We start from the raw sequence: 68,558 nt of genomic DNA, 5'->3' as shown, positions 1-68,558 counted from the left end.
CCTCCCCCCACTCCGGGCCCCGCAAGGGCCGGCCGACCACCGGCACAGGCCGGGGCTGCGCTCACCATGTACAGGGTGAAGGGGAAGCCGAGCAGGAAGAGCCACAGGTAGAGGTGCAGCGCGTTGACCCCCGCGCCCTGGTGCGGGTCCTGGTACCAGCCGCCGCTCAGCGCCGCCCACACGCCCTGGCGCAGGATCTGCAGCACCTGGGAGCCCATGGCGGCCCCGCTCCGCCGCGCCGGCCCCGCTCTATCCGCCCTGCGAGCCCGGGCAGAGCCGCGCACCGCCCGCGCTCCGCGACAGCCGCAACCGCCGCCGTCGCCGCCCCAGCAACGCCGCCGCCATCTTATGTCCGGGCCCGGGCCGCCCGCCCGCCCCCGCGCCGCCGACGGACCGGCGGCCCTTGCGGCAGGGGACGCGCGCCGCCACCGCCGGGGGGGCAGCGCTGCGCCTGCGCGCGGCCGACCCGCAGCCCCGCCCCCGCCTGCCCGCACAGCTCCCCCTGGCGGCCCGGCTCGGCCCCGCGCGGAGGTGCCGCCCCCAGCGGCCCGCGGGGTCCCGCCGTGTGCGGCTCTGTGGGGCGCGGAGACAGCCCTCGGAAAGGGCTTGTTCGGTTAGGTTAGAAAACACCCCGGCATCGTCGAGTCCAAGCTATGACCAAACACCGTCGCATCAACCACACCACGGCACTACCACATCCATTCTTTCTTTGAAAGCCTCTAGGCGCAGTGACTCCACCACGGCCCTGGGCACCCCATTCCAATGTCTAATTGTCCTGTCTGTGAAGAAACTCTTCCTGGTGCCCAAGCTGTACCTAAATGCTGCAGGCATTGGTGCAGAGGCACTCCAGCTGGGCTACCGTGACTCGGGCATGCCATCTCTGGGCTCACCCCTAGAGAGCCTGGTCCAAGGTCCTTTTCCCTGATCCCAGGCCCTGACTCCTAGCAAAGTGCTGCATCCTCTCCTGGCAGCAGGGCAGGAAGAAATTTGTCCAGCATGCACCTTAAAGGCTCCAAACCTACAGCAAGACAATAACCTCACCATTTCTTGAGCTGCCCCCACCCCCCATTTACTCTCAATACATAGTGTCACCAAACTCCTGGCGTGCATGTCTCCACCACAGGATTTGTTGTAGGTTGCAGCACTTGAAAAGACAGAACCATTAGGGTTTACAGAGAGAAAACAACACAGCAGGCCATGGGTGCACCACAAATCTCTCACAGATTTAAATTTTGACTTCCATATTCACCTATTTTTATAGGTCATCAGCTCTCATCAAGTGCTGGCTTTTCAAGCTTTCCCCTTAGACATTCACATCCCAAAAGTCACATGTTAATTAGAAAGGGACAGATTAGGGAGGGAGTTCAGACAGTGCTCTCTAGAAGGGACAAGAGTCCTGTTCCTACAAATGCTATGGGCTCCAAAGGTGATGAGGGGACTGGAGCATCTGCCAAGGAAAGGTTGAGGGAAATGGTCATGTTCAGCCTCAAGAAGAGATGACTGAGAGGGGACTTCATCATTGTCCATAAGTACCTGAAGGGAAAGTGTCAGAGAAAAGACCCAGGCTCTTCTGAGGTACCAAGCAATAGGACAAGAGGCAACAGGCAGCAGTGTGCAGGAAGTTCCAGTGGAACACAAGGAACAACTTCTTTACTGTGCAGGTCACCACACACTGGAGCACATTGTCCAGAGAGGTTGCAGAGGCTCCCTGATAGGTGATATTCAAGATATGTATCCTCGACCACGTGCTCTAGGAGGTCCCTGACTGAGCAGGGAGGTTGGACCAGATGACCCACTATGGGTCTCTTCCAACCTGACCCCTTCTGTGACTCTGGGTCTCTACCTCAGAAAAACTGCAGGAGTGAAATAACCCAAGCACTCAGCCATGACTCATGATGAGCATGCATTTGGGCTGGTATTTTCAAGAGGCTGCATTAATTCCTCACTCTCCACTGTCTCCCTGACAGTTAGTGAGCCAATGGCAGCATTTGGCTATTCTTGGAAAACCAGAAGTTACTGACTCAAAGCAAATGTATTTCATCTATTTTTTGTTTCCCCAGTGAGAAAGTAGGGAGAAGGGATGGACACAAGGTCTCAAACACCATGGCTTTCTCCCCAGTATAAAAATATAAACCTTTTAGGATAGTGCATTTTCAAATACAAAACTGGGAGCAGTATTTTACAAAAGAGCATTTTTTCACTCTGTCAAACAGGATTGAGATATTAAAGGAAATAAAGATGGGGGAAGGGAAAAAACCAACAGTGAAAAACTACAGAGGATTATCGTGGATGAGGAGGGGGGATTCCCTTTATCCTTTTGCATTAAAGCCAAGCATGACAAGTCTCACCAGATATAGTACACTCAGAAAAAAAAAATAAAACTGTTTCAATTGCAATATTTGCCAAAATACCATTTAAAAAATAAAATTATAAATACAGTTGTTAAAAGATGTACTTGTTAGATTGTGTTATCCATACATATACTTTGATACTGTGATGATCAGGATTAAGAAGTGTTAGTTCTTTCAGCAGCTGTTGTATCAATGTTACATAAAAGCTGTTCACCTTCACAAAGGGAGGTAAGAGGGATAACATTCATTAATAACATGTCTGAAGGCTACAGTAAATGCTTTAGAAACCTTTATGCTCCTGTTTAGGAGCCTTTGATTAAATCTAGACAGATTAGCCTCAGCATCCTAGTAATGATTCATATCAAACAGTGCCCCCATGTATAAGAGACTGAATGCTGTGGAAACTTCTAGCTGTTTCCCCAGCCTCATTCCTAGAAGTTGTTGGATCACTGGACCAGCCATGATGTTAAAAAGACTTGGGGGCATTGCGTGGTGGGGGGGAGGTGCCGGGGTGTGGAAGTTAAAAGCAAAAAACAGAGGAAACAAAACATGATTAATACGTGTGTGTGTGTATATATATATATTTGCATCAAATACAAGTAAAATGGTGGACTCAACCCTGATCCAAAACAGCATAACCTATGTTCAAATGCACATCATTATGGGAGAATCTAGTCTGCAACCAGTAAAATAAGGAGATTAACACATGTTTGAGAGGACAATTAAGATTTCATTGTTTAGCTATTTAAATAAAGATAGACTGAAAACATTAGGACACAAGGGGGGGTTTAATGTCTTCACTTTTTTTCTCCTACCATTCCCTATAATTGCAACCAAGTTAGAAAATGCTTTATCTGAATTTGAAACATCGCTATAAAGAGCAGTGATGTGTTTTATTCTCTGATGTTTTATGAGAGTTAGAAGTAAACTTATTTCCAAGGGTGAGAGAAAGCAGAAAGTTATTCCACAATAATATTTGCTAGCCTAGCTTCACTGTAAGATAGCTAATTTTCTTATAAAGCCTATCAGGAAGCTGTTCTAGGTTAACTTTTAATTACAGTAGAGTGGTTTTTAGCAACTACAGGACTCAACATATTGCCACAACATCAGCAGCTGATGGCAACCTGACTGCTATTTGCACAGGTTTTAAACAAACTTCTAAGCATGAACCAGATCCTCTCACAGACCCCATTTCTAGAAGTCACAGCAGATTCAGCCTTGCACATTAAGGGATTGCTATGAAATTACTTCACAAAACCCAACGCTATATATTAATCCTGACTCCCAATTAGAATACAACCTTTAGAAACAACATGCAAAATACACCTGATCTTTAGTGTTTTAGGACAGACCAGAAATTTAGTAGTAGGAAGATCCCATAGTAGGAGACATCCTCTCCATACTGTGCTGGCAAGCTTGCCACAGGCACTGCATGGAGCAGCCCCAGCTATATAACAGGCTACTCTCCACACCCACCTTTACTGCAGAGAGCCACACCACCAATCACACTCCCAGATCCACCTGTGCTTTCAGGCTACACCCTTCCCAGTGCCTTGTAGGGAGGGCCAAACTATTCCCTCTCAGTATGGGAGGACATAGTTTTTATGTCACAATAGAAGAAAGGGGGGAAAAGGTTTAGGTTTAGTTTGGCTTTTTTGGTTTGGTTGTTTTTTGGGTGGTTTTTTGTTTTTGTGGTTTTTTTTGTTTTGTTTTGTTTTTGGTTTTTTTTTTTTGTTTGTTTGTTTGTTTGTAACTCTTCATATTACCTCACAGTGCTACTGAGGAGATGATACTGGTGCTACTGGGTGGAGGATGCTAATTGTTCATCTGTAAACAGCTGAAATGTGGAGTCTACAGTCCCATTAATCCTGCCCTTGCAGTTCATCTCAGCTGCCTGCTGCACTTTTTGAGTATGCAAGCTCTATCCGTGCACTGTCTGAGCCCTTTGCTTTTCTCAAGACAAAATAAGAACACCAAAGCGAGAGTCTTTCCCAATAAGAGCACTTACATAAGTTTCTTATTATCAGGGAGTGCTGAAAGGGGAAAACTGTTTAAAATAGAGCCACATAGACAAAGAAGTCCCGTGACAGCTAATAAAAACAAATTCTTACCAACATGTTGATAGCAGCTTTCTGTAAGTTGCCACTCAAACAATAGTATCTTCAATTCCGTTCCTTTTATTTAATGTTAGAATTTGTATTTATGCATCTTTCTGCTCCACACTTTTAACAGCTAAGTAGGCCACAGTCTCCCTTATCCTAACTTCTTGTAGCTGCTCCAGCATGGTTGAAAAATCAACCAGAATGGCTTAATAGTCCCATAGCTGGAGAAAGAGTGGAGTTTTAACATGGATTTTCCTCCTAAAAATAGCTCTGTCAGTGCTTCTTACAAGAAAATTGTAAGGGCATCATGCACTTTTGCATTAAAGGACCTAATTGTGTGAATGTGTCCATACAGAAATCACAAGAAGCATGATCAATGTCCTACTGACCGTGAGGTCTCTCTGAAAAAGAAGAATTTGCTAGCATTGCTGGTACATGAATTGCCTAAAAATGCCATGGAGATGAAACATAATAAACAAGGCTAAAATTAGGATATGCAAACACTCAGCTGACAGTATTTTAGCAGCATTTATACCACATTCTTTAAAGTACAGCAGAGTGGTGCCTCACTGTAAGAGATTTCTACCAAACAATGATTCATGACGTCACTGGGATAAATTGCAATTGAAGATCTTTGCAGTTAAAACTCTCTGTCTGAAGTACAAATCTCCCATAGTATGATAATGAGCACCCAAGAGCATCTTCTCAGTTTTGAAGGGTTTTCTCTCTGTTATGGTTCATCTTAGCCATTTTTCTAAGAAAGTTCAGCCTTTTGTATTGTCAGTCCCTGCCTAGGAAACAGTTCTTGTTTAAAGTACACTGCCAGAGGCAGAATTACAACATATATTAAATGCCTATCAATTTCAGGGTACTGAAAAAAGGCAAAAATTAGGAACTCTGAGGAGGAAATGTGGGCAGAATTTTGAGAAGAGTGTGAAGACACCTGGCTTGTCAACAGGGAGCTGTGGAAATCTGTGGAATAACTAGTGGCACTGCAAGGTGAGAGTATGGAAGTGAATATAAGTCACAATTTCATGTAATTGCATTTCTTACAAGGATTTGCCTGGGAAAATTAGTTGAGAGGTCCTGCAAGTCTTAGCAGTTTCCCTAGAATTTTCTTGGATTTTAAGTTCATTTTGAATAATTAGAAAAGTAACTTCATATTTCTGTCTGACTTCAACTCCTTTGCTAAGTGTGTATGTAAGACTCCTCACTGAATACAGCCTTGTCTGAAGTGGAACATGGCAGTGACTGTGTGCTTTAGTAGGAGGTGTGAAGAATAATTTTGACATTCAAGACTATTGGAAACAGTATGTAATTCATTGCCTTGCGATGGAATGTGGCCATAGTTAACAACTTGAATTTGAGAAAAGAACTGCAGAATCTCAGTTTTAAATCCCTTTTGGAAGGTAGCATCTCTAGTCATACAGTGTTTCAGTGCCAATACAGGTTGATCGTGGAAGAAGTGGTGCTATTTTTTAAACAACAAGGTTTAAATTCCCAGAGATGTTGCATGATTTATATTGGCAAGAAATCTCAGCTGCCTCACAAGATCTGCCCATTCCTGTACTCTTCTTTCTGTTCTCTGGAGGTCTCCCAGGAAAATTCTGAGCAGGTCAGACCTGCTTAGTGTAGAAGAACAGATTAAATCATGCCCTGAGGTGTTGTGAATACTCTTTTGTATTTGCTTGAATTGGCAGTGCCTGGAGGTATAGTTGACAGATTCAGGAAAATTATTAATCCGGGGGGTGCCCCAAAACACTGCCACTTTATGGCAGAACTAAAATTACTTTCATTGCAGCGACCCTTTAATAAGCTATTTAGAAAGAAAATCCATATGAGCTACCCAGTGAGTAACATTTGCTGTCCTAGACAATTGTTTCTTCTTCCCTAGGCCATGTTTTCTCTGAGCATGAGCTGAAGAAAGCCATCATCCTACAGCTGCATTGCTTCATGAACAAAATTAAATCGAGCATAAGTACAGCAGAATGATGGAAGCCTGAAGGAGGTGTGATGAGAGCTTTCTTAGAGAGGACATGCAGCCTCTAAAGAAAGGGCCTTTGGAGGACACTTGGAGATGGCACAAGTGTTCATCAAGGAAACAGCAGCAACAAAGCTCTTCTCCTTCTTGTGCTGGGTGAATATATTTGTTACAGCCATTCAATGGGCAACTGGTTTTGGCCGACCTCCAAAAACAGCTTTCCATGTTAAACTGATGTGGGAGGAAGCTCTTAGTGCAAAAGAAACCCATAGCTGTAGAGAAACACCTGTACACGTTCGACTTGTCCCTCCTTGCAGGCTCTGCCTCAGCCAGCTCTCTGCTGTAACCCAGCAAGGCAATCCCTGTGAACAAACAGCACATGTACCTGCGTATAGACCCGTGTGCTCATGCGCAGGTGTAGGTACACCACAGGTTCTGAGACGGCCTAATTTTTCATGCAAATCTTCTTTCAGCTGCATGAGTCTTCAGCCTCTTCTCACATCAGACTGGGTTTCACTTTTCATATTTATCCTTGTGTCCATGAGGTCAGACATAAGAATTCTTTGCCACACAAGTAAAGCCTGATGATACTCATCATGAGCAGTGTCACGGTAGCACCAGATTGATTAGAGAACTATGTGCAGCCAAGAAAAGTGGACTTAGAAATAGATGAACTCTTTGCAATTCAAAGTTATCTGTTAAGTGGTACTGATACTAATGCATGTTGGATATATTTCTTTAATCTGAATGAAAGCAACCTGCAAAGAACGTGTTGTTAATTGCTTTGTACAGACGTTAAAACTGTTACAAATAGAGTAATCTGCTCTGGGTCATGATGTAAATCATAGGCAAATCCAGCAGATAGATCTCCTCATCCATTAAACAGAGTTAGGTTTTACATGAACATAACATCTGCACGAACTGTCACAGCTTCTGCAGAGTCAGTGATAGACAAGTGAGTTTTCTCTTGGTTTAGAGACAAGGCAGTGGGACGAACGTAAGGCTATTCTTTCCCCTATACTTATTAATCCCATAAAAGTGTTCTCAAGCTCGTATCAGGAGCAGATAATGACCAGCACAGAAGTGGTGAAGTTCACAGGTCAGAGAATTGCAGGTGGCTGAATTCCAGCTCTCAGCCACTCTAAAGGGCTTTCTACAAACATTGCTCATTTGTCCATCCCTTCTGTAGAAAAACCCACAGGATACTCTCTGAGAAGGTGAAAACCTTTGAAGAGTTTCTTCCTGATCTTTTGCTTAGAAATGAGAGAATTTACCCATCATGGAACACCCTGTAAATCCCTTATGGCAGATCCTTGGGAATTCTCAGGCATCCAGAGATGCTTGTATTTCCCAACACCACTTGCATGGGTGCCTTGTGCAGCTGCTGTGTTCTTCACTCCAGAACACTGTCCATATTAATAGCACTAGTCCTGGAGCATTCTTTATTGGTCTACAGCATGGAAAGATATATTCAATCCTTTGGGAAATGTTTGATGGATTAAGCAGTGAAAAATGATCAGGGAGAAAACTATTAGAAAGCAAACGAATTAGTTGTAGGTGTAGGATGCTGATGATAGTTGTATATTTCTGACCACATCTGCCAGGGAAACATACAACCTTCAGTTTTTCATAGGCCTTTCCAGAACAGTGGTGACTGCAAAATGGTCTGGAAACACTTCTCTGGAGATAAACAATGGAAATGATCTAACATTAAAAATAACTCTAAAAAAAATCAGAAACTGCTTTGAAACAAAGGAAGGGCGGAGTAAGCAACCCTTTTGGAGAGACTTATACTCTGTTTTGTGCTGCTTTCAGAACCCAGAAATATCAATGAAGGTTGTGTCAGAAATCTGTAAGCCATATGCCTATAGCTGTTACATACAGTGTTCTAAATATTATAGAAATCAGGGCTCTTGTTACAGCATCCCTATTACAACCCATTACAAAATTTACAGCAGCTAAAATTAGTTTTGAGTAATTTATCTTTTTGCCATTGTTTCAGCATGTGCTGTGACATGAAAAGAGGAAGTTTTGTTACAAAAAATATTTTAACCACAAAAATATATTTTGCAGTAGAACAAGTGTTCCAAAGATTTAATTCACTATTGAGCATTACATAAATCATAGGAAAAGCAGTTTCACTGTGGTAACAAGAGAATTAAGTACAGGTAGCTAAGTAATTTGACTCTTGGGCTGCATTTTGAATTTTTTCACAGTTCGCTTGTAGCAATACAACAAAATACTTTCTTGTAAATCTTTAAATGACATATGATGGAAAACAAGTAAAACATTTTAAAATTTTTTAAAATCAAATCTTCAGGTGTAATTTTGAAAGCTCTAGATTGAAAAGCATCTTTAATCACAACTATTACTTCTACTGACATCAGGAAAACTGTGCATATCTCTGCTTTTCTTTTAATGCAGAAAGTGCCTAGGATCTGAATCTTACAAGTAAAGAGTTTGGAACTTATAATTATCCAGTTTTTCACTGGCCTCCCTTCTGCCTAACTTCTTAGAACTGATCTAAACAACACATACTTTCTCAAAAATACTTCTGTGTGACTGGCAGGCCTGGTAGGAGCTTCTGTCAGATGCTATTCTCACTAGCTAATTTCATCTCCTGGTTCTGTGTACCTCATCATATCACAAATTTTGAGACAAGTGATTAAATTGTCAGATTTGCTCATAAATACAACAGAGAAATTATAAGGACTGAGTTTAATGGAGTGATGGATGAATATGTGCTCCAGGCTAGAAACGTTTAGAAGGAAGGGGACTGATGTCTCCAGAAAATCCATCAAATTCAATTAGCTAGAATAACCTTCAAAGAAATTCAGTAGGAAGTGGCTGCACACTCTGCATGTGTAGCCTTGTGTAGTCTCAGGAAAAGGAGAGATTTCATTACTGAAATCTTGTCTTTTATAGTAACACCTCATCTTTTCCCCACCAGTGAGATAGCAATGGCCATTGTGTTTGTGACCCATCTTTCTTTCTAATACTTTCTATACAATGTAATGGATAGAAGTGAGCTGAGAATTAGTCAGTCTTTGAGTGTACAAACCTGAACATCTGTCATGTTCTCCGAATCCATCAGTAGCAGAGCTGAGGAAAAAGACAGAAGTCCTAGATGTGCATGTACAGCTACAATTGAATTAAGACTATTCAAAGCTCAAGTGAAAGTTAGCTAACCTGCTTTACCTCCTGCAGAGTTTTTAAGAAAAGGAAACAAGATTACATCCAAAATGCATATGTTTCTTTCTTTCCTCTCACTCTTACATCACTTTTAGGATTTGTAATGGCAACCCTAAAATCCAGAGAAGGTTAAAAGGGATAAGCTGGAGAACAGAATAGAACTGAAATCAACCTGTTTCTGAGCATAAAAGACCTTGTTTGAGGGTGAAGCTGGAGAAAAATATAATAAGAGTAGTATGAAGCATGGACCATAAAAAGGGGTCTTCCAAGGACAAAATGGGTGTTTAGGGGAACCTGTGGACCTAAATCTTCCAGACTACCTTGTGGACCTAGATGGGGCTGGTGGTGTTATTTGTAATAAAATGAAGGTAAGGAGAGTTGATGCTTCTACTGAAGACAACTGTGATATGGTTTCTCATATATGCTAGGGGATTACTTGATACAGTTCTATTTTCAGTGCTGTACCTCTGGCAAGGCTTACTGGTTGTGGGATGTAAGCAGGGCCTGGCAAATTCCCTCCTGGATGGTGCTAACTTCACCAGATGAAGTGCTCATGAGCGGGATGACTCACACTACCGCATTTCTTCACTATTACGCAACTTGCTTTTTTCCCACAGTAAGGTTTTCTTTTACAATTTTTTCTGTGATTTTTTTTTCCCCTTTCAGTAAAAGCGCCTGCCTTTATCATGATTTCACCCTGAAACAAGCAAGGGAATTCAGTAATGCAACCTGGCAGGGTGTCAAAAGTCCATTTTCTCAAGAGGAACAGGAAAAAGGTAATAATGGTTTGAGGAACTGGAAAACAAATACGTCCTATGTAGACTACAATTGGTTCATCTAAGTGAACAAAAACAATGAGCTCTGAGCGCTGAGGAAACAGCGCAAGGCTCCAGCAGGGCCAAAAATAGACCGGACGAGAATCCCTTCGTTTTTAAGCGCGGAGCGGCCGGAGGCGCTGCGGGGCGGCGGGCGGCACCGCGGGCTCCCGGCGCCCCCCGCAGGGCTCCGGGGGCTTCACCGCCACCGCACCGCCAAAATTTTTAGGTCCTACCGGCAGCGGAGCAGGAAGAGTTATGGACAAGCGATATATACGTGCAAAAATTCTGTCATTCGTACGCTGACCCATCTTATTCTTACCGGCTCTTTTAGCAGCATAATTGGAAGGGGAAATACCGACATCACGAGAAAGAAGAAGGCAGGTATCCTTCATAAGTTAGTTACGTTTGTGTTGTATTTTGAAAACTGCTCAGGTACCAATTAGACTCAATGACACTGACCAGTGTGTAGTCCGGGACTGAACTGGGTAGGCTCACTCCATGAATCATGTTTCCCTTGTCCTACAAAAGCTTCAGCTCTACAGTGAACTGTACAGTGCCTTGATGGTGTGCACGACCAAGCCCACTAATTAAGACCACCAATGTGAGAAAGACAATAATGTAAAGAGATAACATGAATTAATTCTGGATTGTAAAGGCAGAGTTCTTGACATGGCTTCAACCCTATAACATGAAACTCCTGCTCAGCGCATGTCTCTGGCTGTCTGTGGATCTGGGGCTGCCAGTACTGGGAGATAGCATCACAATAAAAACATGATGTGTCTCTCTGCCCACACTTAACTAAAAGATCAAAACAGACTTGGGTCTATTTTCATGTAAGTATGAGGAAATCTCCTTCTAGCTACCTTATGAAATAGAATGGATACAGTATCATATCTGAGCTTAGTCACCAGGCAAAGAGGAGACACTGTAAGGGAAAATCAAGACAGAAAATTTTCCAGTAGTCATCAATTTTTTTAAAGAGGCTTCTCTAACTAATTATGCTAAGGATTTAAACTGGGATTGTAAATAAAAGGAAACAGCAGGAAAATGTCACCTCTTATCTCAAGACAATGCGTCAAAAAAATTACAATGAAGACTGAGACAGAAAAGAAGGCTGGAGGTGGACCTTATTGCAGCCTTCTAGTACCTAAAGGGGGCTCCAGGAGAGCTGCAGAGGGTCAATTGACAAGGGCAAGTAGTGGTAGGACAAGGAGTAATGGCTTTAAAATGACAAAGGGTACGTGTAGATTAGATATTAAGAAGAAATTATTTAGTAGGAATTTCCTAGGAACCTGGGGGTAGTAAGACACTGGAGCAGGCTGCTCAGGAAAGCTGTGGCTGCTCCATCCCTGAAACTGTTAAGCACCAGGTTGGATGGGGCCCTGAGTCATCTGGTCTAGTGAAAGATGTCCCTGCCATTGGGACAGGGGGGTTGCAACAAGGCAGAGGTTTGAAACGAGAGTATCTTTAAACTCTCTTCCAACCCAATGCTATTATATAATTCTATGATAATTACTACTGCAATGACCTAGTTGGTCTTATTTTAGGTTGAGGTTTATTATTCTGGATAGTAAGTTAGCTCAGAAAATACAAATTAGGGGAAAAAAAGACATCAGCCTCAATCGACAAAAGGATTATGCTATTCCAAATGAAAAGGTTATCTATTCTATGCCCATAACCTTATAATGGCAGATTTAGCAGGGTGATGATTTGGGTATGAGACTATGATTTGCCCAGGAATGCTGTTATGTAATGAATGTTGTGGTTTTGTACGTTTAGAAATGAAGTTTGCATCTGTATGGTTTGAACTCAGATGCTTCATTTTTTGTGTTGTCTTTCTGAAGCTATTCAAGGGTAGCTTTGGTGATCTGAAAACTGTCCCAAAGGCTTTGTTTGACAAACTTAAAAACGAAACAAAATACCTTGTTTACCTTCTTGGATTTGTTATTTCCAAACAAAATCTCACTTGCCCTCACAAACAAGGAGACTTGGTCGTTGCATGGGCAGAAGGCCTTGAATGGGAGACGAGGTGCCAGAGGCAGTGCAGGGTGCTCTGAGTGAGTGCTGCACCATATGCTGGCCGTGACACTGCAGGGTAGTCTGCTGCTGCTTTATTTTTCACATGAAACATGAAAACAAAGATCAAGGCTATCAACACCTATAAAGATTTCAGAAGCCTGAAAAGTTTTCTGTAGCATCTCTCCTGAACTCTGGTGAGAGCACTTGCATTGCGCTAATCACAGTTCTGCAAATAAGTTAAATATTTGTTCCACACATTTGCGAAACTGTGGCACAATGTTGCCAGTGTGGCAGCATGGTTCTGATATTCCCTTACAGGAGCAGCAACTCAATCTATGACTAATCAAACAAGAGCTGTATGTGTGGCTTGGATTGAGGTGATACACAGTGTGCAAATGTTAATCATTACTAAGCCAAAGTTAACCATTATTTCTGTTAGGTGTATATCTTCTAGTGCAGACAGAAATCTCACTTGAAAGTGTTTCTTTGCTACATTTTTCTTAGAGGGATGCAGATGTATGAATGATTCATGTTGCATGTGAAATTATGCTGTGACCTATAATAGCCATTGCTCTATTTTGTTATGAAACCAGATCCAAACTAAATTTAAAATCCAAGTCTGTCTGTAAAATCTACTGCAAGTTTCCAGATTTTGGCCCAGAATTCCCACTCTCCAGTGTTTTTATCTTTTATTTTTACAGGTCATCTGTTTTATGGAGAAAGAACATATAGCCATCTGGGAGATTAGCATATATATTTTATGAAGCAGAGTAGAGCTCTCTCTTTACTGACTCAGATGCTCAAGACCCAGATTTGCAGCCTGCCTCCTAGCTAGCACAGCACAGTTCATAAAGCTTCTGTTGCCAGTGGCTTACCCCTCTCCCCCTCATCAAGTCAAGAACAAACCTACACTAAAGTGATGTAGGAAAAGCAGTACTGTTCTAAAGTGGGGGAAAAAACCCAGTCTAGCTTTACAGCCATGTAGAGAGGCAATTTTTAATGATAACAAAATCCATTTGTCAGTAAAGCTTACATAGTTTGAGTAGAAATTGTCAGCAATTGATCAAACAAATCTGGCTACTGGAGTGAGATTAATCTCCAGACTGGTATATGTGGCTATATCTGGGGATATAGGCATGGAACAGATCTGTGGTATGTCCTCTGAAATGTATAAAAGCCAAATGAGAGTGCTGTATGAATTTAATATGCAATATAAATTACCACAGGATGTTAAAGGAGTGAGCTGCAATAAGATGTGCCAAGGGGCATCTCCTTAATCTTTTATACTTTCTTATTGTGCTGGTAGAGACGTGCTGTCATTGTAGCTATAGTTGGAATTACAGTATGTTTCTAGTACTGCAGTGTAGTTGGACTGTGCCCACAGTCTCTCCTTTTTTTTTTCTGGATATTCCTCTTCCTTTTGTTTTTTAATACCATTCTGGTTGTTTTTTTTTTCCTTTACAGAACTCAGATACTTGGAGCCTAGACTGCCAACATTTTGATATCCAGTTAGATTTGTAACTATGGACTGCCAAGTTTTAATAAGTTATAGAGCTGCTAAGTTCATTGCTGGTCTACACAAGCCTCTAGAAAACACAGGACAAAAGCTGAGATTCATAATCCTAAATTTGTATTAATAATGATACTGAATAAGCAGAATACTTTCCATTGCTTCTTAAAACAAAGACTGGGAATAGACTGGCCTTTTTGTTTACCATCTAAGAATTTGTTGGTACTTTTAAAATGTAGATGCAAAAATGAACTTGAATTAAAAGCTTTGGTTCAAAGTTCTCAGTTTGAAGAAAGTTTGAACTAAATGCAGAGTATCATCTGCATTTTGCAGGTTAGACTGTTCTTTTGAAACACAGAACAAAATCTTAACATAAAAAAATTTTAGGAAGCAGAGTCTGTATTCAAGCACAGACTTTAGGAACTGGATCTGTTATACCCAGAATCTAATTCCCATTATTCAGATCTGCTGCATAATAATGGGAACAGATACAGTCTTATTAGGAAATGCATAAGAAAAAACTTTCAATGTAGCATTTGGGCGATATGTTCATCAGAAAGGCAGGCACCATTTTAAAAATCTGTCTGTATCTTGCCAATGCTAAAATGTCATCTTTCAGAGACTGCATGCAGACAGTCTTTAACGTTCTTTGCATCTGCCTTTTGCCAGTTACTGGAATATGAATTTAACATTTACTGACAGTTCTATTTACCTTGATGTTAAGAACAGCCTACCCAATCTGGCCAGATCTTTTAATTCAGAAACCAGTTTCTGACATGGCTGGTAAAAGATGCCAAGAGAAGTCTATGAGAGTGGGAAAATCCTATGATGGCTCTTCAGAGTACTTCCCTGGACACTCCAGGCACAAACGGCTTCCTGAGCCAGTCACACCACTTGTGCAGAAACAAACATATAATCATGGGAAATAAAAAATAAAGAAAAGGGGGAAAAAAAAAGAGAGAGAAAAAAAAAAAAAAAAAAAAAGAGGTGTCTTTTGAGAAGCAAAGCTGTGTACTTTGATATCAAGGCATTCCACAAGATGGCAGGGTTCTGTCTTGGCAGGTCACTACAGCAGGCAACCTGAGCCTCTACAGCAGCAATTTTTTTCCTGTCATAGTTTTCACCATCAGTAATATCACTATCTACTTTAAACTTATCAGTGCTCTACAGCAGTGATCAAAATAAGTGGCAAGCAGCTGAAAGACAAGAGGCCTCTATTTTCTTACGTCTTACATTTTTTGTATTACCATATTTAAAGTGCCATATTAATGTAAAGTATTGTAATTTCTATAATTATAATTTCTTGTGTGAATTGAATAAATAATTTTTTTCTACATAAAATTAGACAGAAAATTATTGCATGCAACTGCAATTACTTTAATTAGGAACATTAACAGCAGTCTTTCACATTCCATCTCAGTAATCTATTATTTGAACTCCAAACCCATGAATACAGCTATTTGTTACCCCTTGTCTTCATGATCAAGACAAGGTAACCTAAAGATGGATGTTCCTGAAAAAGCCAGGTGGCTGTCCCTTTCACCTGCCCTGCTTCCTTGTGCCGGCTTTAATGTCTGTGTGTACAGCCCTAATGCAAGTCAGATCAACCTAAAAAGCTGATTGAAAACTAGCTGCTTTTACTCAGAGGCTTAGCTTTCAGCTAGATAAATGAGCTGAAATGACTCCACAGCCACAGTCACTAGTGTTGCAATCAGGAAAGCAGGTCAAGCATGTGACAAGGGGCAGGAAAGTCCCTTTCAGCAACAGAGTAGTATTGGATAAGCTTACACTAATTGTGAAAACACACCCTTAAGTAACAAAGGAATAGTGGAGAGGATGCATCCTCAGTTCTGCCCTCACTGACAAGAGGCAGTGGAGAGAGAGGAGAAAACCCAAAGCTCAGTTCTTAGACAAATTCAATTGAAAATTTGTGCTGAAGCATGCCTAAATCTTGCATGCATCACAGTGAAATGTTAGTTCTGACCTCAATTTGACATGTTTTGGTCTCTATTTCTAAAATAAGGATACTAATATACCAGCTCTTTCTAGACCATGTTTGTTTGGCTTCTGTGAGAAATAAAGGCTCTGAAGTTTGGGGAAGAGAGAAAATAGAATAATTGTAGATCCCAGTAGGGTTCTCTGCAATACTTGTTACTAAGGTTCAGTTGAGAGGGGGTGTATTCCCAGAGTAAATGTAAGTAAATTCAAATATTTTACAAACAGTGATAAGGATTTTGAATGAACTCAGAGCATGTTACGTTTAAGATCTTCATCATTCTATTAAAAGCCTAAACCCTGGGGCTCCCTATAAAGGTACTACAGCACAATGCTAATGCAAGGATAGATAAATAGACAAAACCACAATGCACAAAATTTAAGAATTACTAGGAGCTACTCTGTACATAAACCAAACCGAAGGTCTCACTCGGGGATGGAGAATTTTTTAACAATCTGTCTTGCAGAGAAGAATTGTGTATTTGCATTTAGCAAACAATAAAGAATAATGAAGCCCTGCATTTTATGTATAAGTGTGAAGACATCAGATGTGGTCACGGTACTTGGGCTTCTCCTTTGGCATCAGTGGGCTTTGTTATGATGAAGCATGAACAGAGAATTTTCATTTCCAGTTTTGCCACTGGAATTCAAATGAGGATTAAATTGGGTGTCCGGCCCGAGCCCGCGCCCCGGGCCCGCGGGGCAGTGGCGGTCCCGGTGTGGTAGTGGCAGTCCCGGCGGGGCAGTGGCGATGCCCGGCGGGGAAGTGGCGATGCCCGAGGGGCAGTGGCGGTCCCGGTGTGGCAGTGGCTGTCCCCGGGGGGCAGTGGCGATGCCCGGCGGGGCAGTGACGGTCCCGGTGTGGCAGGGGCGGTGCCCGGCGGGGAGGACACCGAGCCCGGGGCGGCGAGGGCCGGCCCAGGTGTGCGCCGCCTCCGCCCGCCACCAGGTGGCGCCTGCCCGCTCCGCCCTCGGGCCGCCCCACCCCGCCCTTGGCCCGTGTCATGCCCCTCTTCCCAGCCAATGAGACGCGCCGGGGAAGGCGGAGCTCGGAGCGCTCGACCCAATAGGAAGCGAGAGCTGACCGTGCGGGGGCCAATCGGGGGCGCACCGGTGAGTGCGCGACTCCGGGGCCGGGGGCCGGGCGGGGAGGGGCGTGGCCCAGGGGGCGCGGGCCCTCAATCAGGTGAGGGCGGAGCTGACGGGCGGCGGCGGCGGCCAATGGCGGCGCGGGGGCGGGGCCTGCCCTGCCCACCCCTCGCGCCGCCGAAGCTGCCAGAGAGTCAGGTGGCTCCGGGATGTGCGGCGGCGGCAGGAGGCGGAGGCGGGCACGGAGGAGGCGGCGGATGGGGGGGATGCGGCGGCTCCTCCACGACACACGCTGCCTGGTCTCGCCCCTGCCCGCGCTAGGCTGAGGCGGCCCCGCGCCGGGAAGTCCCGGCAGCGGCACCTGGTGCCGGCGGGCGCCGGGCCGCATGAACAATAGGCGGCGGTCCCGGCCCCGCCGCCCCCCGCAGCGCCCGGCTGCCGCGGGCGCCTCCCCCTATGGAGCAGCCTCGCCATGGAGCCCCTCACCGAGCTCAGCCAGGAGGGCGCGGGCGGCGGGGAGCCGCCGGGCGACGGGCCGCTCTGGACCGCTGTCTTCGAATACGAGGCGTGCGGGGAGGACGAGCTGAGCCTGCGGCCGGGGGACGTGGTGCAGGTGCTGTCCCGGGACTCGCACGTGTCCGGCGACGAGGGCTGGTGGACGGGCAAGATCGACCAGCGCGTCGGCATCTTCCCCAGCAACTACGTGAGCAGCGGCGTGCAGGGGGGCGGCCCGGAGCTGCGCGCCCGATACCCGCCGCCCCCCGCCATACAGCGTAAGGGAGCCCGGGCCCGGGCGGGGGGCTCGGCGCGGCCCCTCCGCCGAGAGGGAGGGAGCCAGGGGAGAGGCCCGGTCCTGCCCCCCTATCGCAAGCTTGGGGTGGGTATGGGAGAGGGGAAGAGACCGGCGGAACTGCCGAGCTTGTGGCGAGAGCTGAGGTTCGGCCTTCCCGATGTCCCTGGCGAGGGGCCTGGCCCGGCCCTTCCGTGGGTCCTGTTGGAAGCCGGTGCCGCCGCTGAGGGGGAAGGGAAGGCCCATCCCGGTGGCGAGCGGCCGTGGGAGGCCGCGGGCCCAGCCGGCGGCGGGCTGGGGGGGCCTGCGATGGCCTTCGGCGGCGAGCGGAGGGGCTACGGCGTCTCAGCCCCCCAGCCCTGGGGCAGCCCCAGGCCCCCGGTGTGTTCTCTTTCCCACCCGCGGAGGTATTCCTGCTGCTCCAGTGCCCTTCTGTCTTCCAGGCTGGCGCGCCGCTCCCTGGAAGGCAGAGCTTGGCTCGGTGTGTTAGCGTTTCGGCGACGCCGGGAACAGTTTCCCATTGTTAAGACCTGTGTTTCCAGGGGCTGGTAAATTTTCATCAAGCGACAAAATCCTGGCGGCTGGGCACTGGTGGAGTCACCAGGGCTCTGGTCATTCTGCCTTTAAGAATATTCTTAGAGAAAGGTTGCTGGGAGGGAAGCAGTTGTTTTCTGAAGTGTTGTTTTGCTGCTAATACTTGTTCAGTGTTATCCTACTTACTAACCAAAAGCTTTTAATTTCTGACTGAAAAATTCCTAAGTTGACTTGTGTTACCAGGTTCCTCTGCCCTCTTACTAGTTCTGTCCTGAAATACCTGTGAATGAATTGTATCCACGTTTGGGTATCTGGGCCTGCCTGAGGGTCACTTTTGATGCTGAAGGCACTGAGACATTGGTTTGTTTCCCTGAATTTTGGTGCAGTTTTGAAGCCTTTGTTGGAGACAGAGAATAGGGCTGTTTCATCTCGACTTTTTTTTTAGTCACTATGTGCAATTGTGGAAAGAGAAACAACGTGGAATGACTTTCTAGATCCTGTTTATCTGTCACCATTGACAATTCAGGCAAGGATGCTTTTTTTTGGAGGGGCAGAGAAAGATCTTCAGACTAGTAGGCTTTTCTAGAAAGTAAAAGAGTGAAAAGATGCTTTGTCCTATCTAGGCTGTATCTCCAAGGAGTACAACTAATAGCTTTTTTTTCTTACTTTGTATTCTGCTTGAAAGCATTTAGGTAAAATTTGTAGCATTGCCCTTGGGCTTGTGAAAGGACTAGGTGCTGTTCCTTTCTTTCATGCTGCAAGAGCACTGGTAAGTTATTTTTTCCCCACACACAGAAAAAACTGTGAATGAATGCTTATTAGGTTTTGCTTTTGAGAGATACTTAGAACCATTTCTATACAACTTTTCGAACCCTCAGCTCCTATCCTGTGTTGAGTATTCAAGTTCAGGCTTTGTAACTAGATTCTCCTGTCTTGCTGCCTCTTCTATGGTTTGATAGCTCACCAACAGTTGAGGAGTTGTACCTTCCCCCTTCGTCTTTGCCTTACTCTTCCCATGCCCCTACAGAACTACGCTACTTCTCTTCTGTCAAGTCACCAGCCATATGTTCATGACAGTGTAGAATTTCTTGTCCTCCAGAGGTTTGTGTAATGCTTAAGGAGTATGGGGCATTTTTAAAAAAACAGTGTGGTTTGGACAGGGGTTCAAGTTGGTTGCCACTGAATTGGATTTTCAAGTTGAGTATTGAAATCCTTTGCATGGAATGCAATCCACTTTTAGAGCTGATGATGTTAGCTTAATAGCTGTTTGGAATAGGAATCACCATCTACTGTTTAATTCTTCATAGTCCAGTAAGTCCAGTTTTGCAGGAGTGATGCAAAGTGTCGTTCTGGACATGCACCTCAGCACAGAACCTATTTTTACTTGCTTTCCTAAAGTTTATCCATATATTTAATGAAAATTTGGGAGTATAAATCCTAGAGATTCTGTTTCTACTGAGAGCTGTCCTAGTTTAGCTGGTAATTTTAGCCATCCATGTAGTGTGCTTGAATCTTGCCTTGGTGAGGATACCATGAATGATAAAAAGTAGCCCGTAGCAGCTCTCAGAAGGGGGCCAACTTGAGGGACTCTCATCTGTGCTGTGGGTTCTTAAATACTTAAGACTGAATTAAACAGTTTAATCATGTGGTCTAATAAGGGCTGATTAAACAGCACCTACTTTGCAGTTGTCAACATGGCCACTGGTTCATGGCATACAGGCTCTGTAATTCCTTACCAGCCCACAGAGGAATGAGGGCATTCACTTCTTGAATTCTGTACAGTCCTATACAACACATCTGCCAAATGACACTGGAGTTAGTGTGTTTAGAAATGTGACAAAAAACAAGTATTTTGTGTCCTAATGTACATGTATAACTCAAACTGTGAAAATGAATAAACTAATTCAGCAGAAAATACCTTTAAAAATCCTAAACAAAACATTTTTTAAAAATCAGGGTGTTTTTATGAATAAGCTACCCAACAGGGTAAGCTGACCAATTTGCCTTATAGAAGTACACAGTTTCAAACTAAACTAAGGTCGTACTTCCAGATAAAAGAACATTCAATGTCATGCATTAGATTTCATGTGGAAGCTGGAGTCTCTCGGTTTTACTTCCCACCCCTATTAATTTGCGCCTCCAGCAGGGATGTGCTTTTTCTCATGGAAAATGGGTGGCGGCACACGAAGTGTTCTACTTTCCAGCCCTTCGGTTTCCTTTGCCCATCTTGTTCTCCTGCCTGCCACCTTCCTGTCGCGCTTCTCCCCAGCATCGGGGCGGATGGGGGGAAGGGGTTGTGTGGAGGGGAAGGCCGGGGCGCTGCCCGCGGGGCTGTCCCGTCCCCGTCCCGTCCCCGTCCCGTGCCCGCTGCCGCCGGAGCTGTCCCTTCAGCACCTGCGGGCCGGCGGGCGGCTCGCTCGGCGCCTCCTTGACGGCCTCTTAATCCGTGAAATGCCCGAGCAGTGCCCGCTGTGAAGAGCACCTGAACGCTGTCTGTCCGGAGCTGGCAGGGCAGGAGATCACCCTGGTGGTGTGGGGTGCGTGTTTGTTCATTTCCAGTCTTTTAACTGACCTTGTCCCTAGGAACAGGTTAAGTGAGGATTCTAGCAGTGCTGCAATTCTATTGACTGAAGAGATAGGACTCAACATCTGATTTCTTTAGGTCTTTTACTAGTGAGAAATAAAAGAGTGACTCTTGGTGTATTCTCAGTGACAGAGTAGTCTCACATCTGGACTTATTGTCATTACAGTCTTGTTCTAAAATTTCAGTGTTTCTGATCAGAATCTACTCCTTTCATGCTTTCTAGTAGTCTCTGTCTCAAGCATTTGAGTACCAAGGTTGCTACTGTAGCACTGCAATCTTCTTTGTTGTGCAAATCCTTGAAGCTCAGAGTGTTACCCAAAATATGTATTCACAGTAGAAAAAAAGTAGATTCTTTTTGTGTTCTGAACTGGAAGAGACCTTTTCTCCTTCTGGCAGACTTTCTTGGTCAGTTTTCTATCTTGTTTCCTGTTAGCCTTTTGTTCATGGAACACTAGGAAAAACAGCAAAGGCATCTTTATTAAACTAACTCGTAGGTTTGACTAACTTAAAAAAGTAAGCCAACTTCTAAAAATCATGTTCAGGAAAGGTAGAGCTCAGACAAAAAAAAAAGCCTACAGCTGTGGATAGAAGAGTTTTATTAACTCTGTACAGTTTTGTGACAAAGTCTTGTGCTGTAGGCTTATACATAGGAAAGGCATTTGATTGGAGTAAGGAGACTAGTTTATTTAAGTGGGATCTAACCTGCTCCCTTACATACTTAATTTCCTTTGTACTAGACAAAGTAGGGAAACCATGTTAAATTTGGCATTTCAAATGCAGGAAAATATGAAAAGACTTGGTGACTTTTTGCTCAAATCTTGCATTATGGTACTCTATCTTGAAAACTTTTTAAAATGTCATTGACTGTAATTGATAACCATGCAAATGTCATACAGAGTAGCATCAATAGTAGCCTTCCACTGCTGTAAATTAAGTTGTGTCAACATGTTTTCATTGGTTAGTATGTGGAATTTTCTTTCTACATTAGTCAGTGTTGGTTGGGTTCTTTTGGCCACCTGTATAAACTGTGTTTAGTGTACAGTTGTACAGGATAATTTTCTCATTGCTTTTGCTCCAGGTGCAGTTTGTGTGCTGAATTGAGACAGCTGCAGCTGTAGATTTTTTTTGTGTCAGCCTGTTAAGTATAGCTGTCAGTGTATGGGAATAGGAAGTTTTTATAACAAAAATGCAGTATGCATTAATCAAGAAATGTTTTTCTTATTGCTTGCTCTGTACACTCAGTATGTGGTTTGATCCATCTGTTTGTCACACTGTTGTTGGTAATGTCAGAATTGGTTAACAGATCTCTTGTGGGGAACAAATCTGCAAAGCCTGGAGAGGTGTGGAAGAATAAGTGTGATTTGGGAAGAGCTAAAAGATTGCTGTGGCAGTTCAACAAGAGACGTTTAAATAAGGGACAAATGGAGAAGCAGATGCATTTTGTGTTGAGTTTTAGCTATTTTACATTAAGCACTGTATTGTGAACACAGTGAAGATTAGTTGGTGAGTGTGTTTTTCATTTTCAGAATGTGGTGCTGTCACTAAGAGTTTATCCTTAAGAGGGGTAGGGGCAGGGGCATCAGTATTATAAGGGTTTAACTGTGGTAAGAGAAGGCTATTCTGTTATTTTACCACTTACAGTGAGTACTTCATGCCAGTTTTATGACACCGCAAGGTCTGTTCGGCAGTGTCATAATACTGTTCGGCACTGAAAGGTTGTCAGAAAGGCCCACTGCTTTCCTTTGTAGTGTTTTGGACTGAAAATTGGCCCTTCCTCCAAGGGCAGGGGTGAGGTTGGCCAGCATGGAGTGATGTACAGACTGCATAGTTGCTGAATGCTTATATCTTTTTTTTCCTCTTTCCCTAGTCCTAGAGATCGACTTCTCAGAGCTTGTTCTGGAAGAAATCATTGGCATAGGGGGCTTCGGAAAAGTGTATCGAGCTATATGGATAGGAGATGAGGTTGCTGTCAAGGCAGCTCGCTATGACCCTGATGAGGACATCAGCCAGACCATTGAGAATGTCCGCCAAGAGGCCAAGCTCTTTGCAATGTTAAAACATCCCAACATCATTGCCCTCAGAGGCGTGTGTTTGAAGGAACCTAATCTTTGCCTGATCATGGAGTTTGCCCGCGGAGGATCGCTCAATAGGGTGCTGTCTGGTAAAAGGATACCTCCTGACATACTGGTGAACTGGGCAGTGCAGATTGCCAGGGGAATGAACTACCTGCATGAGGAAGCAATTGTTCCCATAATTCACCGTGACCTCAAGTCCAGCAACAGTAAGTGCTACACAGTGAACAGTTAGGGTTTTGGGATATGGTTTTGGGGAAAAAATCATACAAAGAAAAGAGGGGAGTAATGTTAATTTAGTGAACCACTGTATCCTCTAATTCAATCCCAGAAGGGTTTTATTTTTATACAGTATGGTGCTACAGATCACAGGAAACATGCTTTCCTGTGTAAATGTTTTCAATCTGTAGAAGCAACTTAAATAATCGGATGCAAAAGCAACTGTGAATGAACCATGCTTTGCTACTAGTTCATATTCATATAGTGTCTAGGTTTTATTGGCATTTCAGCAGACTTCTGTGTGTTAGAAAGCCTTATTGAACTTAGAATGTGTATTATTCTTCCACTTTTTGAAAGAAAAAGTGCTTCTTTGTAAGGATAAATGCTCCTAGGCTTTCATTATACTTGCTAGATTTGGGTGTATAGATGAGAGGCAAGCCTGTTTTCCTTATGGGAGATTTAACCCATCCCAGCTGAATTGGATCTTCTCTTTATCCATTGAAGAGCTGGTGGTGACAGAAACATTAACTCATATGAATAAAATGTCCTTGTACACCCAGGACTTCAGCTGATATTTGTGATGCTTTACATGATACAGCTCGCCTGTTAGAGGGCAAGGGGAACTGAACTTTGGTAGTTAGAATTGTGGAAATCATGGTGATTTCAGCTGCTCCGTAACACTGACAGCATTGCTGTGTGTTGTTTGGGTGCTGTTCTCATAGTGTGTCTCTTTTCACAAACTTTTAACTTTTCAAAGTCAAACACTCACATAGAACATTATTTATGAGTGTGGGAGCAAAGTGATGCAGTGGTTTAAAGATCATAGTTTTCTTTCCTGATGCCTGTATGCAGCTGTTTAACCTTTCTCTCTGCCTGTCTGTGTCTAGATGGCAAGAGCAAACACAGACCTGCATGTTAGATGTGGTGGTTTAGATTGGTGTGTTAGATGGACTCATTGTCATTTATGGCTTGAGTTAATAAGAAGCTCTATGAACTGGGTGGCTGGGATGCAGGCATATGTTCCCTTTTGCTTTGAGGGCAGGGACATTAGCAAAGAGGTCTGATAGATGGGAATTTTAATATCTTAAATCGATTCACTAGGATTAACCATTGCAATGCTGTAAATTTCCAGGCCTTGCAGTATCTTGCTATGTTTTTTTGGCCTCAGATATTGTGGCCGTGAATTTACTTAGTTGGTTGTGGAAGAATAAAAAAAAAGATTATTAGTTTTTGTTAGTGGAAAAATAGGAACTTTAAGAGCCTTCAAGTTAGTTTCTACAGTATTGTTCTTATAGGAACAAAGTTTCCCATTTTGTTAGAGTAAGGCAGTCTTAATGTCAATAAAGATTTCCTGAAGGTCTGAACCCTTCCCTTACAGATGGCAAATATATGGGCATGTTAATAAATGTTGTAAAATTAAGGAATGATTGCTGCATGACTTAATGAATGACTGGCTGCATCTGTGAATGAGAAATAATTGCCTTTCAGTGCTGTGCATTTCCTCCTTACCTAAGAAACTATTTACTTGCTTATTTTGCTAACAGGCCATTGAGATTTCCTTGCTAAGTGCTAGTTGAACATTTTTGAGGTTTAGAATGAAAGTTATTTATATGATAAAAAACTGTTAGCTTCTAGTACTTCACTGTTTTATTCAGACCAGAGACTTCTAGTTGTAAAAAGGAAAAGCTTCAGCAAGAGAACTAGGCCAGCCAGAGGGACACCCAGTGCACAGTGTTGCCATCCAGACAGATATGGATGCTAGAAAACATGTGGATTGTCAGCAGCAAGAGTAAATGTCTCTTGTCACAATGAATCAGCAGAGTCTAATTGTGCTGCACTGTAAATGATCAGTGAGAAGTTGCTAAATGTATTACTATAATTTCCATCATTTGGGAGGAAGCAATAGTAAAGAAAGGGGAAGAATGAGTGAGAATGCCTCTGAAAGGATTAAGAGATGTTCTGTGTTTGAAGGGGAAAGATAGAGAATTTACATGGCAGTTGTGACCAAGACAGCATCAGATCTAGTAGAGGAATTATGGATATAGGAAAATTCTATCCCAGATAAGGCTGGAGCAAGCAGTATTACATTTGGGAAACTAAATGAATGTAGGAGCTGGTACTGGAGGAAAGGACTTAAGATATTTTAAGGAAAAATTATTGGTTTGTTTTTCTCTTGAAATTCGATAAATTAGTTGCCTCGGGCATGGGCTTGACATACTGCAACAGCTGTTTATTAAACAAAATGAAGTTCCTCATTCTGTGCTGTGTGGTTGAAGAGAAATTTAAAATATATGCTATTTTAAACATTTTAAATACACGTTACTTTCTGAGTGTATCTACAGAGCAAACATCATAAATACTAGATTATTACAATGGTGGAGCTTTTTTGTGGTGATAAGGGATTGTAGGATGAAAAACTTTGAGCTGCCTAAGTAATGTCTTTCTTGATTACTCTGTCACTGCATTGCTGAAATCCCTTTTCTCTTACATAAAATAAGCATCTTAGAAATTTCTCTGCTCTGTTTCCTGTGGAAAGCTTTATACTAGTTTTGTAAAGATTACTGGACTGAGTATATTATTGCATGCTGCTTAATATATAGCTTGCATTTTGTCTGTTTTTCTGATGAACTTAGTTTTCTTAATTACCATGGATAATGGAGAGCAGGTTATCTCGTTGGCTTTGCGCCTATAGAATTACAAGCTTGTAGCATTTCCTTTGCACAAGCTACCACCCACTAGGTGACAGGCAGTGATGTGTCTATGGTGAGGAAAGAGTTTCTGCTTGCAAGAGCTTGGAAAGGATTCTTGCAGATGCATTTCTTACATGTACTAAACGTCTATAGGCGCTGCAGAGCTGTCATGGGAGCATCAGCTATATTGATCTATTGATTGGTACTGCCTGCGTTAAGTAATAGGTTGTGATTCTTGTACATCTCATCGTGCCTTCAAGCACCAGCTGGGATGTACACAGTGCATCTGAAACTGCAGGATGAGTTAATTTGGGAGGTAGAGAACAAGATGGGGCAGTGGGAAAGAGCATACTTGCCTTGTTTAAAAGCAATTTTTCTACTAAAACAGAAGAAAATCAGAGAATGCCTTGTTGTCAGATGTCTGCTTATATTTAGGCAGACACAGAATGCATAAGGACAGTACTTCATGATGAATCTTTTAAGCAGGTCACATTACATTTTGAACTTATCAAGTGGGCACCCTAATGCAAGTCTGAGAAATTACTCCATTATATAAGGATTTGGAAAAAACATCCTTTTTTATTTAAACTATTGCAGCTTGGTGGATTCAGATATTATGTACCAAAACAACACTCAGAATAGTTGTCAACATTTCTGGTAGTGGAATAAAAAAGATAGGGTTTTGATTACTTTAGGAGATAACTTCACTTTAGTTCATCTGAACTGAACTTCAGGTGATTATTTGAAGATTCCAGCAGGTGTTCCTTTCTTGAGATACTCCTCATCAAAAAGCACTCAAAATCAATTGTCTGTTATCCATCTTTTTTGATGAAAAGAAGGATTTTTTTTCTATATTTTTAAACATTTTTTTTCTTCTTTACATTTGCATAACTTTACATTTAATCCTAATACATTTAGCGTGTAGGAAAAGTGCTCTGTATGTTTAATACCATGTTTGTTTGAGGAAGATTTATTGTAAATCTTGGGGGTTCTGCAGGCTGCCCGTTTTATTGCTTTGGGGATGCAGTCAGGAAGTGACTACAGAAAGGTCTTTACAGAATAAATTCTACACCTGTAATTTAGTTTTAGAGATGCTGAAATTATTTTCTTGAGTCTGAGTTCAGCTGGCATTAAGTCTGGTAGACAAGTGTTCCAATGGCATTACCAACTCATATGTCAGAAAAAAGGTAATTTATGAAACCATTTGGTTCTGCTGTGTGAGGAGATAAGTATTTCTCTTTTTATTTTGGGCATTTGATTTAAGAGATTCAAGTTATTCCATATGAAAATTAATCTTGCTAATCTGACAGAATCCTCAGTGGCTGCTGCTGCTTCTCTTCATGTGCTGATATTTCCAGCCTTTCCTTCTTCAGCTTCACATTGGTGAGCCATTGAGCATATGCTATGGAATCCTTAGTAGGCCTTTCCCAACGTGAAAGCACCTAAATAATCTAAATGCTGGACTGTAGAGCAATTAGAAATGCCCACTGCCATCAACATCACTGCACTTAGAATAGCTCTTAAGAGTTTCCCTTTCTTTTATCTCTCATCTGTGATTCAAGTCTTATTTCTGGCTAGAGAAAAGTGCCTGGCATATAATGCTTAGGATCAAAAAGAGACAGTCCTGTTGGTTTTAGTGAAGTATTGTAAATAACAAAGTTGGTCCCGTTTGTCTGTCAGTGTTAGATATGCCAGCATTGCTATAGGAATAAAGCAAATTAACTAATACTGTGGAGAGCTAGCAAAAGCATATTTGATTTTTTTTTTGACTGTCTCAGCAAAACATGTTTGTTATTTGCACTGCATTGAAAGATTTTGCTGAGGGTGTTCATGCCAGTTAGCAAAGTGCTTTTTAAACATCACCATGGTTGTGTTCCACAAAGTGGCACAGGAGATTAGCAGCAAAGTGACATCACCAAGGTCAAAGAAAGAGGAAAGGACAGAGGTCAAAATAAACCCCAACATTTCTGATTCAGCCAAGTCAGTAGTTTTTCCTTTCAAGTTATTTGAAATCTTTACGTCTCGTACTTTTTGGACCACCAATGTAAGTTTATGGTGTCCTGAGATTCAAAGCTCTAGCTTTCTGAAAGAATTCCAAACTCTGCTATAAGCTTTGCTTATTTAACGTAGTTCAGCCTTTATCTTTTCTTACTGATGCCAGTAGAGCTGACTTTCCACGTGGTTTATGGATAGTTGTTCCTAGGACTTAAAATATTCCTTGTTTTTTATTTTAATCCAATCACAGTTGACACTCTTCTGTTGGTCTTTTCAGAGAAGGAAAAGTACTTGTAAACCTCTTCATCTGTCTGGCAGAGGTGTAGAGGAGAACTCTTCCAGGGTCTGCTGAATGTATGTTGGCAGAGCAGTTTGGAACTCCACGCAGTTATTGCTGCTTCTGGTACTTCAGTGTAATTTGCTGACTAACTCTCCAGTGCTGTACCTTCTATCAGAATGGATTTCCTTTGTCAGTGCAATTAAATGACTGAGTAATGCTTCATGTAGAATATCGTGAAGCTATTTCAGTGATATCTGAATGCTTTTCACTGGGTGAGTAGTTGGTCTGGCCTTACTTGAGTATGCCCTTGGCCTGTAAGAGGAAAGTGGTAAAAAGGTGATGTTTTGTGGGGAGATGGGTGGTGTGAAAGGTAACAGCTGGGAGATTATGGTCATTTTTATTGTAGTTTAAAAAAAATTCCAAATCGCCATGATTTTTTGCTTGTGGTAATATCCTGAGGAAATTGATGCCATTAATACTACACGTTTTCACTGAAAAGAATGAAAAAAATTATGTATTATTAGTGCAGAAGATGTAAATCATGCCTGAAAGTGTTGCTAATTTTAAAGATGTTAAAATACCAGGAATTCACAGAAGTAGGGTGGCAGTTTCTGTGTTGTTCTTTGGTACTTTTTTGGATTTTTTCTTCATTAGCTTTTGTAAATTAGTGCAGCTGTTTTCCTCTCAGAGAGGAAAACTCAGATGCTTTCATGTTGCAGTCTTGTTTTCATGTCTCACTAGATTTTTGAGAATTTCAAAATGAAATCCATCTTCTATAAATGGTTTTAGTTGAATATGGATTGATATCTGCATTGTTAAGGGCAAGTAAAAAATATGACATCTTTATGAAATGTTTCATGTCCACAAGAACACTTTGGTGTCCTCCTGCCCACACTAAGTAGCAAAAAGGCAACTTCACCAATGGAATCTGTTACCCTCATAGACAAGTATGGAAAGAGTACCTCTTGTTTTTAAGAGATGAATTTGTGTCTATTACATTTGAAACCCTAGCTAATATTCTTTTCATGTAATTGAGCCACTGTGTACATTTTTTGCAGGGTTCTCTCTGCTCCTAAGAAAAAATAACTTAGAGTTGTGGTATTAAGCACTTTATTCAAATTATGCATATGGAAGCGTAGAACAGACCTAAGCACAGTCATGCAGCAGGGGTCCGTAGGCATCCCCTGAATTCACTGTCTGACCATCTGTGAGAGCTGGGAAAGAGCTGTGTTCTTCTGAAATTTCTAAGGAGCCAGTTAAGGGTGAGAACAGCCTTGTGGTATTTCTGGGAAGCTAGAATAATTCCTTAATCTCCACTTTTTTTTTTTTTTTTTTTTTTTTTTGTGTTTCTTCCACATCAATAAACTTAATTTTAATTTTGACTGACTTTTGTCAGCAGCTTCACTTTTGCTTTTTTTATCAAACAATTCCATTCAGAATTTCAACATACCTGAAACAAACTCACTCTTGAAGCATCAGACATAAAACACAGTCTTGCTCTTTGAAGTGATGATCCATCACCCAAGATAATTCTTTAATTTACATCCCATCTTGATGACTGTGTACATTTCCTTATGACAGCACAAAGGAAACCTTAAGTAGTTTGAAAGAATACAGGGCATAGCACACGGTTTTAAGTAGCTGCTTTTTGGTACATGTTTGCTTTCTGATTTTAGGATTTGTGTTGATTTATGTTTATTTTAGTTTATGTTGGTGACTTTGATTGCCAAAAGGTTGCCAAAGTTGACTGGAGTGTCTGCTAATTGCTTGTTAATTGTCCCACTGCTAATGGAAAGTCTTCCTCAGACCCAAGTTTTTTGCAGGTATGAAAAAGAAACAGTAACAGAAACTCATGCACTGAGAAAATAAACTATTCCAAAGCATAACAGTTCAGAATTATGTTGTTTGGTTTCATCACTGTTTCCTAAGTTCAGAAAGAAGAGCTCTTGCCCACAGAACAGTAAATTGTCCCAGTCTGTAGAATAGTCATTGTGGTGGTAATGGCAGCTTGGTGCAGCATCACTTAGGGTCCTCTTGGGAAGGAAGTAGCCGGAGGACACGCAGCCTTCCTATGAAGTGTTTGTATTACTGCCACGTACAGCCCTTCCACTTTGCTTTCTAGAGGCATTGTTGTATTGCTCAGACATTTATTATAACACCATTTTTTATTAAAAACAAAAATACCCTCCCAAAAGAGAAATTCTGTATGTATTTTGAATGCTGCATGTGTTACATCTGGGATAATTTTTACAGCTACAGGCCAAGCTCCCAGTTTTCTGTACATCCATCTGATGCATTGTACAACAGGCTCCTGGATTTTGCTTTGGCCATTGAGAAATATTAGGATCTCCTGTTTGTATTACAACTGGAAACATCTAAAATGCAAGCCTGACTTCCTCCTTGCCTAGATATAGACTAATTGTTGAGATGTGTAGCAAATTATAGTGTGCCAGCAGCTTCACTTACCAGTAACAGGTAAATACTTCTACCACTAAGATTTTATTGCAACAATTTCTGTGCTTAAATTAGGGATTCCTGGGAGGTTCCTGGTATACTATAAAGAAATGCTAGTATGAATAATTGCTGTAAGGATTCCACATGTATGTGGACCAGGCCGTGTGGTCCACTTACCACAAAAGCATTGCATTTCCTGTTGTTTCTCCTTCATGAGTATGGGCCTATGGAAAGATGTTAGAGAATAGTCTTTAGTTCCTTTCGACTTTGCATTGTTCAAGGATCCTGAGAATAAAAAAAGTACTGTAACTTTGATTACTAGGACTCGATATGCCTAATTCTGCTTGTTGAAGTGTTGTCAGTCTTGCCCTGGGTTTATTGATTAGCTTTTTCTTTTTTGATGTAATCAGCCACATCATGTGGGGTTTTGATATTATTATGGTTATCTGGTAACCACGGACTATTCCTAATACTTCATCAGGTTATTGCGTAGTTAGAATCTTTAATCACAGGGTAAGCTGGCTCAAAAAAAATCTAACAGAAATGTAGCACATCAAAAAGTCAACAGCTTTTTGATAGCTCTATTTAATGAGTTGCTATTTTATGTGGACTTTCATGTACAATAGTGCAGGAATACCCTCTTTCTCAGCAGCTGACAACTTGTTCTGCTCACTTTAAGGTCAAACTTGGCAGTATCTAAGACACTCTTGAGTTTTACTTAGCTTGGTGTTGATTTTGCATCTAAGAGCATTTTAACATTTGTTCTGATGAATGAAAATATACCTCTCTACCTTTTAAAAATATTTCAAGTTGAATCTGATTTCAAAAACCCCATAAAACACCCCAGCTTCTGGTGTAGATTATGCTGCTGCAATTATGTGAAGTTATGTCTTTCTTACCTTCTAGATTTTGGAGTACCAGCTTATTCCATGAATGAGTTGGTATTGGTGTTATTTACTGTTTCATAAAGATGTCTTAATTGAAACCAAAACAAAACAGTTTGGGCTACTTTTTTCCATCACGAATTTCATGTTTATATTTGCCTGGAAACAGCTCCCACTGAACCAGTATTATTATTAAATCTCTTTTCAGGCAGTCTCTTGAGTGGAATGATGAATACCATTCATGTGATTTTGATTTTACTCTTTCCTTTCCTTTTTTTGTTGTTGCCTAATACAGTTCTTGATTTGTTGCAGGCTTTCAAAGTGATAAAGTTTGGCAATGCCCTGTGTTGAGTACAGATGTAATTATATTTTTTTCCTTGGAACATTTAACTGATTGTAAAGAATACAATAATCCATGCCTGGGCTAGAGGTTGTTGCAATGTCAGCTGTATGGAAGGATTTAGTCTGAAACCTGAACTGAACAGCTCTATTTTTCCCAGAAACTCACCTGAGCATTCAAAGTGTTTTGTACAGATCACTAAAGCGATAAGACTTTTTACGGCCTGGCTAGGTGAAAGGATCGATTCTAAATATATCAGGGCTTTGGAGGCCTTTCTTCTCCCCTCCCCCATTATGCATTAGCTCTTTAGAGTTACTGTACTGCATGGCTTAAAATCCAAGGACTGCTGTGCTGTCACATCCATCACCTCCTCTAGGTTGATAGAAGAGGACAGTCATGCAGTTTTATGGATTTGCTGAACCCTGATTCGTACCCAGTAATTAAGAAGGTATTGGTTCCAAGGTGTACATATATTTTTTTAATGTACTATTGCTGAATGGTTAGTAATAAGAGAGAAGATACTTGCTGTTTATTACTGGAGGCAAGATTTGTGGGTTTTGGTTTTGCTTCTAAGATGTGAAATTTTGAGTAGGTCTTAAATTCTGTCCTCTCTAGCATCTCATGCAACACTTAGCCTTCTCTACCTCAAACAGATATTAAAGATGCAGTCCTGCTGAAATGAATGGCAGAGTACCCAACAGAAGGTAGGTAAAGGCTACATGCAGAAAGCCCAGTCTTATTCCATGTGCAGATCTGTTAATCACTTTAAGTACTCTGAATGCAGGATCAAGAGCAGATTGCTCATTATCTGGATACTTGTGAAGCAAAGCTGTGCTGGCTGACTATGGAAGGTAGAGCTAAAATTGCAAATTAGATTTTGGCAAACTGCTACAGTATGAGGTCTCATTTTGGAGTGAATTTTTGAAATCCTTTCCCAAATGCTTAATTCTATCCTCAAGACAGAATGCCAGTGTACTGCCAATAGGACTTAATAACAAAAAAAAGGATTGCCTGGCAACCTCAGTCCCTTGTTCCCTTTGCAATAGCGCTGCTTTTTTGACTTGTTAGGCTAACTGCAGACTTGATAGCTATCCTCTGTCTCTCTGAGACAATGCAGCAGCTTGAAGCAGTATATTAAGGCTATTTTTTTATCTAACATCCAGGTTTTCCCACCTCCAGCATCTGAGCTGACATGTATCTTCGGAAGTTTTCCTTATTTATAGGAGGGGAAAAATAGGATTGGAACAATGAGAGTAATTTCAGTGAAGCAGTCTTCTATTCAAGAATATTTTTGTTTAATCTATGAATACTTGTGTCCTTGAAGTAAGGACTGTTCAAAAGCTAGAGGAGAATGTTTAATACTTGTATTACTATAGTACCTTCTGTATAAAAACCCTGAAGATTTCAGACCGCATTGCATTTCTTCAGTGTACAGTGGAACTTTTAATTATTTTTTCAGATAAAAGCAAGTAGAAAAAGTAGTAATTGTCCCATGCAAGAAGCGAAAGATGCTTATCTGATTTTTCTGAATTAGTCTTCATTTAAAAGTATTAATCCACATTTGCATGAATTTCACAGCCTTGCAGTAGTTGAAAGTATTTCGTCTGGAAATAGATCTAGAAGACAGTGAAAGGGATTTGTACAAAGTGCAAATTATACCTATATTGTGGGGAGATGAGTGGAAAATATTCTGTAGGCTGAAATTTTCTGTCCCACTTGTGAAATTCCAGGGTCTCTGTGTGTCAGAGAAGAAATTAAAATCAAATAAACCTCCTTCAGAGCTCTCCTTGCTTGCATAAATATTCTGTGGTCTCAAAAACATCCCTTAGAAAACATAACGTGGCTGAGTGAAAAGATTCTTTGTTCAAAACAAAGTTTCCTGTAACAGATTGGCTCAGTTTTGGACATACTCTGCTGTGGGTGGGTGGCAGAGTCTGGATCCTGTGATATTACTCAGTCTTTTATCTGCTTTGGCAAACCTCTGACTTCAGTAAGCCTTTAGCTTTCTTGGGAGATTTGTGTTAAGCAATTTTTGGATAAATTTGGATTTGTTTGGAAATAAAAATATTTTCTGTTTCCTTCAACTCTTGCACTTGAGACTTCTGCTGTATTGGTGGCAGAGAGAGGTTTTAATGGTAGCACCTTCCTGTATGAGCTGGATTCCTCTTAAATCATACCACAGAAATGACTTGCATTATTTAGAACTGAAACCCTGCTCATGTTTTGCATTTAAGGATCTTGAAATGAAACAGCATTGGTTTTCGTAAAGGTTTTACTTTGTTCTTTCATTAAAGTTGCTGTACCTGGGATTTGGTGGACTGAGTATCTGATCTATCTCCTTACAGTACCTGAATTATCTAAATGGAGGAATTAAATGGGCTGATGCTTATTCACCATCTGACCACTTCGGGTAGTTTGCATTTTGGTATTTTCCATTTTGGTCAGTAAAGCCACAGTAGGCTGTTCTGTTTTCAAAATGGAGGAAGAAATAAAATGTGTCCAGTATTCCCACCCACATTTGTACTCCAGCCAGTGGTCTTTCACATTCCAGCTATGACAGGGTAAGCATTAGTTCCCTTCTTTACAGTTGACTTTAGTGAAGTTTGAAATAGTGATTGTACAGTAGCAGATGAGCAAAAGCCTATGGGAAGACAAATCTGGTACTAGGCTGTTGTGCCCATTGGTGCTTCAGTTGCTCTGGAATGATCTGCAAAAACACCCAACTGTGTCAAAAAGGTGTGGTATTATTCTGGGAAAGAAAAGTCAGGTGAAATAATGTCATTTCATGTGAGTTTGACTTCCCTTGACATTTTTCAGCCTTTCAGGTCGTAACTAGTGGTCTTTTCACCCCTCTTCAATCTTAACAAAATGAGATAGATGTGCTGAAGCATTGGAAGTAAAGCAGTGACCTTGTTTAGAGTCCACATAAAAAGGGAGACTAGGGAAGAATCTTCACCAAGTCCATGCAGCTAGTTAATGATTTAAATATTATAACTGAATGTTTCTACAGCAAGTAAAATAACAATGACATTTGTCTTATTTATAGTCCTTCCTCTGTTGTCACTCCCACCCGCTGTGTTGCTGCCATCTAGCTCTTGGCCTATGTCAGCAACTGATGTGGCCCTAAGGGGACAAAAGCACTATGCAAAGTAATGGGTCGTGGCTCCTGGGAATGGGTGTGAGTGGGATACATTTGCAGGCTGAGTGCTTTTCCTGAGATTTTCCTCTTGTTTTGATGTGACTGCTTTCTACATTTGTAGAATGTTGGGGGGCAAAGCACTTGACCACAGCAGTGCTAGTGTTGGTGGAGGGTGAACTAGAACTACTCAAGTGCACTGACACTCACAGGTGTTTGGGTATTGCCAGCGCCTTTGAGGGTTTCAGCCCTTCTCAACTCTGCATCATCCAAGTGCTGTGTCTGGTAGCCAGCAGTCAGGGCCTCACCTGGGACATCCACCACATGCTTTGTCTCCAGGTGCAGGAGCTCCCTTTAAGCTCCAGTTTGCTTGGAGTACCTTTATAGTCAATTTTTCTTACATTCGTGGCAAAAGAGCTTCTGATACTTTATTCTCCCAACCTGTTTCAAAGCATCAATATCCATCCTGGCCTGCTAGAAAAACTTTTGAATGGTTTGAAAGCTTGATAAAACTTAAAAATATTACAGTAAAATACATAAGTTAATGTTGCTTTATCATTAGGTAGTAATTTTTTCATGTTCTGCCTATTGTATTGTCTCACTGGGGAGAAGTTATATGCAAGTTAAGTATGAAACCAGCAATCATCCATCAAGTTAGAATTATATCCTGCTGTACCACAGATGACAATTCCAGCTCTTTTCCCCCACAGTAGGTTTCCTTGTCTTCTAACAGTCTTCCTTACATATTTCTTTCTGTATGTTTTCACTGCACTCAGTCCTGCTCTTATTTCTTTATCTGTTTCTCCTTCACCTAATTATTGTGACCATTTCCATCAGGACTGACATTCATTAGCTAATAGCTTTCTATTCTTGTACTCCAGGTTTACTGAGTAGCATCACGCACAGATAATTGACTTGGTGTGAGCTGGACCATACAAGAGACTGTCTTAGATTTTTTTGCAAATTTTTCACATTTCTTCATACACACACACATTCTCTGGACTGGGAAATGGAGTATGAAGTTGTTGATTAAGCTGTCGTCATGAAGTACAGGGGCAGTGGGCAGTTTGGTGGTTAACTCTCGTGGTGGTATTGCAGGGTAATCCTGATTTCCTTGGTATTGTTATTACCAATTTTTGCCTTTTAAGTCAGGAACTTCTTTATTTTCTTGGTGTACTGTGTGCCAAATAAACCGGGAATACAACAGCAGAGTTGAAAAAGCTGAAGCCAGCTTTTGCTGTGCCTGGCTGATCATACTATTTCGTGCAGTAGACCAGCAGTCCCTTTCTTCTACTTTGATAGATAAAAGTGGGATATTTTTGCTGTGGAAGATCACACTGTAGTAGTTCCTTCCTGAATGTTGTTCTACTTCTAAAGTGGTGAGTCAGCTAGTAACACAAGCAAAGCAAAGGAGTATTCTGTTCAGCACTAAACTATGCAGATTAACCTAATCCTTTCTCTAGGCTCAGAAACATAAAAAAGGCAATTATGACCATATTTTGCTGCCTTGACACTTAATGTTGACAGTTGAGTATCCATTTTCTAACAGTTCTTTGATGTTGCTATCAACTGGATTAGAATATGTTTAGGTGTTTATTTTTCCTTACTAGCTGTTCCCCATTGCTTTGGCCCACTGGCCACTAAGAATGCTGTTCAAGCTGTTCAAAAATGTATCTGGAAACTAAAACAACCATTCCAAGAGAAACAAGGAAAAATCTGACAGTGTTACCACCTTCCAGAGGGAGTATCTCTTTGTGAAAGGAAGTTATAATACATTTTCTTGTTTAGCTGGTGTAATGTGAGCAGAACAGAGAATTAAAACAGCAGCCGTTAATTTCGTTGCAAAATTTTTTTTTCTTAATTCACCTTGTGAAAAATTTCCCTTGGTGAAAGCAATCTACCTCTTTAATCTATCTTTTTTTGTGCATACAGGAGGTAGTATAGTGTTGGATTAAAAATAGGAGGTATATGACTGAAGTTTTATAGTGACCAACTTGAAACCTAAGTAAAGATTCATTTTATTTGTTTTAGTGATCGGATTGAAAAATTTGCTGCAGATGGTTTTTCTGTTTGTGTAGAATAGAGGAGCATGTTTAGAAGGAGAGTAGATGGGTTTAAGAAGAAAATTAAAGGAAAGAGATACAAATGTATATACTCTGGCAGAGGGAAAGAGATTCAGACTTAGCGCTTCTAGCATAATTGGAAAGAGGAAAAGCATTGTAGTATAAATAAGCTGGGTAAAGCAGAAAGAAGAGTATATATAACAATGCAGTTATTTACATTGCAACACTATAGCAAAGTTCAAAATATTCCCCAAAAAGAAATTTGCTCAGCAGTTTTAAAGTTCCTAATGCAGTTGGCTAAGAAGTAGAAGTGATACATATTAGATGTGGTTTACCCAATCTCTTCAGGTGTTTTAAAGCATAGGTACAAGTAGATCAAAGGATATATAGCTTTATGCCCATCAAAGGTTATACATCTTTATACCACTATCTTTTTTTTGTTTTGGCGTATCTGTATATCTGCTCTTAAGTCTTTCTAGTAGATACATGAGTAGTGAAAACACAGCTGTATAATATCTGGAAGTGACATCTTACTTGCATTAAGACTTCGGGTGTTTGTCAGTGATGTTCATCACTGACTTTTCAACGGGTTCAGTGATTATTAAGGTGAATGGTGCAAGATGCAATGAGAGCTGCCTTTGTGGACAAAAGGACAGTTTTACTTAAGACTTATTTTACAATAGTACCAGTTTGGCTTACATTAGCTGTCATACTAATAGAACAATATATTTCTGACTACTTAATTTTGTACATGTTTAGACCACTGAGGTAATCTTGGAATGATAAGTAAATTGGTTTTCACCAGATGTTTCCCTAACATCTTTTGTGTAGGGGAACTTCTGTAATTGAAATAGCTTGTTTATATCAGAGCAGAGAGATTGATGTGGCTTGAGTAAGCACTTAGGACAGATGTGCCTCTTGTCATGACAGGCTCCTGTGGAGGGTAATTCAGACATGTATATTAGATATATGCTTGGAATCCCCTTCTGTAGGCTTTGTCTTTTCTCTACTGTTTGGAGCCTGGGAAGACTGCCTTCTTGAGATGCTGTGAGTTGGTTTCATGTAAGCCAGTTTTCACTGTAATGGTCCACAGCTACAGAGGGGAGAGAACAGGAAGGAGAAGACAATTCACCTTTTGAACATGTGAGGCTGTGGCAGGTTGTAAGCATGCAAGACAGAATTTAATCTCTATAGAAATGTTTATTATTTGCCTCCAGGGCAACCCTTCTGTAGTTTTTATCTGCTAATTTATATCAGAGTTGTAACTTGGCTAGCATTTAAACTGTTAATTTTTGTAACTTCAGTTTGTATTCCTTCAGAATTCATTTGATCCTTTGGTCCTCTGTTTTGCCACCTAGAACTAATCAGTGGTTTTGTAACTGTACAGGTATCCTTAATAATAAAATTTTGAAGCTGCAGGTGTCAGTATTTTCACTGCAGTGATTTCTCCTTTTGAAAGGCATCTATCTCCATAGTGACTTGTGATGATGAGACAGAACTGAAGATCCAGCAGTAGGAACTACATGAAGGCTGAAGGATATGACGGCATTTTAGAAATCTTAACCAAGTTGGTTTTTGTATTGCTTTGAATACTAAGGCAGATGTTTTTTGTCTTTCTAGTAAAGCATAATAATTTGGAATTCCGTGGAACAGGCGGAAGAGCTGACTCAGTGTCAGATAACATTGTGTCAGTCCTACTTCGGTGGATCTGTTCCTGTGATGTTTGTTTTCAGTACAAATCTCTGTTTAAGCAACAAAAGCATCTAAGTTGGCCCTGGCTCTAGAAAAGTAACCCTCATTCTTCTTGAAGCCACTGATATACAGCTGTAGCTCATGAAACTGAGAACCAAAACCTTTGACATCTGTTATCACTAGGATCTGGGTCTTCCACAGGATTAATGACTTTCAGTAAGACTGACATTGGAATGTGGAATGCCTGCTAGCTATTAATGTACATACAGAATGGTGCTAATACTGGGGAAGGTAAATTGGCTTCACCTCTCCTCAAGAAGTTGGTTTCCATCGCTTTCAACTCTGCTAGAAAAGCAGAGTTGAAAAACAACAAATCACAGACAAGCATAGCAAGATTCTGGGTACATCATTTGTTCTTCCACTTCCATACTAAGTTAGAAACCATTTTTAAATGTTACCAGCATTAACAGAGTTACACCCCATCGTTCTTTGTAGGGATTGAAACTGGCATGCCGTGAAGTGCTGCCTTTCCCCTTTGTTACTGCAACTTGTTTCAGCCAGAGCAGAAGCCAAAGCATCGCGTAGATGGAAACCTCTGTCAAAAAGTACTGACAATATAACGATGACAAATTAGAAAATTTTTCAGAAGAGTCTGATAGGAAAATAACTTGATGCTTCTTGTAGGGCACCAAAGGTGTTCTTGAAGAATATGGAGGAAGCTCAGTCAACATTTTAATTTCAAAGAAAAAGGACTATCTCTTCATAACCTAGATAAGAGGAGGCTCAGTATTTAATTTCTAACTTTCTGTCTCGGCTCTCTAATGTGCCTTGATTGACTGTCATCTTTCAGCACTTGCAGTCTGCCTGGCTCTCAAGGGATAAAACAGTGGGGTCAGATCAAGGATCAGTAATGACTTTTGAAGGTCCATGTGGTAATAAAATTCTTGGTACACACTTAGTGGTTGAAATTACACAGCGAAATCATATGTATCTGTATCTGGATGACTGCCTGATCTAAGGAAGGTCTTGTGAAGAGATAGTAAGGCAAATTTGGTCATATTCATTCTACACTGGGACACATGGAGATACTGAAGAGCTGTCTTGCTGAACAGAATTTCTGTGAGCTGTAATTCATTTCTCATTGTCAAATGCTTATTTTCTTGAGGACAAGTTCCAAGTCTTTCAGGATTCCCCTTTGCACATTGCTGGTTGGCTCCTACCTGGTTGGCATGCTACTTAAGATCAGCTTTTAGCCTGTGCCACAGAAGAAGAAGAGGAGCAGTAGTACATAGCAGACCACCATCTACAATTTGGCTGGCTCTGTGCCTGCACACGTAGGAAGAGATTTCTTGCATGAACCTTGCTGAAACAGGGAAAGGCTGATCCACCCCTTACAAGCTGATACACATTCTTCTTGTTCTTTCTGGTTTGGATCTCATTCTTCCCTGGTTGCTTGCAGACTAGGTTCAGTGTCTTTGCTGCTAATCTCTCTTTTGAAGGCTGGGAATGTGAAAGATTTTCTTTCAAATTTTCTACCTATTTTAAACCTCTGTATCACTTGCAGATCTTTAAAATCAGCGGACAAGATTGAGATTTACTTCCTTGGTGTATTAGCTGTGTTTTGATGTAAGTGCTCTGTATGTGTGCCTGAACTTGTTTTGGTAGTGTAGTAGGTTGATGCTGGCTGGATTCCAAGCACCCACTGAAGCCTCTCTGTCACTCCCCTCTGCACCTGCACAGGGGAGAGAAAATAAAACAAAGGGTTCATGAGTTGTGATAAGGACCAGGAAGATCACTCATCAAATACCATTACGGGCAAAAACAGACTCAAATTAGAAATATCAATTGAATTTCTTAGTAAAAAACTCAGAGCATGATAATGAGAAGTAAAAGAATACCTTAAAAAAAAAGCCCTTCTCTCCTTCCCAGCTGTATTTCCTCTCTCCATCAACACAGGGAGGCAGTGAATGGGGGTTATGTCCAATTCATCACACATTGTTCCTGCTGGTGCTCAGGGGGAGGAGTCCTTCTACTGTTGTGGTGTGGGGTCCCTGCCACAAGAGATTCTTCTCCAACATGAGTCTATCCCACAGGCAACAACTCTACAAACTGCTGCAACATGGGTCACTCTTCCTGCACTCTTCCCTCAGGGGGTGCAGTCCTTCAGGCACAGCCTGCTCCAACATGGGTCCCCCATGCAGTCACCAGTCTTGCCAGGAAACCTTTCCGCCCATCTGCAGGTCCCTGCTAGGAGCCTGTTCTAGTATGAGCCTCCTCTGGCATCCACCTGCTCTGGCATGGGTCTCCTCCATGTGGTACAGGTGGATCTCTGCATCCATGTGGTCCTTAATGGACTGTATAGAAAGCTCAGCTTTGGTGTTTGGAGCACCTCCTCCCCTCCCCTTCCTTCTGCACTGACATTGGTGTCTCCAGATTTGTTTCTCTCACATATTCTCTCTCCACTCTTCTCTTGATGCAATTACATCTGCACGATAACTATTTTTTTATTCTTCTTCTGAAATGTGTTGTCACAAAGGTGTTACTGTCACTTCCGATTGCCTCACTGTTGGCCTGTGGCACATCCATCTTGGAGCTACCAGGGACTGGCTGTGCTAGACATGGGGAAAGCTTCTAGCATCTTCCACCCAACCCACTACCAAAACCTGGCCATGCAAACTCAGTGTAGTTATGCCAGATGTTAATCATCTGTCCACTGTTATCTCAGTCCTGAGTGATCAAATCTATTAAAATAAGGAAAGTACATTAATTCTGTAACTGTAGAGAGCATGTTGCTTGTTTGTGTTTCATGTATTATGTTTGTTTTCTCATGAACAAGTGCAGAAGTAGTACTTGCAGAAGAGGACTGGCACTGAGAGTATTAAACAAGGAGTAATAACTGATTGTAGGTAATACTCAGAAGCAAATGAGACCATGTTGATTAGCATAAGCAAAATGCATGTGCAATGTCCTAGCAACCTCCTCTGTGTTCTCCATAAAAGTTTTGTTGGTTTGTTTTTTTTTTTTTTAAGGAGGAGACTGAAACAAATTAATATTTCACCTATTTACAAGTTCTTCATTGAAATTCAGGCAAAAACAAGAGGAGAGAGTCAAGGCTTTTGGTTTGAAAGTCTGACAGATGGGCGAGGGAGACTCCTGGCAAGTGAGCCTGTTGATACCGAATAACACAATAAAGAGAACTGAAACAGATGCTGGAAAGAGATACCATTCTTAAAATTAATTTTAAAAAATTTGGATTGCAAGATTGCTATTCCAAGCAGTTATTACAAGGAAATAGACAAGGAGCCAAGGATATAACTAAGGAATCAGACTTACGATAAATCTGACTATTTTGTTGTCCTTCTCTGTGGTCTTTTGTCATGGTAATTTTTCTTACTATCCTGCATCTGACAAAAGAACAAGTTCTGGATACAAAAGAACTATGGAAGTACTAATTATTTTGTTAGAACTTAATAAAAATAAAGGTAATTAGATTTAAATAACCTCTTACCAGGCAGGTATGTACAAAGTATGTATCTGTTCTCATATATGCTACTCTGTCCTGCTGTTGACCTCATTCAGACACAATATGGTCTGTGAACAATAAATTTGTTTGTTCCTCATTGTGATTATGGAGGGATGCAAAAAAATCCCCAAACCCCCTAAACCCATACTTTCTTGTCTCAAAGTTTTACTTCAACTTTACAACATCACTGTACATCTCTAAATTACATTACTGCATTTAAATTTAAAATTACATTTTGTTATTCTGCCAGTTCTTTAGGCAGAATGGGTACAAGCTAGAAAAAGAAACACTATGTACATTCTAGGAAGCTTTTCACTTTGCAATCAATGAGTGACTTGCCAGCAATTTCTTTTAGCACTTCTTCATCTGCTAGAAAGAAGTAAAAAAGTTAGACTTAATTTGAAGAAGAGGGCTAAAGGAAGGCACCTTCTCTACCTTGGTTTCTTGTGGTGGTTCTGTTGTGCACTGAAGTATTCTAAAAATGCATGTGTTTTTGCCAAAATGAAGAGAACAGTAACTCTAGGCCTCAGTCTCTTTTCTCTCTGATTAGGAAAAAGGAAAAAACATTATTTCGTCATGTTAGAAATTTTGCAAAAGAAGCAAGAACCAGGAACTTAACCATAGGTCTAATTTCTTCACACCTTGAGTTGTCCCACAAAAATCTTTGAAGTAGTATTTTGTGAAATCTGTTATTGAAGTAAAAGCAGTATTTTAACATTTTAAATGTGTGTTACTTATAATGTAGAAGGCTTCAAATAACACTTTTGGGTTTTATTTGGTGGGAACCCCCATTTGAATTATTGGAAGGAATGATACTGCCTGCCCCCCCCGCACCCTTCCCCAAAAAAAAAAAGAAAGCTGTGTTAGCTTGAGGCTGACACTTGAGTCTTTTCATTTCATGGACTGCTGAAAATGGTCCTGAAGATTATTTTCTGTAATTTTTGCAGCATATTTGCCTTTTATAGGTTTTGTTATGATACATGATTGTTTGATTATGGAGTTTATGGGGTTTCTTTTGTTTGGTTGGGGGTTTTTTTGTGGTTTTTTTTTTTTGTTTTTTTTTTTTTTTTTTTTTTTTTTTTTTTTTTTTTTTTTTTTTTTTTTTTTTTGTTTTTGTTTTTGTTTTTGTTTTTTTTTTTTGTAATTGATATATCCATAGAAAAAGAAATCAACATCCTCATGTTTTCTAAGAACCTCTGTCTGTAGTGTCTGTAATGACATTAAAAACAAAGTAGCCGTGTAGTGATGGTGTGTAACTGGCGTCGTGATTTTTGATGTGAAGTCTTTGGAATAATACCAATACAAATATTTCTTTCTTTGTGGTGCTTTACAAAGTGGCTTAAAAATATTTCAGGGGCTTATGGTTCCATTAGTTATGGAAGCTTAGTGCCCTCATATTCTGTTATTTTATGTTGCATTGCTGCTGTGACTTGTGTGGTCACTGCTCTAAGATAAAGAGGATAATGAGGTGCTGCTAAAGCAGAGTGGATACTTGTGGGCTCTGGTGTACACTCGGTGGTGTAACAGTACAACTTTCCAACTACAGAGGAATATGTCTTGTATCTCAGCATTCTTGAGTTCTGCCTCAAGGTGTTTTTCAAGTTCTTGGCTGTGGACTGAAACAGGGCAGAGAAAAGTTGTTTAATAATGATGGGGGAGGGAGCCTATGGGGGTCTATATGCCTTCTGGAATTGGGCACGTTATTACTGATCAAAAATAAATTTTTTCAATAGTGATTTAAAAAAACCTGTGCATAGAGCTTCTACTCCTAATACATTTACATGAAGGGTATATCCAGCCTATGTGTGTATCTGGATTTACAAAAAAAAGTCCTCTAAGCAGTTCAAGAAAATGATGCTATTACTGGCTTGCTGAGAGAGGATTAATTAGGAAATGTCTTCCCTTATCTGGATTTCTAGAAGTTACAGTGGTTCACTTCCTCTTGGCAGAGCATTATACAGAATGACACTAGGCACTATATTAAATAATTATGTTATTACGTATTTCTTTTCTGGGACTTGGTGCTTTGGTTAAATTTGAAGTTATTTGCTAGAGAACTGTTCAGTTGTCAGATGAATGAATCAGCCTGAAATAACCTGTAATAGGGTATGGTATGTTTGAATAACGAAAAGCCAGGGAAAATCTTGCAGTTTGGGGGATCTCCAGGAAAATCTTTTTTTTGCATAAATACTAGCTTTACTCTGCATACGTTTTATTCCCAACCCCCCCTCTTTTCTCCAGTACTGATACTCGAAAAGGTGGAAAATGGAGATCTGAGCAACAAGATGTTGAAGATCACGGATTTCGGCTTGGCCAGGGAGTGGCATAAAACTACCAAAATGAGCGCAGCTGGGACATATGCCTGGATGGCTCCTGAGGTCATCCGCTCTTCCATGTTCTCCAAAGGCAGCGATGTTTGGAGGTATTGATTTGGCATTAAGTGACTGGATACTAAAGGGTAACTAGACCTGCCAGGAAGTCTCTTTTATGTGTAAGAATGAGTAATGGTGAACCAAATACTAAAACTCAGGTCTTGAGAAAACTTTATCCACCAGCTTTCCATCTGTCAGACTTATCTCAGATGTATTGTTACTGCAGAAAATAAGTGGTGGACCAGCTACTGCATGCCTCTAAATTTTTGTTGTTCTATAGGTTTTCATTCAGATTATTTTGAGATCCATAATCCAAATCCCCTCTACTTTATCTTAACCAGACATTTTGAGCTTATTTGGCTATTGACTGGCATAATCAAAGGCCATAATACAATCTGAGAAGTACTTTATTTTTATACTGTTTTACATACAAGATAATTTTGAAATACTTTGTTTTGGTAGTAATCTGTCACTAATGTATGTGTACACACACACACACTGTACTTAATTGAATTCCCTATCCTGTTTCAATCCCAATACTATGTTTTTTGTTTTCATAATAATTTTATTTATAAATAAATAAATAATATAAATAATTTAAATAAATAAATATAAATAATTTAATTATTTTTACACTTCTAGTATTTCACATAGGATATTAGATTTTTTATCTGGGTCCATCTGAGTATGTAATCCATAAATAGTAACTTGTATGTATATATATTTTCTTGTTCATTCATGCACTGGAATTTTTGTGGATGAGCTAATTTGGTGGGGAGGAGTGTAAGGGTTGGCCCATATACTTCCAGACATTGAGTTTGAATGCCACTGTTAAGTGGATTGGTAAATACAGAATTCAGTAAATAGCTCTAGGACAGTGACTTTTCTGGATGTTGGATGACTTGGAATTAGTACTGAACATCTGAAACAGATAGAATAGAGAGAATTTTGTTTTTCTTGTGGAGAAAAAGGTATTGAAATGTCAGGATCTTTGTCTTCATAGCAGTAAGATTTTGTTGCTGGTCACTAATGCTCCTCCACAAGTGAGTGCATGCTGTAAAACCCACCAGGATAAAGAAATAGCCCATCTGGTAGACATGTCTGGCTCTTATGGCAGCTATTTGGTGTGGAGATTTTCATTTTCCTTGTCCAGTTTTGCTGACTAGATAATGTATTGCCTTGTGATAAGTCTCTGAACTTGTATTTTGCACTCTAATAATGTGGATAAAATTCTGACTCTGTAATTAAATGTGGTAGCCTCTGTAGCAAATCTGAGACAGATTGAGCGAGAACCAGACTTTTATTTGTAGTGAAGTCTGGCAGAAATGAAAATTTTAAGGCTGTGCACCTTTTCTGTGCCTGTGATGATGGTACTGGTTTGTACACAGCTTGTCAACCTCAAACCTAAACTTGCTGTTCTCTGAAACAGTGCCAGAGGGCCTTTAAGGGTAGCCTAAGAGAAAGGAGGAACAGTTTTCCTGTAGTTGTAACTTTAGTAATCTAGGCATGCTATGAACAGATCAGTAGATTTTCTGTACCAGTATGAATTAATTTGAAAAAAGTTAAGAATTATCCAGATGGTTGGTGATTCTCATGAAGTGCCTCTATGCCCATGCAAAAGTACCAGTTTGATCATTGATTTAAGGAGTGTGAATCACTTCAGGACTTAAAGACTGTAAATAACTGAAATTATTTGTTCATTTTTCGGAATACTTCTACTTTTAAGATTCCTTCATCACTTTCTCTTGTTATAGTTACCAGTCTTCCCTTGAGTTCCTCACAATACTCTTCCTTAAACAGAGAGTCATCACCATTAAGGGAATTTACATACTGTCTCTGAATAACCTTTTTCCTTCTGGTGGCTAAAACCTCTATTCATAGTTAAACAAACTGCAAAGAGCATGCAGAAGACAAATGCTTGCCAGTGCGATCACTACTAGTCTGCCAATGATTGTGAGCCCTAGATTTTACAAAAGCGGTCATGGACTTGTGTAATAATTCCTGTCTCCACCCAAGGATGCAACCTGAAATTCTTAACAGGATGAACTTTTTTATCCTATTAGACTTGCTCCTCCTCTTGTCCAGTTCAACCTCTTGGTTAATCACTGGAGTCATAGGGGTTTTTTTTGCCTGACAGCCTTCCAGTTAGTCTATGCAGCATCAATTGAATTGTCTCTAATGTTCGTGAACCCTTTTATTTCAACACCTTTTCTTTAAAGCTTATTAGAATAATACTGCTGGCTGAACTGTTGCCCAGCCTTTGAACAAGAATCTTGTTCTCCTTGCGTTCTTGCTGCACAAACAGCTGAAGAAGATGTATGCTAGGACTGAAATTTCCTGAGTCAGCCTTATCATAACTGACTGCTTCATCTTTCCAAAACATGTTTCAAGCTCCGTTAAAAAAGCTACATCTGCTTACTCTGGAGTAGAGTTGGCAAAGAACTTAAAAAGAGTGAGGAATGGCCACACATGGTATTTATCACCAGGGTCTGAGCCACTGTGAAGTTTGTTCATAGTACCAGTACTTAGTAAAGCTTGCTAGTGAAAACTTGTTGCTGTGAATTTTGCTGTGCTGTACCCACAAGCTCTAGATATGTAGTAGAAACCTTGTGCTTATATCGTACAGAGAACAGTGAAACTACAGTTCTATTTAAGTAAGTCCCTTCCTGTAAGTCTGTTATGTGTTTGTATTTGCTTTGGATTTACAAGGGTAAAGTTGAAGCTTGGATATTGCAGCTCATGCAGTACTGTATGCTAATGTTAGTAGGCATATAAATAACATTTTTCTGTCATTTGGCTGTTTAAATATATTTCTTGTTTGCTGTACACTTAGTTTTTTACTTGTACTACTTAAAACAGTCATATTGTAAGTACTTTCCGTATGTGGAATATAAAGGCACCATACAACCATCATCTGGGTGCTCTATCTTCCTCAATTTAGATGTTTTTAAGCTGTATCTACACTGAGACCAGTGAAATAATTGGGAATTTAATTTCCGTTTAGGAATGGAATACCAGCTCTAGCTAAAACCATCAGATTAGCAGATCAGGAAGTTTCAGGCATTCAGTGCTGGGTGTAAAAACTTCAGTCATTAGAATATTTTGTTTTAATCAAGTGTTGGTCAAGCACCTCTATCCACAACTGACCACTTGTCAGCTTCTGTAGTTTTCTGTGTGCAATGAAGCACGGTCAAGACTTCAATACCTGGCAGATAAATGCTGACTAGCAATATTAGAAGAAACTCACTTGGGAGAAGCACATGATAGTGATTGTTGTGAAATGGGCAGGAAAGGTCGTCTCTGGAACTGTCAGTTCATTAACATGCAAAATACCAGCTATAATAGCCATAAAAATGTAATGAAGTTTGGGAGTTTTTTTTCTTAATGAAAGTCATGTTCTAGTTGCTGTTGGAACTGGGATCTTTTTGTGGAGCTGATAATTCCTTCCTCATGGAAAGTGTTGAACCTGGGGAGATGGATAAGAGAAGCCTGTGGTACATATGCCATGGAACAGTACCAGTGAGAAAAAATTACTTGTTTTTTAGACTAACAAGGGAGGTGGCAAAATCACATGTGAAATCCTGCAGACCTCCAGCCTCCCTTGCCCTGAAAATCCAGTGAGTAGGATTGAACCTGATGTTAAATGGTTTAAGGGATTACTGGATCACTGAAAGATGGTTAATTATTCACACAAGTGTCAGTTGACTTGGATGCATGGGTTGTGTCACACGGTTCATTTCATAATTAAAGTACAAAAATTACTACTAGGGGCTGGAAAAATAAATGAGCTTGATCACTTTTTCTTTCTCCCACTGAGAATATATAGAGGCCCTTGTTTCTTTATTTCTATGCCTTTTTTTGTGTAAGTCTTCTGATCTGGCCTTTTCCTTTGTACTTCCCAATCTTCTGCTTGAGAGTTAATAGGAAAACACTCTGTTCAGCACCTCTCTTGGTGTTTATTCACTTGGGATTATTGTTCAAGTGCCACAAAGCAGTATTCTCCAGTTCTGTGGAAGCAGTATTCTCAGCAATGAGCTGTAAATATAGTGGCATTGAGTTTTTCTCAGAAGCAAAGTGACCTTTCCTGAAATATACACTTCTAGTGTCACATTAGAAGAAACACCAATCTGTCTATTCCTTTTTCCTTTAAACATTACCCTGCAGAAGAAGTGCTTTGAACACATCAATAGTGCTTTATCCAATACTACTGTTAAAGTAATAATACAGCTCTTTGGTAGATTTTATTACCTTTTACTATCAACAGTGATATCCAAACTGAAAAGTAACATGAATGATCAATCAGATTTAGACAGTCCAAATATACATTCAGTTCAGTTTCCATTTTCTTTGAGTCTTTTATAAATCCTAGAAGGCCAAGAAGAAATTTGGAACTACTTAGACTGTAGTTTAATTTCTTCAAATAATGCTCTTGAGACAGTAAGAAATGATAAATTATAATTTCAAGAGTTTGAATTACATAAGAAAAAAGCAAAAGATTGTGTAGGTCAAAAAATATTATATTCTGCTTAATAAAGTAAAATAGTTGTGTTAGCAGCAAAGGTTGGATCTTTAGTTACTAAAATCCTTTATCTAAGTAGGAGAAGTACTGTTAAAGGTGTCCCACTAAGGTAGCAGCAGTTACAGTGAATGTTAAAGATGTGATGGGGTGAAAGGGAGATCTCAAGGGTACAGTTTGTGATAATGTACTCCCAAATGGACAGGGAAACTTGCTTTGAAACAAGAAAAGCTTACTATTTTAGCTTTATATTATATTTATATTTTAACTCTTTCATGGAGCAGCTATTTAAGGAGCTTGTTGGAAGAGAAGCAGTTTTTCATTTGGTCTTCAGTTGTACTTAGGAGGCCTTCAAGGTGGTACAGTATGACATGGTCCAAATATATGTATATTAAGATTTTATATCTTTGCAAGCACAATTAAGAAAAATTAGTCCATTACAGTAGTGTTTAATCTCAAGATTATTGACAACATTGGGAACTGTGTGTAAAAACAACAAAAGCAGAACACACAACATGGATATCTTTTCAGGACATTGTTAAAACTCCGACTGAATGTATGGGAAATCCTTTAAAAGAAGGAAGAAGGCAGTGTAGAAAAGACTACTAAAGACATATTTTTAAAAGCTCAGTCGGTATCCAAATGAGGAAGATGATGCATTGACTAGAGCTCTTTCAAATTTAACATAAAACAAAGAAGATAAAAGGGTTTTGAAGAGAGTCTTCTTACAGCATAAAACCGAATCCCTTGCTTTCAAATGCAGCACAGGTGAGAACCCTGCAGGAGAACATAACAGCCCAGAGGTGGGTAAAATGTGGGAGTGCAAAGAAAACAAGGCTATACTAGAAAAAATCCTCAGTGACTTGTGTCTGCCAGAATAGAGCAAAGAGGCATTTTAAGCTGAAAATTTCTCTTTAAGGGAGTCCAGCCTGGAGAACATATTATACTGAAGTAAAATTCAAAGAGGTTAAAACTGACTGATTAAATGAGCAGTAACAATTCCTGAGATTTACAATAACACCCAAGATTTCTACAAGAACATGAGAGTCAGCTGAGTTAGTAGCTCTGCTGTGCAATCTGTTGCTTAAAGCTGGTAGCTGGTGTAGTACCAGAGAAATGGAAGGCAGCAGACATGGTGGCAGGTCTTAAAAGAGCTTCCTAAGGATTGGCAAGTATTATCTTGAGTTCTTCTCAATGGTAGAAACAGCACTAAAGAGCAGGGTGCTGGTGGACATGTGAACATATCTGGGGAAGAGTCAGCTTTTTAGAAGAAAATGTAATGCTTTGTGAAAAGTGAAAATGCTTGAAGGAGATACTGAATTTGTGGATAAGTGGTGAGGTTGCTTATACTGTATTTAGATTTATAAAGACTTTAAGCAAAATCCTTCATCATAAGCATTTAAATAAAGTAAATTTATGTGGGAAAAGAGAGCAAGTATTTTTTCCATTATTTAATCAGTTATTAATTAATAAAAGAATAAATCTGTTTCCTTAGTGGGAAATTCTGTGTTCAACACAATCATAAGTGATTTGAAAAAACAATGCATGGTTAGGTAGCATGGTTGATGATACGAAGTTATTCAGGATAAGAAAAATTAATGTACTGCAGAGAGATGATGAGAAGTTTTACTATCATGAATGATAAAATAGATGGTAATGGTAATAAATTCAAAGTAGAACCCATGGGAGAACTTCATATGTACAATTTATGGACTCTAAGTTTTATTATTGTGATTCAGTAAAAACACATTGGAGCTACTACGGATAATTTAGCTTATTTTGTAAAGAGTGAGAAAGGCAACTGGCAAATGAAAATTTAGTAGGAAAGAAAGAAAGCAAGCAATACCATTTGTGCCTCTGACCATATCTTTAAAACTTTGTGATTTTGCTCATTCCAACAGAAGATGTCAAAGTCAATGAAAGATATGAAATGGCTGCTGTTCAGGATAGTAACTAGACTAGGATTTAGCTAGATGAGGATTTGGGGGTCTGGAAAAATGATGATTTAGGCAGGATGTATGGAAGCCTGTGAAATCATGGACAGCATTGAAGGAGCTAATAGGGAACATATGTTTACTCTTTCTTGTATTGAAAGAATTACAAAGAAGCCAATGAAATTACCAAGTGACAAGCTCAAAACACATACACAGAAGTATTCTTTGGCAATGCATCGTTAAATCTGTGGAGTTCACTACCACAGAATATAATGGATGGTAAATGGGTTCAGAAGAGAGTAAGAGATCAATGGAAGAAAAAACTGTCAGGTCACCAAGGATGAAGAAGCAGTTTCTGTTTCGGATTTCCTAGAATATTCTGAGGTTATGTTTTTCGTCATATACTTTGGGGGAGAACAGTCCTGGAACTATTTCCATAACTTCATAGGTAGTATTTTGTAGAATATCTTAAGATAACAACTTAATTCTGAAGAAGTATTTTTCACTTATTTTTAGAAATCACAAGCCACCAAACAATCTTCGTCATATTGTTGGGTGTTTTGAGAGGTTCTGTTTTGAAACTAAATTAGAAGATTTGTGGTTTTCAGATTGTTCCCAGTTTCAGAGAGAATATTATTTTTCCTAAAAAGTGAAAATGTAATCTTATTTCAGACTTACTTAAAAAAGCAGGTAGAATAGGGCAGATCACCAGCTTGGCATTCATTATAAGCTTGTCCTGCAAACTGCAATTTCTTTAGTATACAAAACTCCCAGGTTCAGGTACCTTGTTGCTTAACAAAGGCTGTGTTAAAGTCAAACACCTATTCTCTTTTTTGTTTCCTTCCCAATAGTTATGGTGTGCTGCTTTGGGAACTGCTGACAGGAGAAGTACCATTCAGAGGAATTGATGGTCTTGCAGTAGCATATGGTGTTGCTATGAATAAGCTTGCCCTTCCAATCCCTTCCACGTGTCCTGAGCCTTTTGCCAAACTCATGGAAGGTAAGCCAGCTGTGGTGTGTGTGGTTTGTGCTGTTTCTAGAGTGCTGTTAAGCATGGCCTCTTTGTGTTGGTTTTCTTACCTCAGAGCACAGATTTCTCCAGTGGCTTTATCCAATGGTGCAGGTTATTGTGGGAGCCAGGCCTGGCTGTAAGTGTGCTGTGACAGTCAGTCTATTACCAGAATAATGAAAGATTTTTTATTAACTGGCTTTGTAGGAAAAGGGGGGCTATTGCTGTTATCTCTTAGCTTGTTTTCTAGTAGTGAGGACTGACCAACACCAAAACTTCACATATTTAGGTCTTGTTTGAAGTCTAATTTGTTTTAAAATTCATAGCTCAAACATCTTGCTAATAGTGTCAGATTGGTTTGAAATGAAAATTTATCCTACTGACATTTCAGGGAGAGGTTTTAAATGTGGCTTTGATATTCCAAAACAACCCATATTTTCAGTCAGAATGATGTGATTTTCTGCTTTGTCTGTGGAGGTAGTTCGTGCCTAAGGTGGGCTACAGAGAGGTGAAAGAAATACAGAAATTAGTCACCAGAGCTGCTCTAGTTATTAAAAAGGGTTGTGTGAGGTCATTTTCAGGTGTTCTTTGTGACCTGGTCTGCTGGCCGTTGAAACAACTTTCATGTCTCTTGAGCTTCAGTTGTTCCTCCCTTCATTTCTCCCTCCCTTTCTCCTGCCCTCTCTTTCTTACCTTCAGTATTTTTGTCAGTGTCCCTATTCCCAGAGATTTGTAGGTGTTTATATGCAATAAACATTTTTATGCCTATCTGTCAGAAAGGAAAACAGATAAAGAGAAATCAAACTTGGTTTATATAGTCTTGGTGACCAAAGAATGAGTCTCAACATAGAATTGTTACTCTGTGGCCTCTGGTGGGGCTTCTAGCCTCAGGAAAGGAATATGAATCATAAAGAAAATGTTTCTGATGGATTTTTTTTTCCTGCTTTTGGAATACTTTTTCATTTCTCTGGTGTTTTCATTGGGTTACAGGCTACCGTTAATTTAAAGTGAAAAATTTCATGTATGTTCTGCTACAAAAGAAATATCCTACTGGACAGTAAACAATAGAGTTGCAGGTAGAGTAGCATAGAGGCAGTGTAAAGTGAAAAACTGCATGTGAAAGAGTGGGTGAAACTACCAGCTCAGTGTTGTGCCAGGTAGTTTATTTTGACATACTTTCCCGAATTTCTTAACTATAAGTGAGGATTTAAAAATCATGCCCTCTATTGGGAAAGTTAGGTAGAGGCATTTGGCCAGTGCCTGAACCCAGCAGCCCAGGGGTGAGCACCCACGTGGCTTTGGAACGCTTGGCTTCTCCGTGTGCAGGGGGAAGATGGGAACAAAAGAACCCAATTACTTTCTGCCCTTTCACCAAAGCTGTGTTTCAAACAGGCTGTTTCCCGTCTCGGGTGAACTCTTCTTCCTCTAGTGCTGCTTTCACTTTTGAATTACTGCCGTGGTGGTCTCACTGAGACAACAAAGCTGAACTTTTGCTCTTCACAGAAAAGTTATATGTTACAACTGTCCTCATTAGTGCAAATAATGGCTGATCTAGGCCTGGGAAAATAAAAGCCACGGGCCACCTGCTAGTTATCCTGTTCACTCATTCATGCATTTGGCTGGCTGCAGCATTTTGTTTTACTTTGGGTCATGTTTGCTTTGCCATGCTTAAAACCTGAGGTAAAGAGACAGGGATTATGGCACTGACAGTCCAGCTGTAACACCCATTGCTACTAATTGGCCAGCAGCAGGGGATCATCAGAGCACTCTTAAACATCCTCAGTTCTCTATTTTGAAAAAAGAAGCAAAATAAAAGCCACAGATACAAATGTATTTATCTATACAGGTTTTGTGAAGTGATTTTTGTTTTTAATTACAGCTGCCCCTTGGTGTACTTCCGTCCACAAAACTGATGAATGAACTTCTTTTAGGACATTACCTAATATTTTTAACAATATTTCCTTTTTTCTCACTTCAAGGTCTAGAAAACTTTTAGAACATTTTTTATGATTCATGTCTTGTGCTGCAGTAATGCTTGTCTTAAGTCCAGTGACCATGTGGAGCAATGCTGTATGATGAGAGAGACCCATGTGTTAGTTACTTCCATTCATTCAGAAAAGCTGTATTCCTTACAAATACATGTGAGTGTGAAGTTTTTGTGTTTGGTTGCTCTGGAATTTTGGCATGCAGGCATCTAGCAGTACTAAAGAGAATAAGGACACCTGCTGAACAAGAACCTGTGTAAGTGCTGGTACAGGACAACATAGAATGAGAATGAGAAAGTGATTTTTTTTTTTCTGCTGGAGTAGAAATGAGGGAGAAGGAAGAGAGAGGACTGAATGAGTGCAAATTTTGTATTCAAAAGTGTTGTTAAATCACATGTTTTGATGTCATGGTTTGGGGAATTGTTTGCAATGGATTGGGGGTTACTTCATATTATTTTCTGTTTCTGTTTTCTGTGTTCAATTCCCATCACTGTAAAACATTGCCTTTTGTAGTGTTGCTCACTGAGCTGCTTTGTGTGGTAAGATGGTTACCTTCGGTTCTGTTTTTAGAGCTCTGTAATTGGCTGAATAATTGCATTGGATTGTAAATGAAAAAGACTTGTTTACATCTGTGGTTTCTCCTAAAAGCAAAAGAAAAATCACTGATTAATTTTCCCTCAAATAATAAAAAAGGACCTGTAAAAATAGGAGAACTCCAAATGCACCATTTGATGTCATTATTTATTTGAATCTCCTATTTTCACACAAGTTATGTCCAGTTTGCTTTGCAGGAAAGGTTTTCCATTCTGAGAAAAGATTCATAATGACTCAGCTCAGTATTAGATTTTGGCATCAGAAAAAACCCTGATAGATATCCTCCTGCAGTATGACTGTTAACTCTGCAGTGTAACTATTATAAAAGAAGTATTTGCAAGAGCCTTGCATAGTATTTCTATATATATGCATCTTAAAGCAAAATATTAAAGGAAATTATTTGTTATTTTTTAAAAATGCTTTGAGGTGTATCCTTCTGTAAAATTAATAAATCCATGTTTTACTTTACATATTATTGCAATAGAACCTAGAGACCTAGGTAGTTAGGTAGTTCAAGATTTTAAGTGTTGTTGGATATTGAACAAGCATGAAAGCATGAATTCCATACTTGACAATAGTCGGTGAAAGTGGGCAGTGGGAAAGCTGGGGTAACACAGGTAGTGTGTATGCCACTCTTAGCCACTGGGGATCAGTAAAGTACTACCTGTCCTCTCAGACCTTCATACTTAGATATGCTTGACAGTTGTTTGTCTTTATTCTGTTCTAGATTGCTGGAACCCTGACCCACACTCACGACCTTCCTTTGCCACTATCCTAGACCATCTTACTGCCATAGAAGAGTCTGGTTTTTTTGAAATGCCCAAAGATTCCTTCCACTCCCTGCAGGAAGACTGGAAACAAGAGATCCAAGAGATGTTTGATCAGCTTAGAGCCAAAGAAAAGGTAAGTAGAGAGTAATGGTCCCTGCTTGTGCTCTCTGGATTGTAATTTCCCCATTTCTTAGTTCAAATGGGGATCACTGTTTTGTGCTTCCCAGAGCTAATTCTGTCTGTGTTTTGCTGGAGTTTATATTAAGTCCCCGAATCGATGGCAGGTTATGATGCACACAAGGGTAGAATCATGAGAAAAATAAATATCCACATCCTCAGCTGCTACTCTTTCTAATATTGTAGTGAGCTTCCATTATACTCTGTGCAAATTGCTGTGATGAGTTGATTGTTTATTGCATTTGATAACTGTTTCACTATTAGCATCTTAATTGAGAAACCCACTGAAAACTATTAACAGGAGATGTAGGAGGGTAGTTTCAGCATATATATACTCTAGTTAACATTGCAGCTTTGTTTCTGCTGGGCTTGTGTTTTCAAGGTTTTGAGCACAACCAAAATGCATGGACTAATAAACATGACTGCTACCAGGGGAAGGGTCCAGTAACTGCTATAACTGAAGTCCATCTGGGCAAATAGCAGGAAACAAAAATGTTAGCAGGAATAACAGGATTGATGACCATCAGCCTTGAAGAGGAGATGTGAAAAAGCTGACAATTTCTTCAAGCATGCTTGCAGAGAGCAGCTTGCTGCATCTAATTTAAGGTCCTTACAGAGACTGTCTTTAGTTATTGGTAAGAAAAACTGCAGCAGAACCAAAATCACTAGTGTAATAATATATTTGTAAGTTCACAGTCTCTTGCCTGAAAGTAAACTCATAATAAGCAGCTGTCTTGATTTGGGCTCAGAGGTTGGGTTTGAGAGGCAGAGAGAGAAGGAAAAGAAGACTTTGGGTGAGAGGAAAGAAGTCAACTTCTACAGGAATACTTAAAATGTTTCTATTCATCTATTTTAGTAGCTTTTGGGAAAAATAAATTACCTGATAGGCATTTCCTTGCTGCTGTTGTCCCATGGTGTGTCTGTGTTGGAAGAGTTTTTGAAAACCAGAAACTTCAACAGACAAACAACTAAAAAGTACTAACTGCACTGCCCTCAGGCTGGGTACTGTATTCCTCTTTAGCAATGGGGAAATAATTTTATATGCCATTCACTTACTGAACTTATTGAAATGTCCCTGTGATGAGCCAGGTAACAATGCCATTATTAAAAATATCTAAACTAAAATGTATTTTATTATCTATCTGATGTTTGAAGGAGTTTTTGCCTTCTGCACTAGAATTGGCCATCTGGAGAGAATTATTCGAAGTGCTGAATTCTTTTGTCCTTGTGGTGGGAGGAGAGGAGCACAGTGGGATTTTGGGATTTCAAGGACAGTTTCAGTTAATTTGTTTTGTCAGCAAGGGATAGATTGAAAGGTTTGCCTTATGTGCCGTTGCCAGGACCATGTTGAGATGGCTTTTGAATATCCCCATAGAGGGAGACTCCACAGCCTCTCTGGGTAACCTGTGCTGGTGCTCAGTAATGCAGTAAAAAAGAGTTCAGTGAGTGTCCCCTGTGTTTCAGTGTGTGCCTGTTGCCTCTTGTTCTGCCACTGGGCACTGCTGAAGAGAGCCTGGCTTTATCTTTTTTCCACCCTTCCTTTGGGTTTTTGTATACACTGGTAAGATACCCCTTCACCCCACCCAAGCCTTCTCTGGGCCAGGATGAACAGTCCCATCTCTCTCAGCCCTTTCTCATAGGAGAGATGCTCCAGTCTCTTAATCACCTTCATGGCCCTTCATTGGACTGTCTCCTGTATATCCATATGTGTCTTGTACTGGAGAGCCTAGAATTTGACACAGGATTTCAGGTGTGGCCTCACAAGTGGTTATGTCTGAATTTTAATACTGGTACGAGGGGCCTTGAATGGCAAGCATTGAAGTCCTTGAGGATTGTTTTTGGCTCTCAGCTGAGCCTTTAACCAGTGGTGTTTGTGGTTCTGTGAGTGCAAGCCATTGTAGCTGTGCCTTAAGAACCAGTAATGTTAGTCTTAACCCACAGGTCACAAGGCAGCTTTTTGTTTCTACATTCTTATCTCCCCGCAGGAGCTGCGCACATGGGAAGAAGAGCTGACTCGTGCTGCTGTTGAACAGAAGAACCATGAGGAGCTGCTACGAAGGCGGGAGCAGGAGCTGGCAGAGCGTGAGATTGACATCCTGGAAAGGGAGCTCAACATCATCATCCACCAGCTGTGTCAGGAGAAGCCTCGGGTCAAGAAACGCATGGGGAAGTTCAAGAGGAGCCGGCTCAAGTTAAAGGATGGCAATCATATCAGCTTGCCTTCAGGTTGGTGGTGTGTTAGGCTGTGCCAGGTGACATGGGAGTAACTTGTAGGTTTGATATTACTGACCCTTATGCACTGGAAAGGATTTGATGTACTTCAGGAAAAACGTGCCTCCGTGGGATCAATAAACTAAATTTAATGCTCTTGTGGCTAGTATTGCCCAAAGTTCCAACATGAAGGCCAGAATTTAGTTTGAAATGCAACGTGTTGGTTAGCTGTTGGCTGTATATAGCTTATTGTAAAAATGTGGTGTTGCAGTTTAACATGTTAATACTCAAAAGAATCAGTTTTTTAAAGGATGTACATAGAAGATGATGCTCAGGAAATATTTTACATAATGCTGCATGAGAAACTATAATTTACTGGATTTTTTTTTAGTGTAAAAAATTACCAAAAATACATTGATAGCTGTGACACTAAATCCCTAGATTGCTAGTTCATATGTGAACTCCTGTTGACACTGAAGCGACTTCTGGAAGAAATGTTAAATATTAGTAAGATGTTGGCAAAGTCACTCTTAAGAGTGAAGATGCTGATATTCAGAAATACTGAATCCTTAGCATTTCTACTGCAGATTCTTTATGGAGATTTAAATTTGTCAAAAAAACAGATGTCTGGGGTTTGTAAATCACCTAGTGCTCATTGTTATATCAGGGATGATGACTTGCACTATATTCTTTGTTTTCTGGGAGACATTGGCTGTTCAGAAGAGAAATTATGATAAAATGTGTATGTTACCTATGCCTTTCTTTAGGTCTGCAAACACCTATTTTTGGTGATGCTTAAGAAAGTGAGAGGTAAGGTGCTAGGATTTATACAGGGGTGTAATTTGGCATGTCACTCAGCACAACGTCTGTGTGTGTATGTGTTTCACACATATACTAAGAAGATACATTTTCAGGGCTGTGAGTGCACATCTTTGTGCTGAATTCTTATTGTGTACAATGAGGAAATAGCAATTAGCTGTAAAACTTCATTTCTACATAAGTTGCACTCTTTGAAAGTTACCATAAATTATTATTTATTTTTTTCTTATATTAAAAAAAAAGATAATTTTGACTGTGTCTTTCTGCCTTTTTTTTTTTCTTTTGCTAAACAGATTTTCAGCATAAATTCACTGTGCAGGCTTCTCCAACGATGGACAAAAGGAAAAGCTTGATCAGTAGCTGCTCCAGCCCTCCTGCAAGTCCTACTATTATTCCCAGACTCAGGGCCATACAGTGTAAGGAGCTCAATGTAGTATTGAATTTGGGAAATGTGCAGTCTGTCAGCGTGGTAAGATGCCAAGATTCCTTATCTAGGACAGGACTGTTAAAGAAAGCACCTAAAATGTTTGCCTTGTGCCTTGCATGTATACATTTGGAGAGAAAAATGGAGTGTCCTAGTGATGGAGGAAGTACCACCTGATTTGGAGCTAAAACCATGCTTACTCAAGTTTGTGAAATACTGCTGTTTCTATAGAAAATATATTCCATAGGTGTACAAGTTAATTTTAAATAATACTAATTTGCAGAGTAGATGTGTAAAACATTGCTGTAGTGTATTAAGTTACTGTTTTAAGGAAATAAGAACAAGGGCACTTTTCATGCAAATAATGTTCCCATATTAACACAGAATTAGGCAGACATACATGTCTTAGAATTATGAAAGTCGTGTTAACTAATGTATAGTGTTTGTACTTGGATATCACAGCACTTGTTCTAAAGAGAAACTGGTGGTGGAATAAAGCTGGTGAGGCTACCTATACTTGAAAGGATTAGGGAATGCTTAATTCGGCATTTGGTTGTTAGATTTGTGTTGATAAACGGTCAGAATTATGGGAAAATCACTTTTGTTACTATTCCTGTTCTGGCCTATGTTTTATTCTTTATGTTGCCGTGGAACCGATTCTTTTAATCTGTGTATCTGTTTTTCCTTCCCATTTTCCGCTATTCTTTCCATTTGTGAAGTGACACCTGCTGAAAGCAGTAAAACGTGGGGACGAAGCTCAGTCCTTCCAAAGGAGGAAGGAGAAGAAGAAGAGAAGAGAGGCCAGAAGAAAAAGGGACGCACCTGGGGACCAAGCTCGCTTTGTCACAAGGAGCTAGGTGCAGGAGAAGAGGGGTAAGAGAGGGCCTGGAGGAAGACTCATTTCTAGGTTCTAAAGGTGATCGTGAGCTGGCTCACAGGATGTTTGCCTATCCACTTGCAAATGCCTTTCTGCTTCCAAACTTCTTTCCTGTGCCAGAGGTGTTAGAGATTCAGAACAGTTTACAAAATTGCATTCAGTTCATTTGCCTAGCAACAGATGTTTCACTGTCTCGTATTACGTTGTTAGGTGTATTTGTAAGCTGTCAAATTTCTTAGCTGTGCAAAATTCTCTGTAATAATTTTTCTCTGTTTTAAGGCTCAGCTTTCTGTAGTTTCATTGTGTTAAATGCTAGTATATAAAAAGTATCTGGTAAAGCCAAGCAGATATCTTCTCTTTAGTCTTTTGAAAAGGACATGTGCCTTGAGTGAATCAGTCCTGACAGTGATTTTTGCAGAAATACAGGTTGTACCTCTGTTTCTGTAGGTTATTGTTCTGTGGTTTCTTTTTTTTTCCTTTGTGTGTGCGAATGATTTATACCAGGACTCCAGTGAATCATTGCTGGAATGCTGCTTTAAACACAGGGCTATTTTGGCCTTCTAAAAGATTTGAATGCTTGGTAATTTTTAGTAATGTTTGAGTGTTTTCCCCCTGATAAATTGATGGTTTGACTCATGCCATGTCTTTTAGCAGGGAAAATAAAATAGCCGGTTATAATCTTTATCTTTACTATTATGTGGTCAGGTGTGAAATGCCTAAAAAATTGATGTTTGCATAGTGCGTCAGTATTATAGTCCCCTGCAAGAGGACCTGGATCTTTTAAAACATGTTCTTTCTCTGAGATACTCAAGACATGTTGGCAGGACAATATGGAGGAAGCTTCTTTTGCTGCTGCCTGTGCTTTACCTGTTCTACAAATGAAGGATAGGATAGCATTCTAAGGAATTGAAAGAGATGTCACACTTTACAATCATTAATTATGTAAAAGGTGGGGAGATCACTGAAGCTGGAAAAAACCTCTTCTACCTTGAAATCACGTTCTTAGAATTCTGGGAATAGACCTCTTCTATTTTCTATTCATTACTAATCAGTGGGAAGCGCTGATTGCTTTTGGGCACAGACAGCTGGAATGGAGTTGCTTGCAAACTGTGGTTGCTCATAAAACTGTCCTGTTCACTCTACAGCTGAGATGTTCTGTAGTACTCAGAGTCTCTCCTAGGGAGACTCGATATGGATATTGCATTTTGCAGAGTGTCTGAAATTTGAGAGTTTTGCTGAGAGGGCAGTATGGCTAACATACAATGAACCACTCCTTGCTGAGCTCATGCCAGACTGCAGACTTTAATTTAAAGGGAGCAGAGTTGCAGTAAATATTAGTGACTCAAAAGATAGTTCTTGATATTTTTTAGTATTTTTAAATTCTTAATTTACACAGGGTAAGGCAATAAAACTTCATTGAATATTTAAGGTTGAGAAAGACATTTAAGATTGAGTCAAACTATTAACCTACACTGCCTTGCTCACCAATAAACCATCTCTCCAAGTGCCACATCCACACATCTTTGGAACATTTCCGGCGATAGTGATTCCACCACTTTCCTGGGCAGCCTGTTCCAATGCCTGACCACCCTTTCAGTGAAGAAATTTCTCCTAATACTTAAGCTAAACCTCTCCTGGTGCAACTTGAGGCCATTTCTCTTGTCCCATGACTTGTTATTTGGGTGAGGAGGCTGACCCCACCTGGCTAGATGCTCCTTTCAGGAAGTTGTAGACAGTGATAAGGACTCCCTAAGCTCCCTTTTCTGCAGGTTAAACAACCCCAGCTCTCTTCAGCTGTGCTTCATGAGAGTGACATTCCCCTTCCCTAGCTCCGTTGCCCTTCTCTGAACATGCTCCAGCTCCTCAGTGTCTTTCTTGTAGTAACGGCCCCAGAACTGAACACAGGATTCAAGGTGTGCCCTCGCTGGCACTGAGTACAGGAGAACAATCACTTTCCTTCCCGGATGCTGTTGGCTTTCTTGGCTACCTGGATGCACTGCTGGCTCATGTTCAACTGCCTGTTGACCAGCATCCCCAGGTCCTTTTCCATCAAGCAGCTTTCCAGCCACTCATCTCCATTGATGGGGACGAGTAACATTGCATGGGGTTGTTGTGTGCGAAGTGCAGAACCCACCACTTCACCTTATTGTACCTTATACAGTTGGTCTCGATTCGTCATCAGTGCAGCCTGTCCAGATCCCTCTGCAGAGCTTCCTGCCCTCCAGCAGATCAACACTTCCACCCAACTCAGTGTCACTGCAAACTGGCCGACGGTGTTCTCAATGCCCTCATCCAGATCATTGATAAAGAGATTAAATAGGGCCAACCCAAATACTGAACCACGGGAGAATTGGGGTAAAGTGGAGAGCTAAACTTAGGATAGAGAAGTCCAGTTCAAGTATTCTCCATAATGCCATTCTGGTAGGAGAAGTGCTGCTGTTACTGCTGCTTATGGGACTTTGTGATCCAGGGAACTTTTATCTTCATAAGTTTTATCACTTTCCATGTATTTTTTGTAGGAGATAATTCCAAGTTTATTCGAGAATAGCATTGTGAGAATTGCAGTGACCTATAATTAATATCAAGTAAAGGCAGTCATGAAAAGATAATACAATGATTATTAACACTTCTCTATCTTTGAACAAAAAGAATATGCGCAGCAGCAGAAGAGTTTTGTAGTGAATTGCTGAGACTGGATGAAGCTTTATGTTGGACTAGTTCTGTGGCAGTTCAGTTGTGATCTTACAGTGTATTCTCAAGGATATACTGTGAAGTTTTAATTGTCTTTAAACTTGGCATTGTTTAGTCACAGGCTTACTATGGCACGGTGATGGTCACCCTGCTTTTCGTTCAGGTTACTAATTTTTCAGAAGGTGATAGTGAATGTAACTTAAAATCTTTTGGCAGTTACATCTTAAAATCTTGAAAACTGAACAGGGGTGAGCCTGGCAACAGCCTTTTTAAAATTCACTGCAATATTGTATTAATGTCTTAACATAGTATTACAGAATGGTATTGAGACACCAGACATGCTGTCTTACAGTTGCAAGGAAGTTTTTTGCAATTTGCTGAGCAAATAAACCTTGTCATCTTATCATTCTCAAAAAGAGGTGCCATTGACTTCCCAGTAGAAAAAGGCAACAGAAAAGTGACTCAGTCAATAATAGAACAAAGTAAGTAACAGCCTTCTGATTAGTTAATCTAAATAGATTACAGGTAAGAAGTCTTTAGGTTCCTGAGTTGTTATGTTGGTGATTGAAATATAGTTTTAGTGCTAGTGCTTTCAAATCATTCCAGTTGCTCTTTCCTTAGGGCAATAGCAGACAATACTGCTCTAGCAGGAACATTCTCTAAGTCGGCATGTTTTGAATTGCTTTCAAATGCACAGCACTGTCTAACTAAAATGATGTGCAGCAATCTTCTGAACAGGTCTTTGAGGTCTGTTTGTAATTTGTGGGGAAAAGAGAAGGAGCAAAAAATAAAAGGAAGGATGAAAATTTTATAACCTTAAGGCAAATGTAGGAGGCCTTGAAATTATTCTGGTAGCTATTTATCTTCCTGTTCACACTGAGCTGCACTTTGATAGTAACAGCAAACATTCAGTTTGTTCTTTGCAAGCGAAGATTGCTCTGAGAAGTCAAAAAGGAGCAAACGAAGTTGAATTTGTGTTTTCCCAGCTCTGTGGAAGTTTCACCTTCCTCAGTAGTTCTCTATCCATATTATAAGAGCTTTGAGATTCAGTTTCAGAGGTTAGCAGTTTCACACTATTAACACGGTTATTTTCACTCACCAGCTTTCCCCTAATATGCATCCCTGTTTATAGTATGTATCCTAGGTAGTCATGTTGCACACCTGGGTAATTCAGATCCAACATGCGTTATTTGGTGTGTTGTGCTACACAGCTGGCTTATACAGCTGTGGGCAGAGTAAATCAGAACAGATGCACACACTGAATGGCATGTGTGTTATAAAACCCTGGGCTGTCTGTCTTGACAAATAGGGCTCAGTGCTGTGCTGTCGATTCGAGATCGCAGGCGGGTACTGCATGTGCCAGGATGGTTAATGAGAATGGACTTGCAATGCAGTTGAGCACTGCACAGGATACTTTTAGTGTAATGTCTATACCACAGTCATCAGCCAAATGATCATGTGCTGGATCAAGTTTAGGTTCTGTGGCCTTGCTATTGCTGCCATATTGTTGACAAGTACAGCAACTCAGCTGGGTAGAGAGCAGAGGAAAAACTCATACCAAGGCAAAAAATTACCCCCATGTAATAAACTTTTGAAATCCTGGAATGGAGGCTGTCTTAGAAATGCAGAGTAATTCTGGTGGAAAATAAGAATCATGAGATGTGACTTACATATGGTTGTATTTCCCTTTCTCTTTAAGGGAATGATGGCAGTGAATTATGTGGCTTACCAAAAAACAATGCAAGTTAGTAACGAAGTTGGAAGAGATCTTTGAGTTTTCTGTTCCTTCAATAACAGATTGATGATTTTGTGTGTCCAGTTGAGATCATTTAGACAATCTTCAGATCTTTTTATTCCTTCCATGTAATTTCTGCCTATCTTCAGTGTGTGTGGCTTTTCACCAACACTGTGATATTTCATGTTGGAGTTTGTGGAGAAAGGCACAAAAATTTTTCCATTTCAAACTATGTTGATAAATGAATAATAATACTTTGAATATTGATGTGTCAGAAAGTTGTTGACATGTCTGATGTCATGAAATTAGTGCAGGATGATGATAAGGAAAACCTATGAATAGAGATCACTAATAAGTTCAGGAGCCTGGTAACATACATTTAGACACAGGCCAAAGTAGGGATTTGGGTTTGGGTTCTTGTCTTGGGCTTTTTTTGTTTATAAGTAAAAGAAACAATGACATGGTTTATAAATTTAGTTACCTTTTCCCCCATAGTTTAGAACTTGTGCTTTTAACTGTACTTCAATACTGTGTTTTCTTTATAAGAAAAATATTGGGGTTTATGACACAGGGACATGGCTTTGTTGTTACAGTGACTTTAGCTTATTATTTTATTTGTCCTAGTGAGTGATGTTTGAATTTCATTGTTCATTTGTGTTTCACATGAAGACATTTTTGGAGGTGTTTTCTCCTGCCCTTGCTGAGCAATTTATTTTTTACCTGCCATGGTAAGATTGATTTCAAAAAGGAATCAAGATTTAAAAAGATTATGCCTTGATTTAAAAAGAAAATTTTTCCTCTGATTTTTGTAGTGGTGCCTTCTATTATTCTGCATTCATAGCTTGCTAGTTACCAGCAGGGGCCTTTTGACTGCCACAGCGTAACACATGAGGAACAGACCTTTTTTTTCTTATTTCCTTTTTTTTTTTTTTTTTTTTCTTTTAAAATGAGTTAAAGATGTCAGAAAATTTCTTGCTGTGGGAGGACTTCAGATCTGTATAGTTGAGATGGATACAAGCATACCCTAAGTAAATCAATAGAGAATATATAAGGGAGGGGAGAATGGAAACTGATTGTGAGCATGGTACATTTTCTCACATCCTTCTACCATTTTCAGTCTGAAAGCTCTGGTGGAGGGATGCAAGCAGTGGTCATCCAGTGCACCAAATCTTGGGAAGATCCAGAGAACTGCACCTGCTTTTCCAGGATTCACCAGCTTAGCAGAGATGGGTAAAAGAATTCCCTGAACTTAGTACTCTCATCCCCACTTCCATTCACATTTCAATGAACCTCTTTCCTGACCTTCAGCTGCTACCTTACAGCAGTGTTTTAATTTTGTTTGGTATCTGTTTTTCTTTTTTCTCTATTCTTTGTCAAGTGTCCACTTTCTCCTTATGGATTTTCTTCTTTTTCACCTCACTGCTTGTGCTTCTCCCTCTGTCAAGCTAACAAGTTTCCGTTAATTCTCCTCTAGCTCCGTGCTGTCTCTCAGCTCCTTCCTGAATAATGATATTTACATGTGCTGCATGCTTACACCTTCACTTGAAAGGAGAAATCCTTAAAATTTTTCTGCCTTTTGCTTCTCACTCACAAACACATAAATTTACTCTAGAAGTTACTGAGTTGTAGGTTGTCTTTGAAACGCTGTTCTGCAATTAATCCCAAGCGGATGAATGCTTCACTGATTTCTTTCACTTTCATAGTGTTTCCAGTTACTTCTCTCAGCCTGTCTTCTTTGGAAACAATAGGCTGTATTTGGGAGTTGATAAATGATGTTTGTGAGGAGAACAGTTGCATCTTCTGAGGAGAATCTTATATTGAAGTGTATTTGTGAGACAATGAAATTTGCCAATGAAAATGTTACATTGACACAAAGTCTATTTTCATTTGCTTTCCAGATGATGAGGACAGTGAATGTTTTAATGGAGAGGGCAAAGTGCACCCTTCACCTGTGCACAATCAGTCATACCTCTGCATCCCATTTCAGAAGAATGAAGAATGGGATGGCCCTTCTAGTGATGCCAATGAGGAGTCCACCCCTGTAAACTCTGCTACCAGTACCCCACAGCTGACACCCACCAACAGCCTCAAACGTAGCGGCTCCCACCACAAGCGATGTGAGATTGCATTGCTTGGCTGTGGAGCAGTGCTGGCTGCTGCAGGCCTGGGTTTTGATCTCTTAGAAGCAGGGAAGTGTCAGCTGCTGATTGAGGAAGAGCCAGAGGTGCCCAAGGAAGAGAAGAAGAAGCGTGACAGCCTTTTTCAGCGAGCTGGACGTCCACGCAGGAGCACTAGTCCACCTTCCCGGAAGATCTTCAGGAAGGATGATCCCCTGTTGTTGCTAGGCGAGCCATCCACATCCCTCACCCTTCTTTCCCTGTCTTCCATTTCCGAATGTAATTCCACCCGGTCCCTGCTGCGCTCAGACAGTGATGAGATTGTGGTTTATGAGATGCCTGTCAGCCCAGTGACAGTCAAGGCTCCCTTGCCAGCCATTACAAACCCACTGGTCAATGTCCAGATCGAGAGGTTCAAACAAGACCCCAACCAGTCCCTGACTCCCACACACGTGACGGTCTCTTCCCACACCCAGCAAAGTGGACACAGGCGCACGCCTTCTGATGGAGCCATCAAAGGGGGTGGATTGGTCGTCAATGGGTGCCCAACCAGTGGATGCCCTTCCAGTAGCTGTTTAACTGGAGCACTGGGAACAGGTAGGTTTTCAGCCATCTTCCTTTTCCTCTTCAGAGTAAAGACAGAATCAATATAATTACTTGTTGCTTATACATTCGTTGAGATGACCAGCCCACAAGAATTGCTTGTGGAGCCTATCTTTACACAAGTAGCTGACAGAATAATGGAGTAATGGTTTTGGTTCCAGCATCTTCACATTGCCATAATCTTGAAGATACAGTGTTTGTAGATTCTGAATGAAGGCTTTCTGCTTTGAGTATGTTTTTGCACTGTATATACAATAAACTAAGATCTGTAGGAACCACTTAGCAATGACAGCTAACATGTTTTTCCCTCTTCTCTTACATTGCCTGTTTTGGATAGGTGTATTAAAAACACCTAGTCCAAGCAGAGATCCCAGTGAGGTCCCTCGTTTGCCAGACCCCAACCTTGTTTTTCCTCCAACCCCAAGACGATGGAATGCACAGCAGGATCCCACACTGGAAAGACCCAAGACACTGGAGTTCCTACCCCGGCCACGTCCTGCAGCCAGTCGGCAGCGGCTTGATCCCTGGTGGTTTGTGTCACCCAGCAATGCCAAGGGTGAATCTTCTGCCAACAGTTCAAGTACTGATACTCCAAGCAATCTTGACTCTTGTTTTGCTAGTAGCAGCAGCACTGTAGAAGAGAGACCTGGACTGCCTGCACTGCTTCCTTTCCAGGTGGGTCCTCCTGCAGAGGAGCGGACACTGTTGGACATGGATGCTGAGGGGCAGAGCCAGGACAGCACCATTCCGCTATGCAGAAGTGAACTTAACACACACAAAGCTGCAGCATATGAACTCAAGCAAGAATTCTGGTCTTAATATGAAACCACTGGGGACAGTGAGCCCCTCTAAATTCAATCCTACTTTTTGCACTGAGAATGCACTTTGAAAACAGATAAGATGGAGGGATGCTACAGAGATCATATGGTGCTGCCTCTGCTGAAGATGTGTTGTCAGCTGCCTGATTTTTGTCTGCATTTGGGTGAAACTTGGCAACTCTGAGCTGCTGACTTTTGCTGTGGGGTTTTCCTGTAGTCTTCCCTACCCTCTTATTGCAGTTTGAATCTGCAATGAGCTGAAATTATCATATCAAAGTCTTTTGTTATTGACCTTGTAGGATTTGGCACTTGGCAGTAAGTATATTGGTATCCTGGTATTAATCAGTATTTTCAAATAATATTCAAATATTACACTACAGCAGACATCACTGTTTGATGTTTTCCCAAGGAATCCAGAACAGAAACAAATAAATATCTGGAGACTACCTTCTCTGAAATACATTCAGATCATTAGACAGGCCTGGGAATCATCATACCCCCACTGAAATAGCAGAAGTAGCTATCTTAAGACTTGTTTGTCCTCTTTTGCTCATGTGATAGTGTAAGGTGGAACAGATGGCAGGGGAAGGGCA

The 68,558-nt window shown here is 40.5% G+C and overlaps 2 protein-coding genes across 8 annotated transcripts in view; one reads left to right on the top strand and one right to left on the bottom strand.

The window, feature by feature from the left end:
* PCNX1 (pecanex 1) overlaps positions 1-416 on the bottom strand; it is an 89,765-nt gene extending 89,349 nt beyond the window's left edge. For all 7 annotated transcript variants that reach the window (XM_041460144.1, XM_041460147.1, XM_041460148.1 and 4 more), the window contains exon 1: positions 66-416. In XM_041460144.1, the coding sequence (XP_041316078.1) occupies positions 66-218 (153 nt within the window). In that variant the 5' untranslated portion in view covers positions 219-416. The remainder of the gene's footprint in view (positions 1-65) is intronic.
* Positions 417-17,322: 16,906 nt separating this feature from the next.
* MAP3K9 (mitogen-activated protein kinase kinase kinase 9) lies at positions 17,323-67,966 on the top strand. Its single transcript, XM_041459970.1, has 11 exons — positions 17,323-17,830; positions 22,833-23,246; positions 44,555-44,735; positions 51,987-52,135; positions 55,451-55,626; positions 57,656-57,896; positions 58,994-59,116; positions 59,844-59,997; positions 65,545-65,657; positions 66,326-67,141; positions 67,485-67,966. Exons 1-11 carry the CDS (start codon positions 17,530-17,532, stop codon positions 67,964-67,966), a joined length of 3,150 nt encoding a protein of 1,049 aa, XP_041315904.1. The 5' UTR covers positions 17,323-17,529.
* The last annotated feature ends 592 nt before the right edge of the window (positions 67,967-68,558 follow it).

Source organism: Pyrgilauda ruficollis, unplaced genomic scaffold (genome assembly GCF_017590135.1).
Source record: "Pyrgilauda ruficollis isolate IOZ18807 unplaced genomic scaffold, ASM1759013v1 scaffold14, whole genome shotgun sequence".
NCBI classification, from domain to species: Eukaryota; Metazoa; Chordata; class Aves; order Passeriformes; family Passeridae; genus Pyrgilauda; species Pyrgilauda ruficollis.
Note: the sequence above shows the minus strand (reverse complement) of the source record. Positions and strands in the feature narration are given on the sequence as shown.

What these genes read in the sequence shown, in the direction of transcription:
- MAP3K9 (XM_041459970.1), top strand. Translation starts at nt 17,530, where the DNA reads ATGGAGCCCCTCACCGAGCTCAGCCAGGAGGGCGCGGGCGGCGGGGAG. An exon ending in GCCGCCCCCCGCCATACAGC is followed by an intron (nt 17,831 to 22,832) that starts GTAAGGGAGCCC and finishes CTCTTTCCCTAG; the next exon opens with TCCTAGAGATCGACTTCTCA. An exon ending in AAAGGCAGCGATGTTTGGAG is followed by an intron (nt 44,736 to 51,986) that starts GTATTGATTTGG and finishes CCTTCCCAATAG; the next exon opens with TTATGGTGTGCTGCTTTGGG.